The sequence below is a fragment of the Amblyomma americanum genome, chromosome 5 (genome assembly GCF_052857255.1).
Source record: "Amblyomma americanum isolate KBUSLIRL-KWMA chromosome 5, ASM5285725v1, whole genome shotgun sequence".
NCBI lineage: Eukaryota > Metazoa > Arthropoda > Arachnida > Ixodida > Ixodidae > Amblyomma > Amblyomma americanum.
In genome coordinates this window covers 127,390,904-127,462,208 of record NC_135501.1, presented here as the reverse complement: position 1 = coordinate 127,462,208, position 71,305 = coordinate 127,390,904, and the positions used below count along the sequence as shown (strand labels likewise).

General features: G+C 46.0%; 2 protein-coding genes and 2 long non-coding RNA genes across 6 annotated transcripts; 2 read left to right on the top strand and 2 right to left on the bottom strand.

Annotated features, from left to right (window-relative positions):
• Positions 1-22,257: 22,257 nt before the first annotated feature.
• Positions 22,258-34,180, top strand: LOC144132673 (carotenoid isomerooxygenase-like). The gene is made up of 2 exons (XM_077665262.1): positions 22,258-23,589; positions 31,888-34,180. Exons 1-2 carry the CDS (start codon positions 22,501-22,503, stop codon positions 32,350-32,352), a joined length of 1,554 nt encoding a protein of 517 aa, XP_077521388.1. The 5' UTR covers positions 22,258-22,500; the 3' UTR covers positions 32,353-34,180.
• Positions 31,787-32,177, bottom strand: LOC144132676 (uncharacterized). The gene is made up of 2 exons (XR_013314891.1): positions 32,041-32,177; positions 31,787-31,977 (listed from the first exon to the last, which is right to left on the bottom strand). It is a non-coding gene; the product is annotated as an uncharacterized LOC144132676 (long non-coding RNA).
• LOC144132677 (uncharacterized) lies at positions 32,242-52,580 on the bottom strand. 2 transcript variants are annotated; one of them, XR_013314893.1, is made up of 3 exons: positions 52,521-52,580; positions 38,916-39,140; positions 32,242-32,347 (listed from the first exon to the last, which is right to left on the bottom strand). It is a non-coding gene; the product is annotated as an uncharacterized LOC144132677 (long non-coding RNA). The 2 variants fall into 2 exon arrangements; XR_013314892.1 differs by lacking the exon at positions 52,521-52,580 and adding an exon at positions 43,693-43,799.
• LOC144132675 (uncharacterized) lies at positions 44,192-69,289 on the top strand. 2 transcript variants are annotated; one of them, XM_077665264.1, is made up of 6 exons: positions 44,192-44,331; positions 52,892-53,041; positions 57,194-57,473; positions 60,694-60,731; positions 61,463-61,609; positions 66,756-69,289. In XM_077665264.1, the coding sequence occupies exons 2-6, from the start codon at positions 52,946-52,948 to the stop codon at positions 66,825-66,827; spliced, it is 633 nt and encodes a 210-aa protein (XP_077521390.1). In that variant the 5' UTR covers positions 44,192-44,331; positions 52,892-52,945; the 3' UTR covers positions 66,828-69,289. The 2 variants fall into 2 exon arrangements, with proteins under 2 accessions (XP_077521390.1, XP_077521389.1); XM_077665263.1 differs by having other exon boundaries at positions 61,460-61,609.
• Positions 69,290-71,305: the final 2,016 nt, after the last annotated feature.

Below are 71,305 nucleotides of genomic sequence, written 5' to 3'. Positions count from 1 at the left end.
CATCTTTCTCTCCCTAATACCATTCTCCTCTAGTAATGCACAAGGTAGAACAGTCCATCGTCCATTTTTCTGTCTGGCCGTATTTTAAGCCATTTGCAGCCAATACAGCTTAATTATCAGCTGATTTCACACAACATGTGCGCGATATCTACACGCCTGTTGAAATATCTGATTTGCATTGAAATGTTCGTCTCTATCTTAGTGAAATTCGTATTTTACTGGTACTTCCTATGGGGCCGAAACGTGAAGGCGAGCGAAAACGGCTCAGCTCAAGTTAAAGCCAACGTAGAGAGGTTTAGAAAGAAAAATGATAGATGCGACGTTGAGACCGTAAGCGGGCAGAACAGGTGAGGGAAGAAACTCGGAATAATGACATCTTAGTCGAAATCAAGAGAAAGAAATGGACCTGGGCGGTGCATGTCTTGCGTAGGCGAGATAACCGCTGGACCATAAGGGTAACGGAGTGGGTTCCAAGGAAAGGCAAGCGTATCAGGAGGCGGCATAAGGTTAGGTGGGCGAATGAGATTAAGTTTTCGAGGATGCGGTGGCCGCGACTGGCAAAAGACAGGGTTAATTGGAGAGACGTGGGAGAGGCATTTTCTCTGGAATGGGCGTAGTGAGGCTGACGGCGACGAATTTGATAATGATAATTTGAGTGCTTCCAAAGACTAAACAAAAAAAGTCGCCTTTGTACACACTTCGCACTATTGCCTGTCCGGGGATGTCGCTCTAACAAATAAACCAGCTACGACAGCTGGCTTGTAGATGGCAGAGGGAGTCAGAACCGATCATCGAGTACAAGAGGAAACGACTGTGCTCCGATGTTTTGGGAGAGCGGGGTTTTTTTTTTCTATTTCAAGAAGAATGGAGGTAGAAGCGGAAGTGGAAGTAGAGTGGAGAAAAATTAAAAGTATGTAAGCAATATGTTTTTGTCTCGTATGCTAAGAAACGAACTCGTAATGTACGAGGCAGAACAGTAAATCATCCAGTTTTCACTCTGGCCGTATTTTAAGCCATTTGCTGCCAATAGAGCTTAATTATCAGCTGATTTCACACAACAGTTGTTTCTCCCTGATATGTCAAATATCAATAGCGGAGCAAATTTCGGAACGTATTCGCGTTCGTGACCGTCCTACTTGTTACGATAAATCACTGTGATTCTGAAGACAAGAGGCACGAACAAAACGCGCAACGAAGGAGAGAGGCGACAAACACAGCGCGGTGTTTGTGTCCTCTTTTCTTTGTTGTCGCTCAAATTTGTCGTCGCTTTTCCCTGCCAAACATAAACCAACATCAACTAGCCGAACTCACAATATTTTTTGACAGCGCTTAAGACAGTCGTTTGGTTCTTCGTCATTGTTATGCACAATTTATGTATATTTATTCAGTTATCTTTTCACTAAGCTCTCATTGATATGCATCAGCAGGTTCTTTGTGTCATTATTGATGTATTCTCGTATCTAACAACGCTTCGTTACAGTTATTAATGTACACTGATAAATTACTTCGCTTATTTCTTACTGCATTTTTCTTTCGTTTACAGATTACTATTCTTGCTGTTAAACATTCTCTCTTTTATTGTCTGACATTTTGTATGTCTTTACAGCCCTGCCTGTAAAGTTCCCTCCGGGGATTCACAGTATTTCTAAATAAATAAATGTGAATAGCAGCCCAGGCTGAGGGCGGCTACTTACGGCACTTCCTCACCAGCAGCAAACAATTCCACATCACACGCTTGCGTACACAGGCCGATATCATTAATGGCCTCAAAACAGGGCATACGATCTCCTATTTCGCCAAGCAGGCATCGTTCACCAGCGCCGTAACGTGGAGAATGTTTCGACCCTTCGCTCTAATTTCGACGCGTCTCAGCCGCAAGGCATCCCGGGAAAATATCTGCGTTTGTCTATGTGAGTACGCCAGCGCAAGTGTCGCTTTCGTTTTGATGTGATCGGCGCCTACTCGCCGTGCCGGATATACATCCACGGTTAATGCAGCATGCGCGGAAGGCTGTCTGTAACAGGCTACCTTAATACGCAGGGGTGCGACGCTAATCTCCACCTTTCTCACTAATCCGTTTCGACCACAGATAGAAGCCCAACTTTTTTACTTGTACGCTCGAAACCAAAGCTTTTGCGGGGCGCGGGTACAAAGAAAAAATACTTATTTCAGCATCGTCACGCAAGCCAATCGTTTGAAGTGCCCGCAGCTGTGTGGGGCGGCGCATGATCCGTCCGTTACTACCAATAAGAGGCGACTCGGTCTCGAGGCATAGCCAAATTAGAATTCTTCGTAAGCACTCACATTCCAACCGTATTTGCTCACCTTCCTCTACAGCTCTTCACCGAGGAGTCCACGTCTTTGCTAATAGGAAAACAAATAATTATTCCACCACACTTGATTAGGATTTAGGCAGTTTTACTCCTTAGCAAGGCATACCCAAAAATTCTGGACAAAAACATTCCTGAGCAGGAAACCATTTATGAACAAAATTTTCTCATATAATGTAAAATTTCACTATAGCAAAAAAAAATATCCACGGATCACCCGACGGCAGTCTTGAATTTTTTCTATTAACGGTTTTGCTATCGTCAAAAGTGTTCCCCATTGCATTTCTGTGGAAGTCTTAACTGTTTGATGCGATCACTGGAAACGCTTTAGAAGAAAGATTTTGCTATATATCAGGTGAATAGACCATTACCTTCAATATTACTGTAAAGGTGCCTTAAAATTTTGCAATTTTCAAAATTTTGTCTCAAATTGCTGGAGCTGATTGGGGGCTTAAATTACGGCTCCGGCGGCAGTATTCCAGTATAGGAGGAATGCTGCCTTTATGTTTTCTCTAAATTAGGTGCTCTTGGAGAAACAGTTAAGTTCAAGCCAGGAATCCTCGCTGGGGCGAGCTTCGAAGCACAAAATTTTACTGATTCACGCAAATTATGAATAATCAAGCTACAATTTAAAAAAATCAGTGAATGCAAATAATGCCCCTTTTTTGAGTTTTCCAACATAATTATTGCACAAGAAAAATTTCCAGCCGTTTCATTTTTCCTGGAGAAAAAATGTGCTAAATGTTCTTCCTTCTTATAACTTATATCGCTGAACGTTCAGGAGCCAAAAAAAATTGTGGATTTCCTTCCTTATTTGTTGACGTTCATAGATGTACGAAGCGTCTTCAGATGCTCTCTCAAACTATTGCCCTCTTGATAGTGATTATTCTAGAGAAAAAAAAGTGAAAACAACGGCGCCACATCGTCGCCTCAAAAGAAGACCAAAATAGTGAGAGTTTTTGTCTTTGTCTATAGTGGTGCTCAATATTGCGCTCAAATTACGGCTGGCATTTTTTTCGCAATCGGTTTACGAAGGCAAAATTTTCAGGCTTAGAATTTGAACAGGCCTGCTTTTCGTCATATTCATGACCACTGAGCGCGGTTCCTGAATCCTGCCGGAATACCGCCCATGACTCGTTCTCATTAATACACGTCGACCGTCACTGAACACGGGTCATTGATGGTGACACTGACATACTGAGATAAATATTGACATCAATCTCGTTTCACTTGTTTGAATTCACAAGCTCCGCCACCAGAGCGGGGGTCACTTCCCGCGACCTAGCCAATGGCTCATTCACGACCGGACGTAACCATATCGCCTCCAGTGGTGACGTCAGGTCGCCAACGAGCCAATGGCTCGGTCGCTTCCTATTGACGCTTGACAGCCGCGGTAACGCCGCCGAAGAAAAGTGACGAGTACAAGAAGCAAACCTATCCTAAATGAAGTACTGATAATGGATCCTTACAGCATACGGCCTTACGGACAGGACACCAGAAACAGTTCGTTTTGCAACCGGCTCGGTTTGCCGCCACGTCAATTTGAGGTGGGCGTTGGTAGGGCGAACATTGTGGGCGGACCATGGGCAGGCAGCAGTTAATCAGTGATCGCACAAGCTTGCTCTTCCGTTCGCGAGATGGCGCGACTCATCTTAAGCGGGAATCCTACGGCACGGCAGAACTTTCGTTGATTTCGTTTCCATGAGATTTCATGGCAGGGTCGGCGCGCAAAGCTGCCGTCTGGCTTTGCACGCCTTGCTGCGCCCTGCCTGTTGGTGGCTCATATACTAGTAGAGGGAGCTGGGCTATTTGCGGGACAAGTATTGCAGTGAAAATGCTGCTCGCTAACAGACGCGGGACAAATAGACGGAAGTAGACACATGAGTGGGATAAATATTATTACCGAAATCACATAATATCAACACTCTACCTAAAAAAAGCATATGAATAGGAGACTTCATCTAAAGTAACGCCATCATTACAGTTAACGAAGCAACCCCGAATCGCACCTTGCTGTCCAATACGGAAGGCTGGCTGCCACATTCGCTGCTTCTTTATGTGATGATATAGGCATCCATCATTTCGAGAATAAACACTCCGTTGCAAATTCAAAATGCCAGTTTTAGTCAAACGCGTGCAGCACACCTTTCTTTGACACTGCCGACACGGCAGACATGCGTATGTATTTTACGCCTGGAACTCTGACATTTTTTTTAAATCCCTCGCACGTATTTCTGTGTGGTTTTTACTGAAGCCTTTTGGATAAACAGTTCCAGCACAGTACATCAGCTGTTTTATTTGATGAGGTAGGCCCATTTACGTTCATCCCTGTTTTCTCCTATTTTTGCGCCAACACGCCTCAAAATCCAGCATTCTCTTAGCATTTCCGTATAACGTCCGAGAAACAAGTCCCTGGCTACACGACGCCAACTTCTGCGGGGAACGAAGTTTTCAGTCCTTGGTTTTCTGGCTTGCAGTCGCCGCTGTAGCTCTGTGATTCTCTTCATATCCCATTAATGGGGGGGGGCGCATATTAACAAGCCGCATCCATCAGCAACCATCAGCAACCGCAGGGGTTATGGCGCTTGGCTGCTGACCCGAAAGACGTGGTGTTGTGATCGGAGGCCCCGACAGCGGGAACAGACGAGCCCGGCAGGCGCCATCGAACTATGTTTGACCAAAGGTGTTGTCGTCCTGAGAAGAGGATTAGGAACGGCTCCTGGCGACGGCGAGCTGTGACGAAAGGCCTCTAATCCCTTCGTCCGGAGTATGGAATGCGGCGTTTCTCCTGAACTGCGCCCTCACGTGGACCGGTAGAAAGACCCGAACAAAGGCGCCGGTCCCTCCCCGCTCGCTTGCACCTGCGCGGCCAGACAAAGCGGGGGCGGACACGGCTGATTAATCTTACCCTCTGGAATTCACCGGAACCGTCAGGACGCATCTTTCCCACGGAGGGGATCACCGCCTACAAAGCCAACGACCTTATGCACCTGGTCAACCCGGCGGAAACCGCATTCCAGGACCTCAAGGCGCCAGGATTCCTTATCGTCTGTGCAGGTGTTTGTGAGGGCGGAGTGGTCACGGGGTTAGGGCGGAGACTATGAATAGTGTGTCTGCCCATTGGACGCTTGACCAGCCACCGGAATCCCTAGCTAGGTGCTTAGGGAATATCCACTGTATTTAAGCCGCAATCGGGTTTCACAGAACTTCATCTCTGACTTTTGGTCTCCTTGCTTCTGTGGTAAAAATGTAAATAAACCTTCAAGTTTACCAACCCTCCTTAAGGCTTCCCTCCGTCGTCTGCAGAGTTCATCGTCATGCGGTGAAGACCTCGGTCCCGATACCCAAGCATATCAACTGGTTGGCAGCGGTGGGATGGTCTGCGCCTGGTCCTGACTCTGGTATGGTAAGTGCGCGGTCTTTCTCTTGGAGCATTGCCAGGTTTTACAACTTTGGAAAATTGTTAGCCTAGGTAATCGAAGGTTGGTATAAGAGGCAGCCGGGGCTCCTCTGACCACTTTAGTAGAAACTGGCCGTTGCTTAAATAGTCATGGACTGGAAGAAGCTGCGCAAACCAGACCTAGTTCTCGTATGCGGGGAACTGGGCATTGATTGTGGGTCGATCCGTAGAAAACCTGAATTGATTAGGGCAATTGAGGACTTCGGTGCGGACGCGGAGAAGATAGTAGAATGTTGGGAGCTAATTAAGGAGGAGTTGGAGAAGGAAAGGGAACAAAAGAAGCGAGAGGATGAAGAAAAAAGGAAGCGCGAATAGCACGAAAGAAAGCGCGAAGAGCAGGAAAGGGAGCACGAAAGGAAGCGCGAAGAGCAGGAAAGAGAGCATGAAAGAGAGATCGAGAAGAAACGGCTCGATCTACAGATAGCTCAGGCCGCACAGGCAGAACGCACTAGGCTAGAGGTGCCGAACACAGTGGCAAGCCAGGCAGCATCAAAAATAAAAATAAAGGACCTCTTGCAACCGTACAAACTTGGAGAGGACATAGGGCTCTTTCTGGTGAACTTTGAGCGGGCATGTGAAAGTTGCGAGTTCCCGACCGAGTCTTGGCCGCAGAAACTTCTGACCATTCTTCCATGTGAGGCGGCCCAAGTACTCGCTCGTCTGGCAAAAGAAGAGGCGGCAGACTATACTAATGTAAAGACAGCACTCCTAAAAAATTACCGCCTGTCCGCAGACGCCTTTCGACGCCGCTTCAGGGAAGCCAGAAAACAGCCTAACCAGTAATTTCCGGATTTTGCGTATAACCTTAAGTCAGAGTTGAAGGAATGGCTAAAGGGAGAACAGGCTTACGGAACTCACGATAAAGTAATAGAGGTGATCTGCCTGGAGCAGTTTTTTGGCTCTTTGAGGGAAGAAATGCGCGTGTGGGCGAAGGACAGGCCGGGAAATAAAACCCTAGAAAGTGCAGCAGAGCTGGCCGAAGAGTTCCATGCCAAGCGCGTAGCAGAGGGTGCGCGTGCCCCCGTAAGCCCCAAAGTAGAAAAGAAATTTCCACGGATCCAGACAGGAGGGGCAGCAAGCCGCAATTTGGAGCGGAGCGAGGGCCACAAAGCAGAATCAAGCAACCCCACAAAGGGGGCTACCGAAAAAGAGAGGGATAAGGCTTTTGAAGCCAGAAAGAAACCAGTGTGTTTCCGTTGTCACGAGCCCGGTCACTTCGCCCACGCTTGCAGGAGGCAGGAAATCGTTCTCTCCTTGGCGGAGGCGGGCGATGAGAACATGCGCCCGCTAGAGCCATACCTGAAAGACATGCAGCTTAATAGAAAACCGTGCCGGGTTCTTAGGGACTCCGCGGCCACCATGGACGTAATCCACCCCACGTACGTGAACACAGCTGATTTTACTGGGGAATGTGCATGGATTAGGCAGGTGGCCGAAGAAAATAGCGCATGCTTGCCGATCGCACGAGTGAGAATAGAGGGCCCGTTTGGCGTTCTGGAAACGGAGGCAGCGGTATCACGGAATCTGCCGGAAAATTTTCCGTACCTCTCTTCAATTCGGTCGGAGCAGATGCTCCAGGAAGAGGGTCGTAGTTTCGGCGATCGAACCTTCCCGGCGCTCACTCATGCGAAGGCTCGCGAGATTGCAGCTGAAGTAAATCGTAGGAAGAACGAAGGCTCTCCCACGACGGGTCAGGCAGGGGCAAACCCAAGAGGCGATGCTTCTGAGACGAGCGGAGAGGCTCGCGGCAGGAACAGATGCGACGCCGAGTACAAGGACTCAAAGGGGGTTCAGTTTGATCAGCTCGTGGTGCCGCAGAAATACCGCGCAGGCATCCTTAAATTGTGCCATGGTGGGGGTTGGTCTTGCCACCTTGGAGTGAAGAAAACTAAAGCTAGGCTTCTACAGGAGTTTTATTGGCCTGGCTGCTTCAGGGATGTCGAGCAGTTTGTAAAGTCTTGCGGCACCTGTCAGCGTGTCGGAAAGCCAGGGGATTTAAGGAAGGCTCCGATGAAGCTAGTGCCCGTGATTAGCAAACCCTTCCGTCGTTTGGTGGTGGACGTAGTCGGTCCTCTACCAGGTACTCAGTCGGGCTACCGCTGCCGAAAAAGGCGGGAAAACGGGAATACCGACGGTCTCAGTTGTAGCTTTCCACATAATCTGGCGTAAAATGCCCTAATGCTCGAGAAAAGCTACCGTCCATCATTTTTGGTTTTTGTTTTGTTTTTTTTCTTGCTTCTTCGTACCTACCTCATTGCTGAAAAAAAATAGTTTCTTACCAAATTTCAGACGCATGTATTTTGCGAAAAAAAAGGAAAACAAAAAGAGGAACTAGTTTTGGTTCAGCAGACTTCCGGGCATGAGCTGTTGGCGAGGGTTAAGTCATCCAAAATTTGCAGCCATATTGCTCCGTATTAAAGGCCTGGCAATGTTCTGAGGCTGGCCGCGTACTGCCTAGCCAGAGGTAGGGGCTGATCACTGATCTGATCGCTAATGCTCCGTTGAGGACCCTCTCCAGCTGTGCAGGTCAAGTGGGCTGACTACTACGAGGCCGACTGGGGCTCTGACGCCCATTCGTGGTGCACCGACCAGCTGCAACCACTTCGTGGCGTCTTCTTGGTGGCGGACGGATTGTTGTGATCGGAGGCCCCGACAGCGGGAACAGACAAGCACGGCAGGCGCCATCGAACTATGTTTGACCAAAGGTGCTGTCGTCCTGAGAAGTGGATTAGGAACGGCTCCTGGCGACGGCGAGTTGTGACGAAAGGCCTCTAATCCCTTCGTCCGGAGTATGGAATGCGGCGTTTCTACAGAACTGCGCCCTCACGTGGACCGGTAGAAAGACCCGAACAAAGGCGCCGGACCCTCCCGCTCGCTTGCACCTGCGCGGCCAGACAAAGCGGGGGCGGACACGGCTGATTCATCTTATCCTCTGGAATTCACCGGGACCGTCAAGACGCATCTTTCCCACGGAGGGAATCGCCGCCTACAAAGCCAACAACCTTATGCACCTGGTCAACCCGTCAGAAACTGCATTCCAGGACCTCAAGGCGCCAGGATTCCTTATCGCATGTGCAGGTGTTTGTGAGGGCCGAGCGGTCACGGGGTTAGGGCGGAGACTATGAAGAGTGTGTCTGCCCATTGGACGCTTGACCAGCCCCCGGAATCCCTAGCTAGGTGCCTAGGGAATATCCACTGTATTTAAGCCGCAATTTGGCGGGTTTCACAGCACTTCATCTCTGACTTTGGGTCTCCCTGCTTCTGTGGTAAAAATGTAAATAAACCTTCAAGTTTACCAACCCTCCTGAAGGCTTCCCTCCGTCGTCTGCAGAGTTCATCGTCATGCGGTGAAGACCTCGGTCCCGATATCCAAGCATATCAGTGGGTACGATTACAGCCGCGGCGGTCGAATTCCGATGGAGACGGAATTCTAGAGCCCCGTGAACTGTGCGATGTCAGTGCACGTTAAAGAACCCCAAGTAGTCGAATTCTCGGAGCCCTCCACTACAGCGCCCCCCAAAGCCTGACTTGCTTTGGGATGTTAAACCCCATAAAACCATAACGACCATTTTTTTTATTTCTGCGAAATTGATCCGAATAGGAAAAGAGCTTGATCGGGGAAGTGTTTTTTCGGCGACCTCTGTATATAGAATTGGCACGTCAAAGCAACGGTTTTTATAATTTTCAGCCAATCAGAGCGGTAACATAAACCACGAAATAAAACTACACAATCGCCAGTGCGAAGGCTTTAAGAAAATTGAAACGAGCTTCTAACGTTTATTGTTTTGCTGCAGGGGAGCCTTTAATGCGCTTTGTGTCAGTTACATAGGGAGAGATAGAACAGATTGTGAAAACGTGGGAAGTTTAGCCGGACTGTAGTGTGGTTCCATGCTCTAAACGAGGCGAAAGTGCGGGCGAAAAAAATGTGAAACATGTTATTGGGCAGCAAGGATATTGTGTGCACACAAAATGTGCATGCATGTTTCACAGCAATCATGCACAGTGCAGCAGACATGCGCAAGAAAGTACATTCCTGTTCTTTTAGTTAAAAAAACCGCGCTGACAATGTCAACGATAGGCAGGTCATCGACTGGGATTGAGCCAAATTTCACTTTTTAATGTAATCAGACGTACGCGTTACGACACTTTGTCTCTATATGTAGCTTTTCGTTTTATACTTCAGGTAACCTTAGGTCATGCTTATTAGGCTGCAGTCAATGAAGATTATAGAAAGCCCGGCTTTAATCAGGGCCATGGATAGGTAGGATGGTTCGGATTCTCCTATCAGGCACTTTTAATGCGATGTGTTATATAGGGTTTGATTTGACGAAGCTTCGCGAGAGCTACGAAGAACACCGTAGTCAGGACTACGGATGCATTCGAACCATCATCTTCAAGCCTGACTACACCCACTGCACAAAAAACCCCTCTCCCATGTCTCTCCAATTAACCCTGACCTTCGCCAGCTCTAACTTTCTGCCGTATCCCGCTACGCTTGCCTTCTCTTGCAATCCACTCGGTTACTCTTAAGGGCCCGCGGTTATCTTGCCTTCACATTACGTGCACTGCCCAAGCCTATTTCTTCATATTGAGACCATCACGAGACTATCAGGGGTCTTATAACGAGGGAGGAGATCGCACAGCACATGAGGATGTCTAGATTTCATTTTTATCGAACTGCGGGCACCGGGATCAGAATTCGATCCCACCAACATTTGTTCAGCAGCTTAACGCTGATTTCTCTGAGCCACCACGGAGGGTGAGTGCATGTATATCACCAAGCCCCTTCGTCGAAGGACAGGAGTCCGATGTCCCTCCCGAAATACCGAAGGCATCGCGATTTGTTATATGCATCACCACCGGGGCTGGGCAGTGGCATGAGCAGAATGAACAAAAGGAATCAACTTCCTTCCTCTATAGGGACTGCGCACCAAAAGTTTTCCCCCACTGCACCTGCTCTGCCTCTCCTCGGGCACGCCCCACTCCAGCTGTAGTCAACAAAGTGTCGTGCGCGTGTGTTTTTATCGCTTTATCATGAGCTAATCATGCGCGCAACCTGTACATACTTAATATTGTGCAAATAGTTTTTTTGTTGTTTTTACTTCTCCTCCTATCCACTCTTCCTGTCCCCTCATCTCTTTCATTTCGTTTCTCTGTTCTACGTGTTATCCTTTATTTCCACTGCTCCAGCTCAGGTGCTTTAGTATCGCTGGCAGATGCCGGGGCTGGACAAAAATCTTTTCCTTAGTTTTTATTATTATTTTATTAAAATCAATTCATCATAATCTCATACTAAGCAGTGCAAAAAAAAACAAGGCCAAAAGCGAACAAGGAGGCACAACACAAGCACAGAATATCAACTGAATTTTTATTCACAGAAAGGAAGCTTTATACACGTAAGAAAAACAAATAATCCAAAAAAAGGAAACACAGCAACCTGTTTCCACGCGTGCAAAGGAAATCAATGACATTTCATTCCTGCGTGATATAAGAACACAACCACAACAGGAAAACAAAAGCGATCGCATCAGGCCGACTCCCCCTACTGTCTGTACTCTCACTCAAGAAACTGCACAGAAACGGAACCTCCTTATCTTGCAGGCCGACCGACGGCGATGCGGCACACGCGTCTGCTTCTTTTTGAATCAATTAACTAAGCTTCTATCAACTCCCGGCATATCTTATCAATGTGCCTGATCAAGATACTTGTCCTATCTAGGTGAGGAAAGCAATTATTGCTACCCCTGCAGTGCAATGCGAGGTAGAAGGACAGAGCGCCTTTCAGTGAGCTGCGGTGTTCCGCTAGACGCTCAATGATACATCGACCGGTCCGGCCGATGTAATTCTTACCACATGAAAGCGGAACGCGATACAAAACACGTGTGTCACAATTTGTGAGCCTATTTCTGTGGGCTATCTGCAATTGCTCCTTGAGTGGTCACCACCATACTCCAGCATTCTGCGCACAGAACTGCACACACCACCGAGCTTATTCTTCGCGGTGAAAACAACGTTCACCCCGTTCCTCGCCTTCACTTTCTTTAAGCGACCTGCAATGCCGTGGACGTGGGCAATTCCTACCATTCGTATTTCCGCGCCGTTCTCTTTCACGAAGACCGCGGGCCTACCTGTCCTGGCCGAGGTCGTTTCAGCGACTCTCGCCGGAGTCTGATCAGGAAAACCGGCTTCCTTAAACCTGCGCATTTGTCCCAGGAAGAGACTACGGCATTTCACTCTGCCTAGTGAAACTGGGGGCGAGGTACGGAGTGAACGTTGTTTCCACCGCGAAGAATAAGCTCGCTAGTGTGTGCTGTGGAGTGCGCAGAAAGCTTAAGTATGGTGGTGACCGCAAGGAGTATTGCACGATAGCCCACAGAAATAGGCTCACAAATTGTGACACAGGTGCTGTGCATCGCGTTCTGCTTTCATGTGGTAAGACTGGCCAGACTGGTCGATGTATCAATGAGCGTCTAGCGGAACACCGCAGATCATTGAAAGGCGCTATGTCCTCCAACCTCGCATTGCACTGCAGGGGTACCAAAGATTGCTTTCCTCACCTAGATAGGAAAAGTATCTTGTTCAGGCACAGTGACAAGATATGCCGTGAGCTGATAGAAGCTTACTTGATTAAAAAAGAAGCCGCATCACTGTCGGTGAGACGGCAGCATAGGGAGGTTCCGTTTCTGCGCAGTTTCTTGAGTGAGAGTATATACAGTAGGGGGAGTCGGCCTGATGCGATTGCTTTTATTTTTCTGTTGTAATATTATATCATGCAGGAATGAAATGTCATTGGTTCCTTTGCACGCGTGGAAATCGGTTGCTGTGTTTCCTTATTTTGTGGTTTTTGTGTGTGTTTTGTATTTCTTTTGTTTTTTGTGATTTTCTTACGCCTATAAAGCTTCCTTTCTGTAAATAAAAATTCAGTTGATAGTCTTCGCTTGTGTTGTGTCTCCTCGTTCGCTTTTCCTCGTTTCTTTGCGCTGCAAAGTATGAATCCACACCAACTTGCCCAACTTTGTGTTCTTATCACAATCTCCCCTGGCGGTTATTTACGAAATTCTGCCCAGACACATCGCCGGCGGAGCACATTGAGTTGGCAGCATCTCTACGGGTAAGCGTGCTGCTCTCACCGCTGGCACGCTCTCCTTCATTGTGTTCACGTGCTGTCCTGCTCGGATATGCACAAAAGACGTGCTGCTGCTGTTTTGTGGTGAGGCATGGCCGGAATTCTGCGGCGTTCGAAGAGTACCGAAAGTTCTTGAATATTTAGGGACTGTCACAATAGTTCCTTGAACATCAAGGGATAAGAGCTTCCCGTGAAATCGTACCGATTTCATGCACATTTCCTGAATTCTTGGACAAAACTTTGAATGTTGGAAAAATGCCAACTACTACTATTGAAAAATTTCTGTAGCAATATCTTTTAAAACTTTTTATCTCCCGCATCGAGTATTTAAGACTGCTAGAGAAAACAATGAGGAACGCTTTTGACGTAAGCAGGCACGTTAATAGAAAAAAAAATGCAAGCCTGTCGACGGGAGATTTGAGGACATATTGATTGTTATAGTAAAATCTTGCAATCTTAGCTCTTTCCCGTACAAAAATTCAATGAAATGGTTGATACCGAGAGAGTGAAAGTCGGGATAACAGCTGTGCGCAGGGTCCAGTAAACTTTCTGCTCTTGCTAAACATGTTGCGTATATCCCACGTGTAATATTGTTTCTGACGCGTTTTCGTTTTAATTCACTGAGCATGCAGTGTTTAGTAGTAGAGCTTGCGCTAAAGACTATCATTTTTTTTTTCGAGTAAAGCCCCCTGTCAGCCAGGTACTGTGAAGAATTATTTGGAGACTTACGTGTAGAACTGTGTGATGAAAGATCAGTGACCGCCTCAGCGTTCTGACATGTGAAGCCCGGCTCATTTTCCAAAGTTACTTTACTGCATGTAAAAAAAAGTCTTTACAGAAGTAGTCAAAACCTTTTCTTGCACATGAATGAGCGTTTGCATATGAGCGATGGCTCTGCAAATAATTTGTTTTGGGGATGCGTATGCGCTGTAATTTGCGTTAAAATAAATATTACAACCGCTTATCTGAATGGTAGTCATTAGCCAAACTAGAGCTTTTTTTTTTTGGTCACCCATAAGCGAACAGCTCGTTGGGGCCTTTCGTACATGTTCTCGTTCTTCTCTCCAGCCTCGCGTACCGTCTTGGGCACACTTTATTCTTTCTTTAAATATGATTTATTTTCATTATTATTGAGCGAAGAACGCAACGAAATCCTAACTACTTGGCAAACAAAATTGCGTGCATCGATCTGCTCAGCCATTACCCAAAATTAAGTTTTTTGCGATAATTACTATGCCAAAAAAAACGTATTTAATTATCTTTAATTTGTCATTTAAATTGTGACAAACATTCGCTGTTACGGTAATGGCGTTTTCATCAAAAATGTGCTCCACGAAGTGAACATGATCCACTAGCAGTCATCCTTTTTTCAGGTTTGCGCTGCGAAAAAAAATTCAAAGTCCACTATTTCTTTGAGCCCACATCTCAGAGTGTACGTTTTCCTAATTCTCTGAAGCTTGTCAGCGTTCAAGCACGAGGGAAAAAGCACGTGACTGCACATACAGATTTGCAGGCAGGCCAACACGTGCAAAGCAGGTGCAGAACTGGCCCCTTTGAAAATGAACCCTGCGCTACTCGCGCAGCTACTCAATGGGAGGGGTGAATGACCTGCCCGTTCAGTTATGAGGAGTCGGCCGCAGAGGGCGCTTTTCACTGGCACCTGCAGCGCCCCATGAGAGCTGCGGTCTCCTATTGAAGTGACATTCTTTTATTTTGTTGTTACTGCGACACAACGTCCTGTCGAGGAAAATTCCAGTGCCCCGCGGTTCTTACGTAGATGTGAAGCTGACTTCAATGATAACCGGCTCCTGGTACTAGTTTGTCTAGACGCCTTGTGTCCACAGTTGAGCAACAGTGCATAATTAAAACTGCTTGCGGTCAGCGGCGTCTCAGTATCCTTTCCATTTTTTTTCTCGGCCTTTCTTTGCCTTGATGATGCGCACGTGTGTGTGTTTCGCAACTACAAAACGTTGATGCAATGTCATCAATAAAACACTGACATGAAAAGGAAGCCGTTAATGGATGAGGGCGCCGTGTGGGCAGCCTCGGCAAGTGATTTCTGGTGAGGCGTTGCACTTGCCTATTTCTCTATCCAAGGCTGTTGTAGACTTATTTGGCGGCAGGTTTTGCTACGCATGCATTCATTTGGCTTACCTGGCCGGCACTTAGCATGGCCATTTTTCCTGTTACTTGTTTCCTGCTCCAGCCGAGGTTCTCTATCTTTGCTTTATGATGACGATGGCTCGTTACAGCGTAGAGCAGCGTCCCTACTTAAACGTACCACATGAGCCGTTCATATTGGGATTATGGAGTCCATAATATATGAAAATATATAGATGGGGGTCCTAATGTTCTTTATATGTTCTCCGTATGCTGTCCAAAAGCCTTCCATACAATTTCCATATAATTTTCATCGGCATGGCGTCATAGGGTGCTCGTAAGTTTTCGTATGCGCTGCCCATGCAGTCTATATCGACTCCATGCCTTCCATACAGACTCCATATAATTCATAACCCCCCCCCCCCCCGCTAGCTATAGGAAATTACCTAAGGCCCTTCCCAAAAAAAAAAAATTTCGGGCTACATGCCTGATCTCATCTATGACTATAGAAGCCTGCAGTTTGCTGCTTAACGCGCCACGGTTTTTTGCTAATTCTCATTGCTTTCGTGCAAGAATCGAATTCTTAAGATAAATGGCAAAGTGCCTTTCTACGGAGACCACGACTTCTCGTGGCGTTTCACAGATTATTCTCTTCCCTCCTACAATATTCACGTTTGTTTCCAAGTGAAATTCATGTTTCAAAAATACAAAGACTGTGGACCTCTTAGCGTTCGAACAGACCGTTACTACAATAATTTAGGATAATTTTCCTTCCCCACCACCTTCCGGACTATGATATAATATCTTTTTCATCCTTGTTATTGATCTTGCGCGACTGCAGATGTGAATTTTACGCTCCAAGCTCTGCATATCCTCTGTTTCATTGAATGTTCCAACAGTTTTGGGCTTGTTTAATAGACAGTAAAGCTGATCGGAGCGGCGGTCCTGCTCCGCTCAGGCAGGCCAGCGGGAACACGACCGCGCATGCGCAGCCCGCTTGGCCCTGAGCGGGCTACCGGAGCGCACCTCCCGTTCCGTTCGCTGACGACCCTAGCCCAGCGAGCCTAGGGAGACGGCCCCCGGCAGCGGAGCAAGATGGCTGTCCCAAGGGAGGCAAGGAGGCAGAACTCGGCTTCGACTTTTTCCGCCAGCGGTGCTAATCCGGCTTTGACATCGTCTTTGTAGATCCAGCAAATGAAGAAGATGTATGTAGTACATACATACAGTGGCTCGTGAAATCAAGATCAACGCCGGAAAAACTAGTACAACCTAGGCTAGAGTTGCGGTTGGCTTGCTTTGGATATCGAGAAGACCCGACCTGTCTGATTACATCAGTATATGTTAAAAACATTTCCGCTGCCTCAATTATTTTCAACTGCATATACAATGGTAGAATAAAGAGCATGTTTTACAGTGTAGAACGAAATAATGACCTGATATAGTTTATCAGAAGTATTGCTTCCAGTTTAGTTGCACAGAGGGCGCTACGAGAACCCTCCGATAAGGGGAATTCTTTTCGCGTGCATAATAATAATAGGTTTTTGGGGGGGAAAGCAAATGGCGGAGTATCTGTCTCATATATCGTTGGACACCTGAACCGCGCCGTAAGGGAAGGGATAAAGGAAGGAGTGAAAGAAGAAACGAAGAGATAGGTGCCGTAGTGGAGGGCTCCGGAATAATTTCGACCACCTGGGGATCTTTAACGTGCACTGACATCGCACAGCACACGGGCGCCTTAGCGTTTTGCCTCCATAAAAACGCAGCCGCCGCGGTCGGGTTCGAACCCGGGAACTCCGGATAAGTAGTCGAGCGCTCTAACCACTGAGCCACCGCGGCGGGGCAAATAAAAACACTTTCGGTGTAAGCGCTCCACTACCACTTACCGTGCTACATTAAGCGGAGCGGGACCGTCGCTCCGGTCAACTCAAACTGTCTAATAAATAAAGATTTGCCTTAAAGTTCCCTTCTTTTTGCCGCATCAGTATGGACTCCCGGTATGCGCATAGCCATCTCCTCACTTTACCTTTCCAAATCGCACTGCACTGTCAAGAGTACGACAGAGACTATTTTATTTAGCAGCACAAATCAAACGCAAATCAAGATCTAAACACGCGCTCAGATCTAGCGTCGATTCCATGGTCCAGAAAAGGCTGGCGCCTTTTGCCTCCGTTTTTGAACTCCGAATGCCAAGCACCAACTCGCTTGTGACGCTTGTGCCTTCAAAAAACGCAGGGCGTTTCCAGAGGCTGCGGGATTCAAACACAGACCTTTGCGGGTTCCAGACAGAGCTCCAACACCCTGGAGAAATGCGTCAGTTTTCAGTCATTTCAATGACAAGTACCATACAGCACTTTTCTTTAGAGAGAAATTCAGAACGGGAATAGCTTTTAGGGAAATGGAGCAAAGGTGACTCTAATTCGCAAATCACCGCCATTATGTTTTGTTCACTTATATCTGTAAACTTAAATGCAAAATATGATCAGCGAGTTAGAGAGGCAGAGTAGTATTTTGGGTCTAAAAATTAATGTGTAGAAAACCAAAGCAATGTTCAACAGTCTTGGAAAAGAACGCCAGCTTAATATTGTTAGGGAGATGTTGGAAGTGGTAAGAGAATACGTCTACATAGGGCAGGCAGTGACCGCAAATCCGAATAATGGGTGCGAAGTAACTAGAAGAATAATATTGGGGCGGAGCGCATTTGGTAGGTTCTCTCAGATAATGAATGGCAGTTTACCAATATCCCTTAAAAGAAAAGTATACAACCACTGTATCTTACCGGTACTCACTTACGGGGCGGAAACGTGGGGGCTAACGAAAAGGGTTCAGCTTAAGGTAAGGAAAGCACAGCGAGCCATGGAATGAATAATTATAGGTGTAACGTCAGACCGGAAGCGGGTGAAGTGGGTGAGGAATGAAGCACTGTTTAATGCCATCCTAGTCCGAATCAAGACAAATAATTGGGCTTGGGCAGGGCCTGTAATGCGAAGGCAAGACAGCTGCTGGTCATTAAGATTAACGGAGTGGATTCCAAGAGAAGGCAAGCGTAGCAAGGCGCGGCAGAGAGTTAAGTGGGTGGGTGAGATTAAAAAGGTCGCAGGGATAGGGTGGCCGCAGTTGGCAAAGGGTAGGGTTAATTACGGACATATCGGACAGGCCTTTATTTTTCAGTGGGCGTAGTCAGGCTGCTGATGATGATGATGAAAAACAAATACGTATTATTTCCTTCCGTCCTATCGTTAGGGTGACCAGATTCTAAAAATCCAGCTGAATAGCAAACAGTAAAATTTAATTTAATTTACAACTTCAAAACACCGCATTTTGCACACTCCGTATTACATAATGAGACAGTGCACAGGACAAAATAAGACGACCTTCCATAATCGATATATCACTTATCCTTGCAATGTACGCACACAATGTTGGCGGCACTGAGATCGAGGTAATGTATGAGAGTCATTTCCTATGAAAGACACTGTGCCCAGACCAGACTCGACATTGCTTTGTCCCATGGCCCACTAGGGTCTATGCAGTTCGACATCCAGGATGTCTGTAGACTGGCTACGCGATGTTTTTGAATTTATTTGCTTAATCGCAAACTTTTTCTGTTTTAGTGTCCCAGTTGTTGCTCTTTCGCTCAGCCGTGTGGAATTGAAATGCGATCTGGTTCGACTTGTGCCGCCTGAACAGAGGTGTGGCACGTGATTGCTGGTCACACTCAAAAAAGCTTGCTCTACTGTCAGAATGCAAATAGCCGTTCATTTTAGCTCGACAGAGTGCGGCGCTGAGGTTCACAACACATTTTATACAGGCTTTACAGCGCCGTATCATGGGGGCTGCCATCTTTGATCACGTGATCACGCCGCCATTATACGCCTCCTGACTGCTCAGCGCGCACCTCTTCGCGACGGCTGCGGCGCCCGATTGTCCGGTTCTGACAGGCAGTGTTTCGGCTGGTACGGTTGTGAAGGAGTGGGCAGACGACACTATGGTTTGGCCAAAGCTTCGAAGGAAATGTGAAGGCCCTAATTTCATCCCTAGAGGAACTTAAACGTGATTGGGCTTCATGTCGCGGAGAGCCGCTCAGCTCTCCCTCTTCGAGCCAAGGAATGGATCGCATGAATGCTTGTATTTGCATCCACTGAAGGCTTTACTGAATGCGTTATTGTTATTTTTCAAAACGGCAAGGTTTAATGCTCGCAGATCGTTATCGGGTTGTGTACATGCATTCAGACACCGCTCTAAAACGCTCACATGCACATCGTACGAACTTGTTTACAAGCTGTTAGCGGTGCTTACGAAACCTAAAGTATTTTCTATTGGTTTTGTAAACACAGAAATGCAACAAAAAAAATAGGCACAGAAATGCTAAATATCATGGCAGCAGTACCATGCATAAATCAGTCTTCACGAGCTAGCATGCAATTTTTTCGAAGGATTCCGCGATATTATTGTTAGAACGCGCGTATGTAAACGCGTTAATAGTACACGAAGTTCACAATTATGTCAGCCTCACATATAAAATTGTGGTACACTGCACGCTCGATATTCGGATAGGAAAATGCTCGATTTCCTGGTGTATATTTGTGTAGGTAAGAGCGCATCGCCGTTGGCAACGAGTGCAATTGGGGAACCGCCGATTCGTCTTGCCATGTTATCGTATTCGTTTTCCTTGCATTTTCCTCTTTACAGGTGCTGTTCGGTGAGATATACAGATATTTTGTACGTAAGTGCCCCGAAAGTGGAAACTGAGCCAGCGAAGCAATACGCTGGCTCAATATACAAACATCGGAGCACTAGCACCCGACAGTATGTTTCGTGTTTTCGCAACGCAAGTATCTCCGATGAAGTTAAGAATCGGTCCCCGTTGTCGAAAAAATAAAATGTTTCAAAGCCCGCATGTTTTTCTTGTTTGCAGTGAGCAGTACATGAGCGGTGAGGTATTTACAGTCGAAAATATGACGCAATGATCGGGCGCAGACTCGCAAGGAAACGAAGGCATTGGCAGCGAACTGTTTTTTTAAGCTAAATTTATTGCCCCAGGGCATCAATGATGGGTGTAGTATGAACGATGTAGTAGAGATTAAATGAATGGAGAAAGGTTTGCTGATTTGATGAAGTCCAGTAGAGAACGATGGTACGGTCCCCGTGTCCAGGCAATGTATGAAGCCGGGTTTCTCGATGAAAGACCCGCTACCATCAGGTGCCGGATCCTTGTAGGCTTGAGAGCTGGGCAGTCCCAGAGTAAGTGATGAATGTCGGCCTCAATGCTGTTCATGAGCAAAACTTCGTCCCTCATACGCATTAGTCTTTTTTTCGCTTTCATATTGTTTTAAAAACTCATATTTCGTTTAGTTTATAGTTCGTTTAGTTTGGAGGCCAGAGTAATGTGCTGTGTAGCAGGCCCTGGTATCCTCTTATCTCTCGTCCTGCTTGGAAGCTCTTCTCCCTGTTCCATGTTTATAGGTTTTTTAGTTCGTTGCTCCCGCAGAGATGCGTTGTTACAAATACTGTCTTCTCCTCTCTCTGGACACTCTCCTATGAAATCCGTACCTTCAACAACTAAGATAAAAGCACTGCCAAGTTATTCGAGTAGTTAGCGCGGGTAGACCCGTAGGAGGCAAGCTGTCGGAAATATATGGAGAGAAATAGAGCCTCTGTAATGATAACGTCTTTATTAATAATATGCACAGTGAGAAAAGACAAGGTGTCGGCAACATGCGACAGCGGCAGACGCCATTTCTTGCTTAAATAAATATTAATAAAAGACAATTGCCATTCCCGCGCTCCTTGCAAGTGGGGAAAAATTTGGCAATTTTTATTCGCTCCTACATTGTATCATTGATTTTTCCACTTAAGATGAGAATCCGGAGAAAGAGTGTAAACCTTTACAATCTTCAATGTCAATATGATTCCAAGCTCAACGGAGTAGATTGTGTTTGCAATATGTGTATACAATTACGCAGTAGTCATATGCGTATATCTGAGCGCTGCGATACGGCATCGCACGCGAGTAGATTTATTTTTTTCTCCTTTTGTGCGTGTTTGTTTGTGCATAGTTACATCTAGCTCGTCCATCTCTTTAATACATTCCCTTTGCAGTTTCTTTTTTCTTTGGGCGTATTAATTCTCAAAGATATTTTGTTTTCCATGGCCGCCGAAAAAAACCCCGTGGGAGGTGTTGAAGTTTCTGTTGATGGCATACATTTCTTTTAGTTTTTTTTTATTTTCTAGACAACTAGCAGCACCGCCAATAAGAAATCATAGACACTTCAGGCAGGCCATGCATTGATTGAGTAGCCGACATAAATCGTTTTACGCGCAAACAATCGCAGCCTCTAAAAGCACCATCGTTCGGGGCTTCACCATGACCAATTTTATCGCATGTTTCAGCCAGCCTTAACGGCTACATTATAAGCCGTGTGTTCTGCACACTCGGCGTTAACCGTGCTTTTCTCACAGGTCTGCAATCCGTCACTTCAGTCTTCCTTACGCACGTCTTACTAAATCACCATTGCCTCGAGAGAAAAAAGATCCCATGTCATGATTGGAAGTGCTTTGCGATGTGAACCGTTAGCTGAAGAATTACTCTTCTCCATTCGATGCTCTTCTAATCGCGCAATAAGATGATTAGTATCAAAATAAAGCTGCTAAAGCATGAGCTCTAATTTCTATCCGAGCCAGCAGCATGTAACGAAGCATTACGTTTGTGCGCACACAAGTGGCTTACATGGAAAAACATTTATTAAGAGCCACAAAGAATGTGACAGTCTTAAAACAGGCCACAGGAACGGATCAATCAGGTAATAACGCCAACTGATACGGTGGCCGGAGTCTTGCGCTGAAATGACAGTGAAAATGGGTCGCGCGCGGTTAACAAAAGTCTTGTTATTTATACACCCCGTACAACGATATCGAATGTGTGGTAGGAAAGGTAGTCTTAAAAGGTCGAAAATGTATGCGTGAGAGAAGCGCAACTAAATCCGTCGCCGTCTGTTCTTCGTAGAGAGAATTCAAGGTGTCTCCATCACATACGCTATTATCATATTTTTTGACCCTGTATACCCCACCTGCTACCCTGCTCCACGCCGGCAACCCGTTCTGTTTACGTATGCGGCAAGGTCTGAAATCGCATCAGATGAAAGTATCACATCTGGCTTCTGACGTGGTTGGATGGGGTACGTAAACACGGGGCACAGCTTCGCTACAAGGATAAATGTCATTTGTCCGCGCTAGGGTGGGTATGTTTGGTGATGCACTTTATTCAAACCTGAGCTTCAGCAGGCTCTTTCCCAGCTGAAAACTTGCCAACAGCAATAGTTGTGCGTGGAATAACAAGGTGAGGCATATATTCATAGTAGCACCCCCTAAGGGAGCCTCCGGAGAAACTTCCTGGTACTGACGGCTAATAAGAAAGGATTGCGTAGCGCGAGACGCTTTCATTCTTTACCTGCGCCATCCAGAGCCGTCGCAGCGCTTGCATACAGATGAAAGACGCCACCCAGACCATTCGCAGAGCGACTTTTGCTTACAGTCAACTATATGCTCGTACGGCAGCCAGGGAGATCAAACACCCTGTGGAAGGCGTCGTGAAGGGAGAGATCCCTCGTTGGCTGAGGGGAAGCTTTCTCGTCAATGGCCCTGGCCAGGCGTCCGTCGGTCCGGACCGGTACCGGCACGCCTTCGACGGACTCGCCCTTCTACGCGAGTTCATACTGAGCGACGGTCGCGCCTGGTACCGGCACCGGTTCCTGCAAAGCGAGACCTTCCAGCGCAACCACCGGGATGGTCGCATCGTTGTCTCCGAGTTCGGCACTGCTGCCTCCGCGAACCCATGCGGAGGTGTGCTCCAGCGCTTCATCTCACATCTCTCCTTGGTCGGGGACTTCACGGATAACGCTCTGGTGAACGTCACGCCGATAGGAGACCAGCTGTGTGCTTTGACCGAGTCGCCGTTCCTGCATCGCGTCGACGCCCGCACCTTGGATACGATGGGCCGAAGCGACCTCAGGAACGTTGCATCCTTACACACGATAGCGGCCCACCCGCACACCTACGATGGGTACACGTACCTAGTCGGAACCCGCTTTACGCCGCCACGCCCCAAGTACGTAATACTCCGCTTCCCGAAGTCGGAAGAAATGAACGGCTGCAAGAGCTTCCTGGAGAGCGCTCGAGTGATGGCCGAGGTTCCCATGAGTTCGCGACTCTACCCCAGCTACATACACAGCTTTGCCATCACCGAGAACTGGCTCGTACTCCTCGAACAGTCCCTCATTATCAACCTTCCAAGGCTGCTTCTGTCGAAACCAATGGGAGCGCAAGGTTTCGTCAGCTGCATGAAGTTTGATCCCGAGAGAAAAACACGCTTTCATATCGTAGATCGCAAGACGGGTGCCCTTCACTCGGCCAACATCGAGACTGAACCGCTGTTCGTCTTCCATCATGTCAACGCCTTTGAGCAGCAGGGTAGCCAGGAGGTAGTCGTTGATGTATGCGCATATGTCGACGACGCCTTGATCCGCTCCATGTACGTCTACTTCGATGGCTGGACGCCAAAGACACGCTTTGCTCAGGTAAAAGGTCACCGGCATCATACGCTTATGTCCTCCAATTATTTTATCTCAGCGCTATCAGAAACGAAGGATTATGCCATAGGCGGCGGTCTAAAGCTCAAGTAATTGAAAGATTGCTTCTCTGAAAGGTAGGATTGATGATATTGTTATCTAGAAAGAAAGGTGCTGCAGACGCAGGTAAGAGAAGAGAGAAAAAGCACGCGTAGAGTGTAGCGTTGCTAGAGTACATTTTTGGGTGGTTTTAAGTATCTGTGTTTACCTAATTAAAGGCAACCATGTTTTAAGTAATTAAACGCAACCACCACTGATATTCGTACTTTATTGTTTCACTGAAAGCAGCTTGTCCCGTTTGCACCACTCGTTACTTCGCTTATACGCTCAGAGTAAAAGATGTCTTACTAAAGAGAAGTGCCCAGCGCTTTCTTGTATGGTATTCAAAGCACGAAAGATCCATTTATAGGCATTAGCTCCCACGGCAGTTTACACGTCATGCATTTCCTGTTTTTAACGTTTCTGGTGCCTCACAAGCATTGGAGGATGACTGCGATATAATGCAGCTAGCGGTTCGAATGAACAAGCAGGGAATTGCTTGAAAGCCTTCGTCAGCTTTCAGCAGCGACCAACCATTGATTACACATGTAAAAGCATTTGCCATAACGTGCACATGGCCGTATTTGCAAGACCTAACTTTACAAGGCTCGTTCTCCATCTTAGTGCACTGCTCTCTCAATGTTGAATGCATTGTAAAAAATAAAAAAAAACACACAGGAAGCTTTGTAAGGAAAATAATGGCCTGCGATGTGACTGTGCCCAATTAGCCGCCAACATTAAATGAATGGCATTGGACAGAGTACCTGGCAAACTCAAAACAAATGTTGCTCCGATATAATGTCTTCGCAGCATCCACTGCAAAATGATCACCTAGAAAATATAACATTTATGGAGTGAGTATCAGTGAGAGAATCGGGAGTTGCAACAATGCATTCGGAGACGCACGAAAGCACGGAAAGCTGCCACATACCAGGCGACTGCCGTTAGAAAAAAGACAAGTGTGTAAACCAGTTTGAACAATATTCGAAGACTGTACTGTACGCACATCACTGCCATCACCGTGTTTTTTTTTTAATGCCGTGGTCTTTTTTCTTCCTCCAGCGCAAAGCGGAGGAAATTCCAGAGGCTCTTTGAAATGCATACCGGGACTTTTAAAAATAAAAGGATTGCGTGGCCGTTGTGTCACGACGGCTGCGGATTCCTTGCCGGCTCCAATCGGACTCCAATCTTTCCTTTGCTTACCAACAGCCCACAACTCTGGACGCCAAAATGTCAGAATTTTTGCAAGACTGTGTCTGCAAAGAAATCAGTTTTGATTCTGAATCATCATCGTTGTCAACGAAGATGCGTTCACTGTAACGACTTCTCCCTTTCATATAATTCGTGCCCGTTTTAGATCACACGTATCCTATCCTAGCCAGTTACATAATCTCATGACCCTACCTCCCTCTGTGGCGCCCAGGTGTCGCCCATTAGTTCGTTCTACCGAGTTTCAGCAAGCACTTTCAAAATTTTCTAGAAGCACGGCAGTCGAAACGAAGAAAAGAAAGCCTTTTCAGTAACAAGCTTCTAGCCGCGGGGTCAGTAATTTTAGGAACCATGCTAATTAATTAGCTAATTACGTGAAGTTAACCGACTGACCTTTTTTTTAATTTGCAGCCTTATGACTAGGGCAATGGGGAGTTTGTAACCACAGACAAAAAGGCGTCGAATCTGTTTTCGAGACAAAAAAAAAAATCTCGTTACGGAAAATCCTGCAGCGCCGGAAAATCTCGTGCTGTTTTTTTTCCCCTCATAAGACCGAAAAAAATTGCATGATGGGAACAGAAAGTTTAAGGCAAACGCAACGTCCGCTGGTGGCGTGTTACAAAGCCTGTACGACTCCACCTTCGAACCACCTGTGCTGCTTTACTCCGGCATGCGCTTTGTATTGCGCCGCCTCTCAAAAACGACAACCCTTTAGTTGGTGATGACTACATATCCTATTTCGTGGGCCAAACCACAAAGTAAGAGAAATATTTCTCCGCTGTGCATTAGCGGAAGCGGTTCGAAATGAACACCGTATAGGCGTTGCAACACTGTAGTGGCTTGAGTTTGCGCTGAGCTTTCCTCCTGTTTCATGCGCTCTGTCTTTGTTTTGTGCGAAAAGAAGCACTGCACTTCCCCACTCTGCCGACATTCAGAGGGTTACCTTTTGGGTTTTAAAAGCAGATATGGCGTCCTGTTATCCATGGATAGGAATTCGCCATTAGCCCTGACTACCAGATAGTCTAGATTAAAGGTCCAGTAAGAAATATTAGTTATTGACCCCGATAAGTAGCACGCTTTTTTTAAAAGAAACAGTTATATTCGCCGGTGTCGAAATGTTCCTGAAGAGGCTTTCTTACTCAGATAAAATATTTTTTATTATTCTTAAAATTGGTCTTTGAAAATCCTAGCATGGTTTTTAACATCAACTTATCGATATCACAATTGTTTTTTTTTTCAGCAGCAATCTGGCCGAATCTACTAAAAGCAAAAACACCGCGCTAAATTCCGCTTATGAGGCAGGCATCATTGGCAGCATTTTTATACAAAAAATGTATCATGTTTGTAATACGTGCTTTAAAATTGCATTGTTCCACGTACTAGCTTCAGGCAAAAACTTCTTTGTTTGTAAACAAAGCCACTGCACTCGATGAAATTAAATGGCGCTCCTTCAAAGATTTCCCTGCCCGACAAGGACTTTTCCTTTTCCGTGGACTTTTCCTTGGACAAAACTTCGACAAAATTTTGGACTATTTGAAAACTGCAAGGTAGCGGTAAAAAGATATCAAAGGTAATAATCCATGCATCCGATATGCAGCAAAATCTTCACTTTATAGGGCTTCCATCGCTGGGATTTAGCAGTTATGACTGCCTATTAAACCAATGAGGAGCGCTTTTGACAAATAGCAAGAATGTCAATAGCAAAAAATGCAAGCCTGTCGAAGGTAGGTCTGCGTATATTGATTGTTGCAGCTAAATCTTAAAATATGTGAAAACATTGCGCTCGTAAACTTTTTCCCGTTAAAAAATTCTTTTGTCCAGAATTCTGTTCTATGTGCAGCAGTTAATAAGTGATGCGCCACTGCACTGCGATGGCCGGTGCTCCCAGCGGTGGGCCTCTTGCGGCTCAGGTTGCTGTTCCCGAGCGATCAATCCCACATTTTCTGTGACCTGCCACACGGGCAGTTTTCTCACTATGCGGTGGGCAGGTTGTGTCACGTGACCTGACCTAAGTGGCCCACCTGCCTCCTAGGATTTTTCGTTCACGCTCAACGACGCCGACTACGCGGAGGCCGGATTTCCTGGAAGACGAGCCCCTTAACGCTATCGCGCTAGAACTAAATCTTGACGGTGCAACAGCAGCGCTGTGTAGCTGCGCAGGCGCTGAGAGGCGAAATTGTCGAGGCGTGTATAGGCACGGTTCCCCGCGTGAAACGCGCTTCAGGGTATTAGTCCTCTTGCTCTCCTAACAATAAACTCCAAATGCCCACACTTGGAGACATTACACTTTTCGCAAAGGGTACCAATAAACAAACTCTGCTTCCAACGGAATTGTAGGGTTCAGTATGGAAAGCCCACTTACTACGAAGGTCGGATACAATGAATGCACTTCGTGCGACTGTCTGGTTCGTTATAACTCAGCTTGACTGCATCACATTATTTTAACTTTGCGGAGGAAGTTTAGGCGTCACGGTTTTGTGTGCACTGGGGAATTATAGGCGCCATTCTGTCATGAATCGTATGTTTACTTCATTCATTGTGAGTCGCATGTACGATCGTTACATCCAGGTGACAAAAGAAAATGCGCTAGCCGACGTTCCCAAGAATCCCTGCATACTTGGCGTCTTGTTGAAAGAAATGTTAGCTGCTTAATAAGGTAAAAACAACAAATGCTCTCTCGAGCTAATCCATAGATCTGCATATATAGATTGCTCGCATCTCTTAACCCAGGCGCTAATATCGCAGCCTGTCATGCTTGACTGTCCTGCGAGATCGCGTGAGGCAACCTTTGACTGAGATGCCCCCCCCCCCCCCCCCCCCGCCTCCCGCCCCACCCTTAGCCAGCCCCAAGACGGGCGGCGGCGCAGTATTATAGAGACTAGCCTCTGCTACCCTCTGTAGTAACTTGTAGGATCCCTAGATAGTTTGCTCCTGGAGCGCGGCCTGGCTAAGGTTGGGATCCCTCATTGCGACTATCACATCCGCACAGAAATTTGCCACTACATTAAGGCGTTTTGGATAAGCCCTATTATTCCCACATATTTTAGGTAATGTTCCGGTACATATGTATCAAAAAGGAATAGTGATACTGACTTGATATTTATGCAGTTTTTATTAGTAAACTGTGCTTTTTCTACTGATCCAGAACTATATAGGACAATTAGAACAGAAATTGCGTATGATTTTTTGTCTTCATGGCAAGACTTGGGGTGGTGTTTCCATATACAAAATCGAAACAGTTCGCTACACCTGCCTATTTCCGGTTCAGTAGGCGTATCTCCACATAATCGTTTAAAGCGGAGGCTAAAGTGGGCTTTCTGCTTCATCTCGTGTTTCGTGTAATGGCACCGTTTAAGAAAAAAAACCTTTGTAGAGAATTGAGATTAAAATTTCAGGTTACATAGCGAACGTTTGCTATCTCTTAAAACCTGTCGACCGATTTATTCTATAGCCAGAACCTATGTAGTCATCATTCAACTCGTTTTTGAGTCTCTTTAGCAGATTTCTAGCGTCCTAGGCTTATTTTAACCTGCTATACTGGTCGGTAAGGACAGCAAACTTGACGCCAGTCAACTTCTTTAAGCCGGTCAACAGTGTTATTGCTTGAGGTTAGCCAAAAGGCCTCCTAAACTTTGGCTTTTGCTATCTTGCGGGAGTTGGATGTTAAGAGAGTATCTAATGTCGTTATCCTTTTTGCCTCTTGTATAAGATTGGCAGTTTTTGGAGCTTGCTCGCATGTGCAGATGATATGACTGAAGGATCAAAATGCTTAGATGGAAGCTCAGAGTGCTAACATTGTTGCCAGATATGTTTTTAATTTTACTTAACTAAGAATCTTGCATTTCAGATTGCGGAATTGTCGTTCAAGTAAGAAGAAAACATTGTTTCTACAAAAAAAAAGGCCTGGCCGCTCACTTCTTTAAAAAAACTAAATATAAATAAAAATAAATATATAACTAAATATACAGACAAAAATCTAGTCAATCTACTTTCCGAAGTGCACCGAATTAAAGGCTGGTTTTACTCTGACCTTTCCCCCTATTGCAGACGACAACATTTTTACGTTTTGCAGCGGCACATCACGACATAGGATGGAACGACAAAGTAAAGTTTTGTCAAGTATCACTAGATGGCAGCAGCGTTCTGTCGCCTAAATATGTCTCCCGCCTCAAAACTAGTCAGATTTACCTTACCAAGTGCACGCACAACCTCCACTCAAGGCTGTACCCGTTGTAAAACGAATTTAGTTTTGTTATCTCTTCGGCAAAGTAGGTATTACCAAAATCAGGTGAATAGAGCAGAAAAATTCCACTTGCGTAGGAAGTGGATTTCCTCCCACCCAGACATATTTTCGACTTCGCGAACCACGGCATATCAAGCGTAATTAAATCAAGAAAGGGGGTACGTGAGGGGTAGACCTGATAGTGAGGAACCGGCTCCAAGCCTAATAAGTGTGATTTTTTAGTACAGTTGATGTGTCCCAATACTTATTTCGGCGAAAGAGCCCCAGCGTAAACTTCAATAGGAGAAAAAGATTAATATAATTGAGAGAGAGAGAGAAACTTTATTGTTGGAGAGGAAGTCGGGACACGCCCCTGGGTCTCCGCACGACCCCACTGCACTCAAGTGTTTATGTCCCTAAGGTCCATAACACTGGCAGCCCGGCCGGTGGCGATTGTCTGCACGGCCGGGTTCTCCGAGCGCAGCAGGGTCTCCCAGTCCTCCCAGGTCTTGAGGTCCTCTAGGCCGCGTGTGGGAGGGTCCGCCGTGCAGAGGGAGAGGATGTGGAGGGAATAGGCGAATGGTTCTGGGCCCAAGGTGCAGACAGGAGTGGTTAAGGAGGGGTGATAGTGGGCTAGGGTCAGGGGTGAGGGGAGTGTGTGTGTCTGTAGTTTGCGCCAGAGTGTTGCGTGATCTTTCTTTATTGCATTATGAAACGATTGACGAGTACAACGATACATCTATCTGTCTATTCCTGTAACAGTTATGCTATGGTATTGGTCATATATGTCGGTGGTATTAGTGCATTCCTGATTAGGTCTCTAAGGTGTGTACGTGTACGGGCACATATCGTCGGTAGCACGCATTCTGCATCATAGTGTACTTAAAGCATTAAATCCAAGAAAAAGATGGCTTCAAATACGCAACCAAAACTCGTTTTGTTCATATATTTCGTAACCTTGTAGCAAAATTTAGCTTGCACAAAAGCGAAGTTTACAATACCAAACAGCGGCTCGTGTTGCACAACTCGGCTAGTCTACCTAAAACTGGTACGAGAATCCCACAGCACATAATCAATGTTTGTATAAAGCTTCGAGGAATGTTATCAGAGTTGAATTATAGAATGAGCTTATTAGAAATAAAGAAAATTTAGAGTTGATAATCAGCTCCAAGGAAAAATTTCTAATATAAGAACACAAAGTTTTGTAAAGCGGAAGGGTATGAAAATAATGCTGCCAACTGTTTAGGAATAAAAAAATAAAAAGCCGAGGCCAATTAGCGCTACACCTGAACAATGAGAGTGTCACAAATTACTTGAAGACTTAATGCTAAGCGCATTGGCAGCCCTGGCTGACAAAAGGTACCGCGAGCTGAACAAGTTACTAGAGAAAAAATAATTAAAGGATGGTAAATGGCTACAATTATAGAGGATGCCAGGATTGCTGCCAACCACTTTATTAAGAAGGCAAGGCGAAAGGCCAGTTAGCAATGCACTCGACAATGGGAACATACTCGTACTAAGGGTCAAGCATGTGTTGCCAGGCGCTACGACACTTCTTTCAGTTTCCCTGTTGACACAGAAAAAGAAATGGTTATAATTGAAATGGAAGGAAATGAAGGGTTTTATTCTCTTTATAAGGCAGAGAGGTAAACCTTAGTAATGATATTACGGTCGGCTACTCCACACATTCAGTTAATAAGGGGGAAGGGAAAGAATATGGGTATTATGGGTAAGGATTGCGGCCGCAAAACAGTGCAAATATGAACAAGAACATGAGCAATTTGTCGGAACATAGCCGTGAGTCACGACGCCCGACTCACACCCGAACTGCCTGTAGAAATTCACTATCAATAACGCTTTGCGGAGGTGTCTAGGAAGGACGGCAGTTCTGCATGTTTAGGGGTCTGCTAGATTACGCAAGCCTTTTCGAGGAAAGAACCAGTGCCTGCTCCAGCTTGGCGCTGATATGCCCGCTACTACGCAGCCAACTCACCACAAACTTCGAGAACACCTCACAGTCAAATAAGCAACCATTGCGTGCTTCGAAAATTAAAGAAAGTTATTCTATGAAATTACGCTGCACAGTAAAATCAAACAAAGTTCATCACTAATAAGTGAGAAGCATGCCACGATCTGAAGCTACGTACAGAAGTGCTGAAAGGCCCGTGAAAACTAGACACTAGGTTTTTTATGTGGGAACAGAAGGCCTCGAAAGACTGTTTATTAGGAGAAGAAATGTTTGACTAAAATTGGCAGTCGTTGACTCCAAGCGATGAGGATTATTGCAGCTTTTATGATCCCAGAAACGGGGATGACCAATCATCCCTGGAGATGACATAAAGTTCTAAGGAATACGCATGAAAGCGCGAGAATACAGTACACTGAGCGCATAACGTTCCCGATCCGTGAGCAGCATTTTCAGTCATTAACCGCGATACCGTTGAAGACGAGCAGATTGTTTTCTCCCATGAGTGGCATAATTATTCTGCTGGTCTTCTACACTTCCAGTTAAACGCATCTTGTTTTTTCAGTCTTATAATAAACTCTGACACATCTTCAACAAAAAGCTTTAACTTAAAACCCAACGTTCCGAAGCCGGCTCGGCTCCTAATTCAGGGGTGACGGGGGGAAGTAGCTAGCGTCTTTTTAAGTTTAACGTTGAGTTCTAAATCAAAGTTTTTAGTTGTAAATGTGTCAAAGTTTATTATAGGTCTTCAAACCCAAACCAGATAGGCAAAATCTGTAGAAAGGTTTAGTTTTCAGTCTTGTTTTCCCAGGTACGGCGCTTCGTCCTTCGCCTACAGCCAGGGCGCTCTTCGGTGTCATCGCAGCTCATCCGCCCAATGCGCAGCTTCTGCGAAGGTGGCCTGCGCGGAGATATGCCGCGCATCAACGAGCTCTTCAATGGTCGCCCCTACCGGTACGCGTACCTGTTGAGCCAAGCCGACGACCACCGGGAGGACGATATATTCCTTAGCAAACTGGACCTGGACTCTGGCAGGTGGCTGCGCTGGCACTGCGCAGACTGGGTGCCTTCGGAACCCGTGATGGTGCCAAGACCCGGCTCTGAGGCTGAGGACGACGGTGTCCTCCTCAGTCCGCTCGTCCACGCCAGCGACGAATGCCGGCGAGCTCTGGTGGTCGTCGATGCGACCACGTTCCGCCAACTAGCCTTCGTGGAGTTCTTCACCGACTGCGCTGCCCCGGCAACTTTCCACGGTTGCTTCGTCCAGGCCCCTTGAGAGGTTCAAAGGAAGGGTTGGTGAAGAAAGGCGCGTTGTCTCATGCGCAAAGAATGTCTCAAACAGCCCGTAAGGCAGAGATGAAGGTGATGGAATTGGTTTGGAAAACAAATGTACAATTTTGGCCAGAAATAGCAGGACTTCCATGGCCTGCTTCTCACTGTTATAGAGTAGCCTTTACGGCTTGAGGAGAAGGTTTCTTGCCTTATAGTGATTTACAGCATGACTTTTGGAGCCAGTGCTACACAATTACAATTAAGGAATAGATCATGCAGTATGGTTAGGCAAAAACGGTACAGTCATGGACAAAATTTTACGGAATAAATGTCCATTACCTCAGTACCGACTCCAGTGGCATTAGTTCCTGCAGATAGAGAATGCATGCCGTCTGGTGCTTCCTCGGTTCTCAGTGGAACGGCTAGCATGATCGAGCAGAAAAAAATCTTATCCCGCGAACTGAAATCTCGCACCCTTCTTTTTTTTAGTGAGAGTGCTAGCGGTCACGTTAAGAGGCAAAAAGTCAAACAGTCATCGACTGGTCTGGATAGGTCAAGCCCATTTCAGATGTATGGCTTCATGCCATAATGACCACTAGGCCACTGCAGAGGTGGTTGGAAAGTCGTGGAAGGGAGGACGCTGGGACGCGCACATGCGTAGCGTTTCAGAGTTGCAGTTTGAAGTACAGTACAGTGGTGAGCAGCCTTGTCCAGAGCGCGACGACGGTGCTCTGCGGAGTAAGTCAGCGCCACCTAACGTTAGGCTCTGGGTTCGAGTTATGCGTCCCGTGCGCATGCGCGGCCAAAATAAAGCGGTGCCTGATCGTGGGTTCTCGGCCTCATTTCCTCTCTCTGCTTGCGCTTCACGCCGCCAGGTCCGTGCTGAATATTATGTAATAGCGGCCGGAATAAGGATTGCCAATTATCAAAAGGAGCTTGAGAGCATCCCTCAAAAAGAAAGCATACAAGGTGTTTCAGCTAAGACCAAATATTTTTCAAGAATTGGCCTTCCGGGGTAAAAATATGACATATGTGGCATACATAGTATTACCCGTTTTGGCGGACGCCAGAAAACTGGCGAATAGTTTTAAGTAGTCAGCTGGTTAACTGACTTTTATTAAAGGACCTTTTTACTATTAAGCGCACAGTTGCAATTAGAGATTTGTAGCCGGTCATTACTAATAGCCAAATCAGTTTTTAGTGTTTAGAAAACGCGATTATCGTTGGCGCTGTGACTCGACAAAACTTGGCTGATTCTTGCCAAAATAAAAAAAAACATGTTCTTTCAAAAAGCATACAGATAACGCCACCTTTCCAAAGCTCGTAAAGCCGCAAAAGTCGAATTTTGTCGAGCCACAGCGCCAAGGATTAATCGCATTTTCGACATTCTAGGAGCTGATATGGCTATTACTAATGACCGTCTACAATACTCTAATTGCGACTAGGCGCCTAAGTCATATATTAAAAAGTTGATTGTTAAACGTTAGTTAACCAGCTTACTACTTAAAACGCTTCGCCGGTTTTCTGGTGTCCGCCAAACACTGGTAATTCTATGCTGCAAAAGCCATATTTTTACGCCCAAAAGACTGTCTTTGAAAATTAAATCAAATTTTTCCTGAAAAACCTTGTATAACAGCTTTATACCACCAGCTCTCACGAACGGTTCCGTATAGTTTGCAGGATAAAGATAAAGCTAGATAAAAAGCGATAAAGGCGAGGGTAAGGAAGCCAGCGATGTAAGAGAAAATGTTTTCTTTCTCATCAAGACACCTGAAGACAACAGCTTCAATTTCATATCAAATGCCAGTTTGGTATATTAGTAGGGGTTAAGAGGATAAATTGGGCCTTTGCAGGATATGCGAATAGCCAAATCAGTTTTTAGTGTTTAGAAAACGCGATTATCGTTGGCGCTGTGACTCGACAAAACTTGGCTGATTCTTGCCAAAATAAAAAAAAACATGTTCTTTCAAAAAGCATACAGATAACGCCACCTTTCCAAAGCTCGTAAAGCCGCAAAAGTCGAATTTTGTCGAGCCACAGCGCCAAGGATTAATCGCATTTTCGACATTCTAGGAGCTGATATGGCTATTACTAATGACCGTCTACAATACTCTAATTGCGACTAGGCGCCTAAGTAATATATTAAAAAGTTGATTGTTAAACGTTAGTTAACCAGCTTACTACTTAAAACGCTTCGCCGGTTTTCTGGTGTCCGCCAAACACTGGTAATTCTATGCTGCAAAAGCCATATTTTTACGCCCAAAAGACTGTCTTTGAAAATTAAATCAAATTTTTCCTGAAAAACCTTGTATAACAGCTTTATACCACCAGCTCTCACGAACGGTTCCGTATAGTTTGCAGGATAAAGATAAAGCTAGATAAAAAGCGATAAAGGCGAGGGTAAGGAAGCCAGCGATGTAAGAGAAAATGTTTTCTTTCTCATCAAGACACCTGAAGACAACAGCTTCAATTTCATATCAAATGCCAGTTTGGTATATTAGTAGGGGTTAAGAGGATAAATTGGGCCTTTGCAGGATATGCGCTTAAGAAGCGGTTCTGATTATTCTTGTCCGCCTCGTCCGAAATGACACTCAGCCTGCACTTAGCCACGAAAATGACATAGGCCAGTGTTTGATGATGTGTGCCAAAGAAATTAATTACAGAGAACTAAGAATAATTAAAGGCTGTAAGCAAATGCGAACAATAAAAAAATTGACGAAGATGTAAAAACCGCCACGTATAGTTTGAACGAATTGTCATAATTTTTGCAAATATTTAATACGGTTAAAAGGCAAACTATCGGCTGCCGCGTGAAGTCATGAAGACACTCACAAACCTGATTCAGCGGATAACTTCAGGTCCTTGCATCGAAGGACAGAAGGACTGGAACTCACACTAACGCAGTTTACATGGCGCCAAAGCCTGCATTTTGCAGCCCACCGTTGGTGCCTTTTAGCGTTTTTGCCGAGGTCAGATCTCTCGACGTACAGTATCGGTGGAAAGCTCCTCCGCCTTTGTCGCAGGAGCTGGGTGCTGCACGGTGCATTGTTTATACAAGAATAGGGCACAGATTGGACAATCGCAAGACCAGTTGGAGTGACGCGCGCCTACAAGTTAATTCGAGACTAATGCAAGACACCATAAACTGTTCGGCAAGGGTGCAGAAAGTTCTGAATGCAGAAAAATATACAGGTAAAGCACGCGCACCGTATATTTACAGGCGGCATTCTAGGGATAAAGTTTGGGAAAAGCAAAAAATAAAAGAGTTTTCTGATTGCTTTGCGGTGCTAAGAAACTCAGGGCAGTAATTCCAGAGCATGACTTAGGACCTAAAAATGCTAAGCTGAACGTAATTACCAAAATTAATACGAACAAATATAATGTTCAATCTTCTGGGAAGGTAAGACGGTTTATCATAGGCAGCGAGATACTGGAAACGGTAACGAAATGCGTGTAAAGGGTGCGTCAGGTTCCCGAGGCCACCGGTATCTGCTTTTGAGTGAGCGTTGTTGGGCGAGTCTGTCCGATATTTCAACATAAGATAGTGCGCACACACAGAAAAGTACGAGAAGGTAACACATCAAGCGCAGACTCACGGCTGAATTATTGGACAGAGAAAACACGTTTCATACCCTCAAAAACGCCATATCTACGATCACGCCCAGTGCAAAAATCTGCCGTATTTTTCGTACAAGTTAATCGACGTGTCACTGACACAGCCGTTCCTACGTTTTCTTATGAAAACGCTTCGGCAAGTTGATGTACGACTTGATTATTGCTTATCGTCAAATTTTTGTTTTTTTTCTGCAAAAGCAGGCACGGCTTGTCACGTGTAGCCTCAGGGGTGCGCCGCAATGCAGGGCTAAACTCGACCCCGTTTTAGACCTCGTCGAAAGCTGGTGCTCCATTTAACGATCAGTTTGAGGAGAAGGAATTTTGAGGTGAAGCAATGATCAAGTCGTACGTGAACTTGCCGATGTGTTTTTGATAAGAAAAGGTGGGGATCATTGTGTCAGTGACCCGTCGATTAACTTGTACGAGAAAGAAGGCAGATTTTTGAGCGGCGCGTGGTCGTCGATATGGCGTTTTCCAGGGTATAAAACGTGTTTGTTTGTTGTTGTTTTTGCCGCCGTCGCGGTGGCTCAGTGGTTATGCCGCTTGGCTGCTGGCATGAGAGACGCGGGTTCGATACTGGCCCCGCGGTCGAATTTCGATGGAGGTTAAATTCTAGAGGCCCCCGTACTGTGCGATGTCAGTGAACGTTAAACAACCCCCGGTGGTCGAAACTATCCGGAGCCCATCACTACGCAGTCTCTCATAGCCTGTGTCGGTTTGGGACGTTAAACGCCCATAAACCATAAACCATAAAAAAACGTGTTTATTCTCCCTAATAATTCAGTCGCGAGTCTCGGCTTGTTGTGTTTCAATTTTGTCCTTGTCTCTGTGTGCGCAGCACCCTTTGTTGAAATGTATCCTTTTCAGCCGTTTTTAGGAGGATGTGTGAAAGCGCCGAACTTCAAAATTTGTACGGGTGTTAGGAGAAGGATCACTGCTAAAAATGCGAGAACAGGGCTTACTTGATTATTTATCATGGTTAAACGCGCTGAAATTTTTACTGACAGAAGCGGAACGAAGACAACAGGGAGCGTGAAGTGACAGCTTAATTTTAATGGAGCAGGTTTCCTTTTTATAGAGAGCTAGGGCAAACATGTGCCACCTGTGGGACCCAGAAAGCAACAGGAGAAAAAAGCTGAACCGAAAATCATCACAAGCAGGTCAACCCAACGGAACAAGCTCATCTAGATAACCTAAGCAGATCCACTTCTTTTGATGACAGCAACAACGACACGTTGATGATGCACCTGTTAGCTCCTGCTGATTGCATTTCTTGCATGGAATCTACAATTTCCCGCTCTGTAATATTGCTTCACATTTACATTAGTCAGAAATAAACGTCCCTTTTATGCATGCGCCAATCATGTCTGTGTGACATTCCGTGTGTGCTACGAGGATCCACGTTCGACGGCGCGGCGTAGACGGAGACCCGTGACAGCGGCATCATCAATTACCCAGCCATGCTCTTTGAGTGACGACCAGAAAAACCGGACCCGCCGCCGCCCCGGGGAAACAGACTTTATCCTCCCCAATTTCCGGTTACATTCCAGGACAAGGGAGCTGTCAGCGGGCCAGAGCGCGCCGTACCACAGCCGACGCTATGCGATACCGCGAAGACGACATTCTTTCCCTCCCCCCCCCCCCCTTTGTCGTGGGCTATCGCCGGGAAGGCACCCACAGCTTCCCAGAAGGGCCGCGACGGACACCTGTCATGGCGGACAGGCAGTACTCGCCAAGAATGTGGAAAGACAGGCGCTAGTGAATTAGCTCCGAAGAGAGAGCCTGTGTATTCTCTCACTTGAGAGAGAGTGGTGGCGTTTTTGTTGTTTATTTAGTTTGTATTGTTAACAGACTCTGGGTTCGAGGCTAAGCCCAACCCAAAGGGGTGGTCCCCATCTCGCATGTTATTTTGGATTGGAGAATTGATGCTTTGGGCGGGCCACTGGAAATGACCGCCCTTAGTCCTTTGTTAATCAAGTGCTTAAAAGCACATGTAAACGGATGCAGTCCAGTCTGAGCTGGGGCTCCATGCTTAGCATGTAATGTGATGCTACTTAGGCACTAACCTGCCCGGTCGATGAGTAAAGAAGTGCAAAGTTTGTTCTGTTGTAAAATTATGCTCTGCTGTCATCATCTACAAGCTCGCCTCCTGTTCATCTTCCAAGCCGAACGACACTAGAGGAAGGGTTTGTGAACCATCCTCGAAGAAACGGACGACTATTGAAATTCTACTGCAAGCACGCTCAGGACGACATCGTTTGCCAAGAGGGCCTTCAGCGCCGAAGCCCGTCAGCGTGCAGCTTCTGCCAGCAACCGCTCGAGCCCAACTCCGGAGCCACTCCATCGCCCCCATGAAGTCGTCGGCACGTAAGCTCGGACGCCCCAGCCTCTGATGTATAATCTTAATCATGTGTAATTATTGAATATACCTGTTTGTTTAAACTGAGCCATACGGTGTCTCTTTGCCTCTCCGTCCCGTGTGGACCTGCGCATTATGGGGGTCATCACATCTGATTTTATGGCTGCCAAATTGGCGAAACATTTCTCGTTCAAATCATAATGCCAAAACTTGCCCAGCTGCATATTGTGCTGAAAGCGACACACCGTTTCTTCCCTTGTCTTCCAAATTTTCAGAAGCTTAGCGGAATGTTCTTATTCAATCCTGATAACTTCGGTGTGGGATGAGTGCCGCGAGATTCTGTTAAGGCATCGATAGTAATCCAGGCTTCCTGTAAAATTTTATTATTGGTATTTCAATTACAACTAATTCATGCCTAATTAATATGGACACTCTGGATCCTGAACTAAAGTGTCCATAAAGTTAGTCATCCATATTTAGAAACTTCAGAAATAAAAACACTTTTTCATTAAGTTCTGCTTTTGTACGTCGTGGTAGTGAATTGGAAATTAGATGAAACCAAGGGTGGGTTCTAAGTGCATAATTCTGGTTACCTTTAACTCTTCAATATTGCGGCGCCGTTTGAAGCCCTTACTTGCGCACCAATTGCGTGACCGCGTCTCGTGGCGTTGTGGCACACCTGCTATGGCTCTTCGCATCCCATGAACCGCTAGCGCATATTCGTACTTAGTCGCCTGCCGCTCATGAAAGAGGCTTCACATTCTTCACATCACCTGAATATAGGAAAGCGTAGCCAACATCAACTGGGAACCTTGGCACTGTAATATATGAAAGCGCAAAAAACAAGGCTGTCAGTAAGGCATTTGCACTTTCTCACTATCTTTCGCTGATGCCTTCCTTTCAAAATACAGGGAATGAAATATCTGTTTGAAGTAGTCGAGATTTAGTTCTCTTCGCTGCCCATATATACATGGACCCCAATAGGCTCTGTGCATTTCCGAATTGTAGATTGCACGGGTAACAAGTTTCCATATCAACGAGGCGTAAGTGCACTGAAAAAGTTTGGACCCCAGGAAAACTGTCCATAATTCAAGTCGTTCCCATTAATGAGGCACGACAGGTTTGAGTCTTTTGTTGTCATTGCGAGGTTGGTATATGGCATTAGCTGCAACAGAACCATTAAGCAGGTTTTCGGTTCTTTCTGAAACTTATTTGTTGTAAATGCACGCGTTATACTCATCAGCACACAGAAGTTCCAAAATCACCGTTGTTACAACAGTTCTTTTATTTTTTCGATTCCTCCATACGTGCTGCAGGGGTTCAATTTACTTTGTAGTCATAGCTGTAGTGACACTAAGTGTTCAGTGCGTGAGACATTATGTGCGCCAATTTAAGAACCACCTTGTACTTGATTTTAAACTGTAAAGTTTCGTCTACCTGAATATGCATACAGTAGGGACAAGAAAATGACTCGTCTCAGATGCCGCCTGTCTTTTTTTATACGATTTCCTTACTGGGTTTATTGCGTACCTTTATAGGGTGCTGCTGCTGCTGTTGCTGATAGGAAGAAAGAAAGGGAAAGTGCACGGGCCTGCCTACTAGCTCAAGCCGAGCCACGCTCGCTGCAGCGTGCTGAATGTAGGCGAGTTAAAGGATAGGAGAGCAAAGATAGAAAGAAAAAGCGCGCGCTATTATGCCCCGGGCCGATCCCGGAGGCAGTGCAATACCGGGCCGACCCGTGCCAGAGGGCTTCAAGCACCCTTTGTTCTTTATGCACGTGGAAAAAAGTTTGGACAAACTCTTATTATGAGAATACGACTCTGTCAAGACAACTGAAAATTATCCGTCGGTCACACAGTTCTGTTTCCTCGTGTGAATATTTTCACGAGTTTGCATTCAAGCCTTGGTGTGAGGCTGGCGCAGCCAGACTTTCCGCCGTTTCTTTTCACCCCTGCCTTCCAGCATCGGTAAACAGCTCTGGCAGGAAAGCTTTCGAACGTCATAGAATAAGCTACGGTTTGACAAATTTCAGTGCACAGCGGGCTCTTACTCGCATCTTAGCGGGGGATGGAAACTCGTCAAGCTCCTTAAAATAACTGCATTTTTTTTCTAATCTGCCCTTGTCCGTAGTGAGCATGAAATAAAGATCTGATTTGAATTTGAATTCTGAGCAGCTGCGTATTTTTAAATTGGTTCGTTTCAACAGCTATCCTCAAAGCCCCGAACTCAGCGTACAAGCGGTACAGCTGAGCCGTTTTCATGTTCCTGGCTAAAGGTCAACACTGCCGCATTTCCGGTAGCATTTTTCGCAGGCCAGCATCGCGGGCTCCTTGGAAGATGGATCCGCATTGTGCAGCAGCGAAGTGAGTAGGCATCGCCGCTTGACTGCTTCAGGGCACAAAGAGTTGGGGGACAGCATTTCGATGGGGGGGGGGGCAAAAAAAAAGTTTCAGAAGGAACAAAAATAAACGCACACCAACCCAACTGCCGCGCCTGCACGCCGGCTGTCGCTTTGCCCTTTTGTTTATTTCAGTGTCTGTTTTTGGTGTTAGTTCACTTTTTTGTTTTTACTGGATCCTGCGGTGCACGCATGCTCGCGCGCAGCTGTCCGCGGTCCCCGACGTGCGATCGGGAACTGTATATACATCACAGACTCGCACCAAGCCGGAGCTATACAACGCGGGACCCGCACGCCGCGATAAGCCGCGCATGCGCTGTGCAGCGCAACAACTGGGCGCGCGCGAGCATCGCAGGTGCAGCGGCGCACGCGCGAGCGACCGCTTGGTGGCGCAGGTGCTCGCAGATGTGGATCCCGCCGTCGCTGCTGTTTCAGCGCGGTAGTTGCATGCAGTGTGGGATGCGTCGAGCCTGCGCCTAACCAATGAAAATTCAGCGCACGTGTTTGAAAATGTGGCGCTCCACTAGGACAAAGCTTATTGTTAACCGCTTTTTCTTTGCTCTGGCGATCTCCGCTTTACGTGAACAACATGCAAGCGCTACCTTCTATACATGAGCAGTGAACAGGAATACTAGATTCTACGTAGTAATTGTGCGTTGTTTGCATCAAAGCCGTGTCGTGGAACTAGTTCCTGTCGCCTAGCGTGTGGCCGCGATTTCGCTTCCTTGAGAGCTTCACCACGACTGTACGGAATTCGTAAACGTCAGCACATCTGGCTGAGCGCGCGTGCGCTTCTGCGGGTACCCGCCCGCTGAGTTGGAGCTCCGGGTTTGAAAACAGAAAACGATGGCAGTACGCTCTCAGAAACATTTCGCGATGCGGCCTGCTGTCGCCGGGTGCTTACCGCGGCGACTGTCCTGTGGCTGTTGAGCACCAAACTGAGACGAATGAGTTCGCCGTGTCCTGTGGACGAGGCAGGAAATCAGCTGGCAGTAGCGTTCATGGGCGAGTGCCAAAACGTTTGGGATATTGCGCGTGAAGTACTTGTGTGGCGTCGCTATAGTCTATTGCGGAAGAATATTTGTTATTGCCTGCTAGGATTTTGCAATATATTAGTTCTTCGGAAGCAATAATAACCAGTTGTCTTCTTTGTTTTGGGCGCCACGGACAGCAGGATCTTTACCATTATTTTCGCCAAAATGCGGGGCACGAAAAAAAAAAACGATCGCCGCGCAGCCGAGGGTATGGAATTCAAGTTCAACTCTTCTTCATCGATAGACTGATCGAGTAAAGGTAAGCTTGTTATATACATAATTTGGACCTTCATTAAAAAATCAGAATTCTGTTCTACAACATACTTGATGCCTTGCAACTTTTTGATGTAATTTTGGTTCGACGCGTCTTGATTGTTCGTGCTATTTTAACATTATACTGTAGGATTCAAGCTGATCATTAGCATCCCAGTCGAAAAAAACGACAGAATCGTGCCCAAAAAGGGACAAAACGTTTTGCCGTTCTGTCGTGAGGGCAGATTTTTCTCTAGTGCTGTTGTATTTTCTGGTAGCAAGTACTTTTTTGTACTTCGTTCCTGTATTTATGATTCTACGACAAGAGACTGTACAATGTTGCCAATAATTTTGTTGTTGTCACAGGTTCATTGGGAAAAATACTGCAAAATATATTTTGCGACGACAGAACATATTCAGTTGTGTTCTTTGACTCGGATCGAGGGAAGGTTACTGTAACCGTGCATGGTTTCTGATTATCAATGTGATTATAACGACCTTTTTTCCGGCTCAGCAGCCTGCGATTCTGATATGCGCTTACTGATCGAACTGCACTATTTGCGCATGCATCATATGAGCCGTGGTCTGTTGGGATACTTACGTCTAGTGGTGCTGGCTCATACGCTAAGCGCTCAGCAACCTTTTAAGCCGAGCCGACAAAGCTTAATGCTTCGAAGGAAGGGGAAGAAAACGTCCTGCAGTTTAACTTCCTGCGTCCTAGCCTGCTGCCGAGGCTTAGCCCTGGTACTTGACTTGTCATTTAGTTCAGTGCACACAGCACTTAGGGAAATACCCCAAGGCGGCGTAGACATCAAAGAAGGGAGAATATTGTGGTAGGCGTCCACATGAGCGCTGAAGGACTAAAAAACAAGGCTTTACAGTTTTTTACGAAACTTCATAGTTGAAAAACTCGTCCTGCTCCGAGGCAGGAACGCTGGCCAAGCACTTTCCTTTATTAAGTGAACTAGCATGAATGGCAGTTGGTAGTCTGAAACCGAAATGACGAAGTGGAAACTTGGAGCTCATATTTTTTAAAGCGCAATGTTAGAGAAAGCCGTATAACTTTCATTTATATTCATACGGCTGACTCACGTGTGCACTAATGAATAATTGCCTGTTTTTTCTTTACTTGTCATCGCTTTAATTCACCGGCATGGTCATGAGCCATTGAAAACACTTTTCGAACACTTTTTAGGAGATTGTCACTCTTAGTGTCATTTATGACCCAGTGCTTTGTTTTATTATAGCAATGAATAAATTAAGCTGAACTCTGCGTCGACACAGGTCTCTTACATCTGTTTGTTTCCTTATGGGTGCTCCGAGAGACCCGATTCGGCAATCTTCTGGTGCACCTGCACCTCCAATGACAGGCGAACCTACGAAGTACGCACGCTATCCAATTTAGCACACATGTTCTTGACAGCAATCTAAAGAAGCGCTTTACCATGAGAAGATTCTGCATTTGCTGAGCCATTTATCTATCTTCGTTCAGAGCCAACTCGGGTCGCGATAAAAACGGCGCGGTGAGCAAATTCTTATCACCCATAAAGCGGGAGGCGTTACATTTTCTGAAATGTATGCTTTGAAATCGTATCTCCAACATTGTGTTGAAATTACGTTCAAAATTCGAGTTGTAATACTACGTAAAAAAGTTGACCGCATAGCCGTCTCGACCTATTTACTTACTTTGTTTTCTAAAGGTACCAAAAAACCCATTACGATATCCGCTCACAGTGTGAAAGATTCCGAACACTCTGTGCCAGCACCGGAACATCGCAGCCGCCATTCATCGCCGCAGCTCTCGTGGCTTACACTGAAAGGCCCGGATCGCCCATTCCCGCCACCTGTGCTTCGGGTGGAAAAAGACACAGGTGCGCCATGGCGCCCAACGAACGAGCAGAGCGCCGGCGTCTGCTCAATCCTCTCGCCAGGCGCAGACGACGAGGATGCTGCATGTGCTAGGGGAAAGAAAGGCAGAATAACAAAGCAGACAGCCGGGGCAAACAACGGAGCAAGCCGGGGTGACGGCAAAGCGCGTTCCGATCGCGGTGTGCGCCGTTTCGATAACGTTCTCGTTTGCCTTATCGACGGGCCTCGCCTCGCACAGCGCAGACGGACGGTCACCGCGCGGGTTTCCGGAAGGCGTTGTTCTTCACTTCCGGCGCGGCGGCGCTCGCATCCGGAGCGCGGGCGGCTGCAGCAGCGAGCGGCATCTGCGGGTCGCAGCACCGACGCCGAGGGAGGAGACCTGGGCCCTTTGCCACGTCGTCTGGGAAGAGCGCCTGCCGCCGGCTCCAGGACTGCGACCGCGTCTCTTCAGCGTAGGTAAGTCGTTTTTTATGCTTTGTGCAACTCACTCTGCTCGTTAACTATCTATTGCACAGGCTTTCCGGAGTTCATTACGCCTAATTAGCTGCTTAAAAATCGAGCATATTATTCCGCTCGTGAAAGAGCGTTCATAGAACTACCACTTCCTTGACATGCTCACTAAGGAACTGCGTCATTGTAGGCACTGGTACACTCGCCGCCACCAAAGGCGGTTGATGTGATTAGGAGATAACGTGGCCGATGCTACGTGTTTCGGTGATTTCGAGAGATTGTCTCATGCCTCTTGATTAACGGGGTAGCCTTTATCGAATGAGCATGGCCACTGAGAGCACGTGAGCAGGACCCCCGCCTGGTATGTGTGAGCGAGGACTTAGCCGTCGAGGTTATATGAGCAGCGATCATTGTTTTAACGTGCTAAACTTTCGTTTTTGTTTTACCTCTTCTTAAATAGCACCGCATAATTATTCACTGATTGGTTTTGTTGGGCTAAAAATTAAAAACAGCATAACACAGCGTTTCAGCTTGTTTTGACTGTCTCGGCAGAGTGCTGTCCGGCCGTAGAATATCTGCCCTCCTTTTAAGAGGGTTTGCCATATGTTTGAAGCAGCCTTGACATAAATAATGAATTTTGTCTCAAACTGAAGGAAGGCGCACTTAATGATATGTAGACAGGCAGGCACGATTTCAATAATGCACATAATCTGCCGTCTTGGCAGAAGCTGGGTCAGTGACCCCGGAGGTCAAAGACAGGCATTTAAAACGTCTTAAATGCTAGGCAAAAATCCAAGAGAAAATACTATGGAATGAAACACAGCTGAAATCCGTCGTGAATATTTAAGTTCAGTTACTGGCACTAGTATCCAGCCATCAAGCTCTGGAAGTTTAGCATCATATAGCCCCCTTTTAATTATATATCAGTCCATCATGACAGCAATTGGAGTCTTGTCGGGAATGCTCTGGCTACAGTAATTTTGTGGGTTTCGATTGCTAATCAGTCTGGCTGATGAGAAGCATTTTTGTGGTCGCAAGGCCATTTCTGTGATCACCATGTACGTCATCTTGGATCATCAACGCACCGGAAGTCACTGACTGAACAGAAAACAATGGGAAATCCACTCCGTTGAGTACAAAACAGAGGAGTAATGTGAAATTGCTCACAACACTTACAGATGAACAGTCATCCTACTGTCGCAATTCGATTCCATGAAGTTCTATGCTTCAATCAAAGTTTATATGATGTGAGTTGTTAGCTGTAACGAGTACTCTTGACAAATTAGGGTTTATACAAATTCCACGTGAGAGCTTTTATTGGTTCCTGGCTGATAATCCAACCATCGCAAACATACTTTGAAAAATAGCGTTGAAATTTTTAAATTCTATTTATACATTTTAGGCCCGACAGACAAATTTTTAACCAGGCGCACTGCCGTAGGAGTGCACAAGCTTCTCAGCTTTTCTTATATCTACCTTAAAACCACGCAAAGCTCTCATTCAAAAATTGGCCCTGTTAGAACATGGTTTTATGTAGCTTGTGTCGAAGGCATGCCAATTGTTTCCTTAAAACTGTCGGACGCTTACAATAAATGCAGTCACGTGTATTTTTAACCAGAAGAAATCACAAAAAATTTGCAACTTTTTTTTTCCTTTTTGTTGAGTATCGCCAGTCCTTGTTACCGCTACGTGACGGCTCATCGAACAACGCATTCCAATCCTCGCACTTGTGTTCGGCGACAGCACTGAAAGCCAGCTGTGCGCTTCGCCTTGACGAGAACACGGAGACAGCAGCCGGCTGGCTCCGGGATTCTGTAGAGAAGAAAGGGAGCTGTTTTTGCATGAGAAGGTCTGTTCTCAGGCTACCCAGTTTAAACACCAGATTGAGTCTAAACAAAACAAAAAAATTGTCGATTACACAAAAGCACACGGGAGGAGGAGGAAAACATGTGCGGGTGCCTGTCAGTGTTTTGATTAGCACATCTGTCAGATATCTCGAAACAGCCGCGAGGACTCTGTGGTTAGCACGCTTTGCCTGGAGCGTGAGTCCCCGACCAAGACTTTCATTTGAGCTAGTTGATTGTAGCTTGACATGGTTTACGCAAAAAAAAAGCGTACAGGTGCTAAAAGACGAAGACAAGCACACTCAAGACAGGACAGGCGCCAACTTCCAACTAAGTTTATTCATGGAAAAAAAAACGCTTAATAACCACACCAGCAGGCAAAGATAGAAGCAAAACAAAAACACGCAGTGACAGAGCATAGGAACACGTGCCAAAAGGATCAAGAAATGATTACAACTCTGATAATGACCCACTGAGAAACCTAACCTCTTCTTCTGAGAGCGAGACAGATGGCTTGCTTATGCAGATATGATATGATATGAGAAAGACAAGGACAAAGAAAAGAAACCGACGGTGGTGATTCCCTATATTCATCGGCTTTCGCACAATCTAAAGAAAGTAGCCAGCAGGTATAAGGTCAATGTGGTTCTATCTGCTACTTGCAAGCTGTCGCGCGTGTGCACTTTGAACAAAGCAAGAATGGTTAGGCAGTGCAAAACTAATCACCAAATCCGCGCCACTGTTTGCACTACTGACGTTTGTGTATGCTGTGCCTCTTAGCTGCGGTCTGGAATATATTGGCCAGACAGGTCAATGCTACAATGAAAGAGTGAGGCAGCACAAGATTGCGATAAAAAATGGTTATGGGAGCCACATGGCCACTCACTGCAGAAGCTGCAAGTGTCGTCCAGGTTTTGAAAACACCAAATTCATCGCAAGGTCTAAAGACAAATTAGAGCGTGAAATCATAGAAGCTTATTACATCAAGCAGAGGGGTCATATCTGCATAAGCAAGCCATCTGTCTCGCTCTCAGAAGAAGAGATTAGGTTTCTCAGTGGGTCATTATCAGAGTTGTAATCATTGCTTGATACTTTTTTTAGTGGTTAAATTGTACCCAGCAGCGTCTAAAAACGCAGGATCGAGACCAGGCTCCGACGGCAGGCGAGATGCACCAGGCATTCATGCTCAGTGCGATGTTAGTTCACATTAAATAACCGCAGGCGGCCAATATTTATCCTCAGCCCGCTACTATGCAGCCTCTCTCATAGCCAACGTACAGCGCTGCGACGTTAAATCTCGCATTCCCGTCAAATTCACAGAGAATCTTAGTTTCTAATTGTCTATTTACTATCCGTTCTAAAAACTGAAACGCAGAACTTCTGTGGGAAGTAAACTAAGCAGACGTGGAAGGAAGTTTTGCATCATTTCAACGGAACCGTGCGCTTGCCCTCATCTGCAAGTTTCTAGAGATCCGTGTACTCTGCGATGTCAGTGCACGTTAAAGAAGAACCCAACGTTGTTGAAATTATCCGGAACCCTGCAATACGGCATCCCTCATAGCACAAGTCGCTTTGGGACGTTAAACCCCATAAAACTAAACATCTGCCAACTCAACAAGTTATACACTAGCTGCAGAGCTACTCTTATTTGAGGCGTTCTCTTGACAAATCGCGACTTTGTCTGCCTTACTCGTCTTAATTATGCATTTTTACCATCCTCAGCCACAAAAATTGTGGTTTCGAAGAAATTATTTTCATGAGAGCCCAATAATTACGTGCGCAAATACAACCACGCGTGCTATCAATGCGCATCGGGTATGCAGGCAGCAAATATAAGATGAATGTAATTGTGAAAATACCAAGATATTTAACGATTAGTTATGCTCGAGACGTGTTAGCGAAGCATGTGTAATGCGCACAGATGGAAACTTCGTGGCCACTTAAAACTGCGAGTAGGAAGTCCGGCTTGAAAAATGAGCTTTAAAAAAAACTGCCATTTCCTTTACTCTTCTTTGAGATAAAGAAGTGACAACGGTAGTTGTAATACGAATCGACGTGACATACGCTACTCGCCTAAAAGAAGCCGCCGTGGAGGTTCAGTGGTTACGGCTCTAGGCTGCTACCCCGAAACTCGCGGTTTCGATACCAGCCGCGGCGGTCGAATTTCGATAGAGGCGAAATTTTTGAGGCCCGTGTGCTGTGCGATGTCAGTGCACGTGAGTGAACGCCAGATGGACGAAATTTCCGGAGCCCTTCACTACGGCATCCCTCATAGCTTGAATGGCTTTGGAACGTTAAATCTCGTAACACCAAACTAAACCTATGCGTTAGAAAGCACGTGCAAATGAGCTGTTGCTGAAAAATAGAAAACAGCTAAGTCATGCATTGTGTTACATCCCACCACTTCGATGGCTTCAAGGCCAACAGTATTTGTAAACAAGAATTTAAAAAATAACGCGAAAGAACAGTGAAGTACAGACGCTTGTCCTCTCTGGTAGGCGTTTTTTTGTTTTAATTGTTTGCATTTGATACTTGCGTGTGACGCGGTGAGCTTCATGAGGTGACCTTATCGGTAAATTCTTCAATTATGGGCATGTTTCACTTCAGACTTAATTTTCTCTTGGAATGTATTTGTTTTAGACTCATTTCTGCTTCTCACTGTAAACTTCGAGATTTCTGTTCAATAAGCTTATGACCAAACTTTAGCTGCCAAGGCAATAGTCTGTAAGTCATTGTTCGTTGACATCCAGTCGAATACGTGTCGAATTTAGGGTTCGGACACTGCGGCACTAGGACCTTTACGCGCAGAGGCCTCAACCCCAACTGTCGATGGGTCGAGCAAGCTAACTGCGGCACGCATCTCGAAGCCCATAAACAACGCAGCATGTACGCAGCCGTTCGAGCAATAACTTTTCCGACCACCTGCCCTCGCATGTGGCCATTTCAAACGAGTGTCTGCGTCTTTGTAGGTAGCGCCCTATGCGCGTAGCTTTGCCACTGGCAGGGCCACGTACTTTTCAGTGTTGCGCGCCGTATATGCGCTTACAGTCTACTTTAGGCTACGGACTGCGTTCTGGACGATGAGAGCAGCACCGGAACGTATGAGCTAAAGAGAACTTTACTTGCATGAGATGCTAATGAGATGATAATCAGAAGGGAAAGCTGGGTGTTTCCCGTTCGTGCCCAGCACTTGTCAGTATACAGACTGAATGTTTCACTAATGAATCTGCTAGTTTTAGTGGTTTTTTAGCGCAGGCGCGATTACCCTTACATTAAACGAGTCTTGAATTGCTCCATCCCTGTCGCGCATTGTGAACACATAGCTCCTCTCAAAATCCCGAAAGGGTAGTGCCCTCTCGGATTGAGCGCCGTTTAAAAGCCGCGGCGCCACGTCAGGCATTTTCTAAATGCCCACTTCATAAAAAGATATGCAGTCATATTCCAACGTCTCAGGGATTTTTTATGTTGCAAATTAGAACCCCGAGAACTTGAGCGAGTCCAGTCTGGAGTCATTCGTGTGCTGTTTGTCGCACGTCACAAAGGGTATGACGACCTGTGCATTCGGTGTTTTTTATCAGCATTCTCTTGAAGTGAACAAGTATTCTTCGCGAAGAATCCAGATTATATTCGACCGGAGCCCGCATCCCTATTAACCCAGTTGTGACATGTGAAACCAAATTTGCAATATCAATAGCACGAGTTCAAAGTGTGCTCCTTAGGAAAATCTGTATGCGTGGGCCGGCTGCATAAGCGGCTGCTATTTCTCTTAGGTTGCGTTAGAAAACCATTTTCCAAAAAGCCGCAAAGAACTCCTTAAAATTATAATAAACGCACTACATCGGTAAGCAATTGCAATATCTTCTTGCAGAAACAGAAAGGCTGATGATACGAACTGTCGAGTTCCCAATAATTGGCTGATAAACCAGCCAACCAGACTTTAGATCGCCGCCTTATATGCTGGCCTTCTCAAGCACCAGGACATCGCGCGACCATTGTTTCGCCTGGGCATTCACAAAGTGTTCGTCTACTCTCGATGCTGCGTAGATGGCTTGTTACTGCCATATACAACCTTTGTCCGTAAAGTTTCGAGTGTGATTTATTTTCTTCTCTAGAAATGATTCCCCAAAACAAACATTGGTGCTTACGTGTTGCGCTATCTTTTTCGGACTAACCTAAGCTATATATGTTAATTGCTGTGGCAGCCGCTAGATGGCACTACATGTAGAAAAATACGTTGTCACTAGTCGTCTGCGCATTCTACTGTAAGTGAATGTGGAGACATGTACGTCCACCTCGAACAGCGTGTAAACAAAATTCTATATCAAACTTCGCAAGACAGCCACACAGACGTATGAGCTCCTTCGTGACGCTTACGGCAACGAGACGTTATCGCGGGCGCGAGTTTTCTAGTTGCACAAGAGGTTCGCTTCGGGGAGAACGTCGGCGGAAGACGACACAAGGCATTGGCGGCCTTCAACCTCATGGAATGAAAACAACGTGGCTCGGATCAGGGAAGTCGTACAGCAAGACCGCGCCATTACAGTCCGCTTGCTATCCGATGCTCTTCACATTAGTAAGATACCATGCCACCAAATTTTTCTTGAGAACTTGAGGAAACGAAAGCTGAATGCCAGACTTGTGCCGCACTCCCTCACACAGAACCACAAGAACACGCGGGCATCAGTGAGCGCTTATTTGCTCTCCGAGGCAAAGAAGAGTGCTGCATTCGTCGATAGCATGCATCATTGGTGAAGGCGAAACATGGTCCTCAAACAAAGAGGCAGAGCGCTGAATGGCGGTCCACAAGCTCTCCAGCGTCGAGGAAGGTGCGGCGACAGAAGGCCAAAACAAAGTTTTTTTCGACGCCAGGAATGTCATACACCACGAGTTTGCCCCTCAAGGGCAGACTGTGAATCAGGAGTTTTATATCCGCGTGCTCCAACACATGCGTAATGCACTGCGACGCCGCCGCCCTAACTTATGAGCATCTGGACATTGAGCCTTCTCCACGATAACGCAAGGCCGCGCATTTCTCTCAGCGTGACAAAATTTCTCGCCAAACACAGCATTACTGTACTTCCCCATCGGCCATACTCGCCTGACTTCTCCTCATGCGATTTTTTCCTGTTTCTTTGTGTGAAGTGAACCCTAAAAGTGCTCTGGATGGGGAGCGTGAAGGCCATTCAAGGCGTTGCGACAAAGGAGCTGACAGCCCTCTCAAAAGAAGCGTTTCCTATCTGTTTCCAAGACTTCAAGAAGCGTTGGAAGCTGTGTATATACTGCAAGGGAGACTATTTCGAAGGGGTGCTGCACAAATGATTTCTTTGTAAAACGCATTTTTTTAAATGAACTCAATCTCGGTACTTTACAGAAAAAGGTATATTTTTTATTGAACGGTTAAAACATTGGGAAGGCATGCATTTGATGCTTATCACATCGAAGGAAAACACAGGCTAAGGGAGGCTCCGTACGAGAGGGCTCTAGAATAATTTCGACCACCGAGGGTTCTTTACTGTGCACCGACATCGCACAGCACACGGGCACGTTCCCATTTCGGAATCATTAAGGTGTGGCCCCCAAGAACTTCGGGTCAGCAAGCGAACCTCGCAGCCACTGAGACACAGTGGCTCGCACACGTCACGAAGAGTGATCAACAATTAACAAAAATAGCACTAGACTAGTTGATTTTGCTTTTATAGGGTTTAACGCCCGAAAACGACTGAGACTATGCGGCACGCCGTAAGGGAGGTCTTAGGATAATTCTAATCTCCTGCGAGAATTCTGATCTTTATCGTGCTCTGATATTTTACAGGATTCGTCTCCATCAAAATATGACCGCCGCGGCCGGAATCAAGCCCGCGTCTTTCGGGTCAGCAGCCGAGTACCATAACCATCCAGCCATCGCGGCGGCTAGTGGTCGCGTTAGTTAAACAGTGTGGGTCTATGCATGCTTGCGTCGAAACGAGTGCATTGGCTGCATTCGCGGCTTCACGGTACTCCTTTCTATTTTACCACTCACATGTGTGAAGTTTGCTCCTTCATACTTCTTTTGTAATCACCGCTAGTGCAGTAGGAGGAAACGCTGGTAGGAAGGCAAAAAGCGCACACACAACTACGCAAGCGAACGCTTTTTTTAAATGGTATTTCAACATGTTGAAGAGCAGATATCAAAGGCAGGGTGTAGCGATTATCTTGCGTGCTCGTCTGGCTCATGCTGTTGAACTTTATAGACAGACCGAGGGTTACTTTATGTCGTGCTGACCAGAAACATGATAAAACTTCCTGGCAGTACCAGCGCCCTTGAACACCTAAGAATTCCGTGTTTACTGGGCGTATCTGCGGGGCACTCACCTGACGTTATGGGAAGTAGTCGCAGTCGAGAACCGCTCGTCGCGCACACGCGCTAAGAGTACGGCTAGTAATATTAAGTGAACGAGCAGATCCCCAGTCGCCAACTATGTGTGCAAAACGTGGCTGACGTTTTTTAGGCCGCTCAGGCTTTGGCTTCATCAAAGCTTTAATTTCAAGGGCTCGATCATGAGCAGTGGCACTTTCAATTGTCGGCGTGGGGCAGTGCCTCAGGCGTGCCTTCTCTAGCAGGCAGGGACCTGGAACAACAGTGACTGGAGAAAGTAAAATTACGCTCTTTTTATTGTGTAGCTTGACTGTGATCGGCAATGCTTGCTACAGAGCACACCGATTGTGTTTTCGACATCTTGCAGATGAGTGACCGGGGAAGAATCTAGCGACCGTCAGGCAACGCCACGGCTGCCGCCATGATGGCTGATCGGCTCGGTGGTCTCCTGCTGGGGATTGTACTCGCCGTCGCCTGCGTCTGCGAGTCTGCACCGTCGGCCCAGTCTGTTTCAAAGGTAGCGTTCCACGCAGGCAATCTGCCACGGCAGTTTTCAGACACAGTAAAGCATCTGCTGCCGAGAAAGACAAAGATCCCTATATGGCCGTTTGGCGGACACTTTCAACCGCACGGGTTCGCATGATGTACTTCAATTGCCAGTAAACACTCGGCGCACTTCACAAGTTTAAAAGTTGAAATCTTAAGCTTCGCTGAAGGCCTATACGTGTTAATATACAGTATTTTGTGTCATTATCACTCTAACTAACATGAAATTCATATTAGGCTGGTAGCATTTCTTGCTCATGCGGGCTAGGTAGTGGGCGCTACTGATTGAGTCAAATAAATATTTTCAGCAAAATTTCGGGCCTGCGAATCTCACACCGAGTGCGGACTCTCTACCGGTGATTATTGGTGTACGTATAATGTTGTTGCCAAACTGAAAATTAAATTTGCTGATTAGAAATCCCGGCCAAAGTAAATTTTGACGTCACGCGGTTTCAACCGAAACTAAAGTTTTTAGTTGAGATTAATATAGCACTCCCACACACACGCAACGACAAAGCGAAACTGAGTTTTGATGTTCCAAAAGCGATCTAAATCGGTAATATCTGCGCCGAAAATGCAAAGACCTAATCTGCAGATGTGGTTTTTCCTGCGTTATCTCGTTCAAGATTAGATCAAGAGAAGAGTACCAAAGCTTCGCTTGGCTAAACCTGTACGTAATCTGAGACCGAATATCCCTCCTAAGTTGCACTTGATAATCATTGCTAAAGGCGCTGTCGTTTAAGCTCCAGCTGTTTTCTTTAATATACTCAAGTACGTCTATAATTCTAGCTTTGCCGAACTATGGTGAAATTTCGTAGCTCAACGGCATCCAGCGCCAACTGTCGAATGAAAAGCGCTACCGGAGAAACATTTCTGGTTTCCAAGAAGCTTTACGAGTGTTCTTTCATAGAAACAGATGGCGTCATAAATCTTTACGATAATATTGTTATTCGTAGGTGCGGCATGGCGATACCCATGGCGTACTAGCTAATAAAGCCAATTGGTACATTTCCATCCTCTCTGAAGCCTGAACGAAAGATACTTAGAGCTTTAGCCGTTTAGGACGGACCAATGCTCTCTTCGTGGCATCGATCAACAATGTGGCAGTGAATCAGGAAGCCGGAAAACAAAACACTAGATTCGAGCTATATACGTAACCGTTGTATATATATCCGTCATGACCATCCTCTAGCTTTGTCTCTTCCCTGGCCCCAGAGTTCATAGTAGGCAAACCATTTATTAATAAGGCTAGCAAATCGACTTTTCGACAGTACTCTTTCTTCTGTGTCCAGAAAGAATGGCAAGGTATAGAAATTTCATATTGGAAGCACTGGCTGCCCCAAATACAGGTTCTGAAACAAACTTTGCGAGCTGTTTGATCCCACCAAAATTGTCATGCTCTTCACGTCTTATTTCTCCAGCCGTCGAGCGCTTTTGCATGCATTTTTGCTGGTATATCATGCGCGGCAGGCCACAACACGCATCATCTTTATCGAGTATTCTATATCGCTCGCTTCCACATCCATGTAATCGTGGACAACAGGCTTGAGCATGTGACCCGAATAATTTCAAGCGAGTGACCGGACCAATTATCGCGGAAATGCCTTTCTGAAACATTTTGAAAGCTCTGGACCCTTGCTTTTGTGGAGACAGTTTCGGTCGTGTTAGGACACCGGCTTTTAATACTCTTCTTTATTGGAACAAAGAAGAAATTCCAGGAAGTCAGGTGCTCCTGGACATCACAGACTTCGCTTCCATACTGCCCCTTCTGCCCCGCTTCTGCAACAGAGGCGACGTTACCTCACTTTATGCTGACTTGCTCCGCCCTTCGGGAGGCACGCAGTCGACACCTTGGCATTCAGGGTCACCGCCTCAGCCGACCACCAGACACTCGAGTCTGAACCCACGGGCCCCACTACCGGGCCTTGTTTTCATCTATCGCCGACACCGGCCTGCACATATCCATATAACTCTATTCTGCCGAAAAGCATATTTTTGAGCAATAATAAAAAAAAACTCATTGGGATCCGCCCAAGCGCAGGCGCAGCCATACGGCTACAAAGGAAAGCTATACGGCTCTTTCAAAAGCTTCATAGTTTCTGAGGAATTCGTCCTAGCCCGCGGCTCTAACCCTAGCACCACCGCTTCACCGCAGCAGTCGCTCTACCAATCTATCTCTGAGTTTACCGGGACGGCTAGCGTATGTAGGGCGAGAGCGAATTTATCTACAACTCGGAGTGGGAAATGATGTGTTGGTCCATTGTTTAGAATAATCGCCGTTAGCCGTGCCGGTTAATTCAGTTGGCAGAACGACTGCTACGATGGATATGTGGTCCCGGGTTCGAACCCTGGACTAGGACGAATTATTCTTTAACTACAGAGCTTCTGTGGAAGGCCTCTAGCTTTTGTTGGTAGCCGTATAGATGCGCATCGTTGGATGCCAATGCATAATTACTCCCTTATTAAAAATCTACTCCATCTTGGGGGAATCCCCTAAACATTTGTTGCCCACTCTGTTGTGGGTACTGTGTGCAAAGAGGTAGCTGACAATCTTCCTATTCTCATGCGGCACTAGCTAGATGCAAAAACTTGATCAGGTGTATTTACTGCACATTATTGTTCGCTTTCTATTTAAAGTGCAGCAATGAGCTTTGCTTATAATTCCATGATGTAGCGGTGCACTCCCACGTTGTGGCGTTAGGTATGGAAGCAACAGTTCCGTGTTTTGAACGGTTTCTATGTTTATATATGAGGAAACTACTCTCCGCTAATTGTGAAACTGTACATTGCAGATTGTGTTATCTGGCTTGCGTCGTGCGCGCACACCGGCCAGGAAGTGAACAAAATTTCCCGCCTTTTTTTATTGACATAGTTGAGCTGCCGTGAGAAACCACAGTAAATTAATGCTAAGGTAGCTATGGAAATTCCTAATAAACTGGCTGCATATCGACATCACGCTGGACTAGTCGGAAAAAAATTGTACCTTTGTCTGCATTTGAATGTGTCCGGGTACAGGACAGTTTATAAATGTTTACAGGTTTGTAAGTAGATATCAAGTGTCCGAATTTTTCTTGGGGTCAGTTTTCAATTAACAGCCAGTTTTGCGTGAAGTAGCTGTTTTCCTATCCCAAACGCTGCAGCAAAAAAATGTGTGCTAGAAAGAAGTTCATCTACGTATGCAGGAAATAGACATGTGTGCATGGTGAGTCGGACATAAAACATTAGCCTAAATTAAGTGCTATAAAATTCTTGTTTTTGTGCAATCTATCAAGAAAATTACGTGTCATTTCTAAGCGTAGGTTCTGGGCTGCATAAAATTGCTCTTGGGATGTGATACTTTTTTGTATCTTTCAAGAAGTATAGAATCGGTTGATTTGCACAATTTTATTAGGCAAATCAACCTAGAACAGCAGTTTTTGGTGTATAAAAGCCGTTTACATTCGCACAACTGTATATGTCCAAATCAACATGATTTCAAAAAATTGCTCAATATCCTGCACAAAACGTGTAGTGATGCTTTCCATTTCCAACTGCGACCCATTACGCTTTCCTGCTACAACTCCTGGGCGATGCAATTCCACAGCGTCATTTCATTATTAAAATCGGCCAACTCTCCTTCCTTGAACTGCGTTCTTCAACCATTCATCCATATATTACGCATAGCGTTTTTGAAGGATATCAGTATTTAAAGAACCGCTAGCAAAACCGCCTAATTCCAAAGGATGACTTACAGGCGCAGGAGACTGGAAGAATAAAAGCTTCTTTACAACAAGAGTAAAATATAAACTGACCAGGCGAAATTCAATCACGCGTCAGCATGCTTTACAACACGCAGCTGCCTTGCAAGGTCAGCGCATTGAAGACGTTCTAATACGTGTGTAGCTTATCACGGTGTTTTATGGCAACGGCTGTTCGAACATTCGTTAGAAAAACTCGTGCCATCTGCACTATAGCAAAGGAAGGTGGACATTCTAGCATGTCTGCTAATCCACATCCGCTGTCGTAGTTACGCCAAGTTAGTGCGTTGCAGTGTTGAGTCTCTCAACACATGTGATTTCCTCAACTGTGGGAAATCCGCACCATAAACGGCGAAAGCTCTTTCTTGGGGCACCACTCTACGCAGGACGCAAGGGCAGAAAGCGCCCCCCCTAACACTGCTCTGGCAGTCGTTCCGGAGGAGTCGGCGCTCAACCATCCCAAAGGTACTACCGGCAATGCCACGGCGGCCAGCGAGGTCGCCACCACCACGACCACGCCCAGGCCGGAGTCCAACAGCACAGCGGCGAATCTCACTGCGACGAACACCACCGCGGCGCCCGAAGCTGCTGGCACGACAGTGCACAGTGGTGATGCCGTGCTCCACTATGGGTCAGGAGGCGACAGCGTGGTGAAGAAGCCGCAGCGTAAGTGCACTGCACTGCCTATTGAAGCAGCAGAAATAGATGCTGGTCTGTTCACTTAGCGCTCAACTATAAGTAAACGGAAAGTCGAACTAAAAATAGCGGAAACAGGCGCAGGCACTTCATATACTGTCTTTGTTGTCTTCGACTTTCATTTTTTTACCGCCTTCAATGTCCTTGTAGCAGGGCGTTGCACAAAACCACATAGAACAATCATATACCTTAACGGTGGCTTTGAAGAGTAGTAGTTATTTTCTCACATGCCCTGTTAGGAAACCGCACCGTTTCGGTGTTCCATCTGAAACCAGTTCTCACTTGAACACTATGTCCGCCTGCCATCGGGGCTCGGTGTGAACTGATGACAAGGACAATCTCACAGCGCCGATTAAGCTTTTCTGTTGCCTAATTAGGGACTCGTTCGAAAACCAAATTTTAAAGCCTCGCAATTAAAAGATTAGAAAGGTGCACACTTGGTTCCTTGAAGACTTATAAAGGTCTACTTAAAGACAAAGGCAACACCTCGCCGATAAAACTGATAAACTGTAACACAGGGACATCATGTGAGCCATTTCTACGTTCGGGGTTCGTTGACAGATCGATCTGCCGATCAATTAAACTATTTCTCTTGGGAAGTAGAGGCATCGCACTTTATTTTTCCGACACATATTCCGAGCATTACGGGCGCTTAGTACCAAAAGGGCGAAGGAGATGATGGCATGCCGCATGCATCTACGAGAGCACGTGCATCTGCAGAGTTGGTCTCAATATGATGCAACGGCGATTAAAACGTGCACTGTGCAACTCTATTCGAGGCCATCCGTGCGACACTTGCGATTCCACACGCTGAGCGCGAAGAAACACAGCTTTGTGCTATCATGAGTATTTCGAGAACACACGCAGCGACGTGTGCAGTGTCTGTGACTTCTCCCGGACAGCGCATTTGCAGCCAGACTCTGCTCCATAAAGTCAACGCACTTTCCCAACCTCCGATCAAAGTGCCACTTTACTGACCGGCGCCGCCGCTCACGAAATATCGATCCACTTTCTTGTGTCAGACGTCGGGCCATTATTCCAACACGTTTACCTGGATGCACTCACGCAAGCTTCGGCAATATATTATCGGATAGGGAGCAGTTCTTTCCTCATTGCGACATAGTTCAGGGGCCGTCTTTGCAATACAGAGATGAAATTTTAGCAAATCTGCTGACTTTAGGTCTCTGGGGAATTCCGCTTAATTTCGTGTGTCTCTGGCAACGAAATGAGAGTATTTCCCGTTGCTACGAAACTTAGAGTTCGTTTATTTGAAAGCATATGGACTTGACCGTCTTATGCAAGACAACACGCCACTCTCTATGCCTGCCAGTTATCTTGGAAATACTTATCAGTGAAGAGGCTAAAGGAATGACCGCATCCACTTGTGCTCGAGCTACATGCCCCTATCACCTGTAGCTTTCACACGCACTTGAGAGGAACAACAGGTGTGATATATCGCATGAAGTGTATCCGACCGTCTTTAGTTGCGCCAGTTTCTTCAGTGCGTGCGATGAAGCGGATTCGACTGCCTCTACCTCAGGTTTGAATCAGGTGCACATCGGCTGTTGTTAGCATTCGATTCCTATATTTTTTCATCGGGCTGGGCCGGCGTGGATGATCTCCTCGCTTTGTACTAAATATACCTATTAGAGCGTTGTTTCCTTTATATAATGAATTCAAGCATGGTATCAGCTGGTAAATGCAACTCAAGGTGTGCCTAGTGGCTTAAAAAAGACTACGTAGTAGAGATACTTTTCTGGTATTCGAAGAGTTCGGAAAGCTTCTCTATATCTTTGCGTTGTCTTAGATTACTGAAAGGCCACGAAATCCTACATTCCTGTGAAGTACTCAAGCCTAATTATTGCCTTTGATTTGTTAACTACAAATTATTTATTCGATGAGACCATATCATGTAACTTTCGTTGATATTTCGCGGAAGAACAGTGGTCTTTTTACCAGTCTGGTCAGTTTGACCACACGCAATGGATGTGCGCTAACATACCACCTGCCCAACGTGACGTTACATGCTGCTTCAACTATCTCAGCTGAAGGCATGCTGTTTACCCTTTTGTAGGCAGGTTGATTTTTGGTTCAAAAATTGCAGTCAAAATTTGATCCGGGGAAGCATTTTATTGAATTAGGCGACATCTTTATGAGTGACTGTCATATACATAAACTTGACACTCTTAGATAAATGTAGATAATAAACAAGTTCATAATACTACACAGTGCTGGTTGCTTTGCTGGCTGTTAGTTTTACACAAGGTTAGGCGTGTTACCAATGCTAAAAAGAAAGGACTTAAGAAGATTTAGACGCCACGGACAGCGGACATCATTTGAAGCATATTGAAAGAACGAAACATCTTCGAAGCACCAGGTGCCTCTAAAACATCGTCAGCCGCAAATTCAGACATGCAGCTGGAAAGCAGTTGAAGAACTAAAGAAGCAAAGTTAAATAAAGCTGCAAAAACAAGAAAGAAACGGAGCTTCAGATGATGTCAGCCGTTCGTGGTGTCTAAATCGGCTTTAGTCTTCGTTGCTTAGCACTGTAACCATGTTCCATCGTCTTCCAGCACAAAATGTACGTGAACTTTTTTATTTGGCTAGCGTACGTCTTGCACTTTTTCTCGTTATTCTCACTTTTCTAAGAAGCGCAAGTATGTTTCTATTTATTTACTGAAAGATAACTGCGGCACCAAAAAGGCATGTTTGTAGGGAACACAGTGCAATTCGACTAGATCAACGTTCTGCTTCGATTACGACCTGAATCTTTTCTTACAATTGGCACTGCAAAAAACTAGGGTTATCGTCTTAGACTTCTCATCGTTCGCAACGGATATATATTCACGAATAATCAAGTATGAGAACGTCCGAAGCATGGACGAAGCAGTGTGTCCCCACAAAAGACGAGTACGCATACACGTTAGGCAGCGTTCCATGTATAGTTAGCACGGCTTTTCGTTTACAGCAGGTGGTCGCGCTCACAATGACTAACATTGGCATTTTATGTTAGTATGTACACAATACGACGGCATCGAACGGTAGCATCTGCGGTACAGAACGCGCCACTCTTTCCCTCAGTGAACTTTTTGTCTAGTCACTCCCATTTTTAAGTTGGGTGTTATCCATTTTTACGCACTTAAATATTGCTATTCACTACGTTTGACAGTGCGATTTTTTCTCCTTGCAGACCCTACCTACTTCTTCAGCTCATGGATAACATGGCGGGTGAGTGAGAGCAAACACTTGACGCGTGTCCTACAGCACTGTTCTGCGAGGGGACAGAACGAGGATGGGTGCTGACCATTCACAACTGCTGAGAAATGTATTTATTGTCCCTTGATCACTAGTATATCCTAGCTGCATTCCTCTCTCTTGTGGTGTGGGCAATAATTTAAATAGAGCTAGCTGTTTGCGTGGTATTTGCTGGGCGTCACTGTGCTGGCACCTTTTAGCCTCGCTTGAACACCGTTAGTTGGCACAACATTTGCGATGACTTCGCCGCGTGGATGTTCTTTTTTTGCTTTGTGATCGCAGAGAACGCCAAGTGGAGTGTTAAACAACGAAGCAAACAAGACTTGCGGTTACTGCACAGAGCGCTTTTTGCAATGCCTGTAGGATTTTGTTGAACTTCTGTGTTAAGAGGGCTCAAAAGACACCATAGAGGAACAGAAAACACCTCACATATATTATTAAAGCTGGAGGATGGTAGGAGGACCGCACAGTGACGTTATGTGAGTGCAGAGGGGAAGAGAACTCGGCGTTAAAGAGAAAAAAAATCTGTCCCAAGTTTCAGCGGCCGTCCAGCAATCACCAAAGCCCCATGTATTGCGTAATTTATCTCACTGTGTAGTTTTGGCAAAAAGTCGTAATTTTTTTCCGCACTTGCGTCCTCCTCGAGGACACGCTCTGCAAGAGTTTAACGCTCCCGCCCGTTGACTCTCACTGGGTGGCAGGAGGACAACTACCTGATGAGCATCCTGATACCAATTGCGTGCGGGGTGGCTGCTGCCGTGCTCATCCTCTGCTCCCTGGCGTGCATCGGGTGCTGCCGCAGGCGGTGTCGCTCCAGGAATCGCCGCAAGCTGCACCGCAAGATCGACCCGGTAACCCGTTCCTTCTTCCTTTCAGATTTATTTACCCTAACATCACACAGGGCTCAAGGGGATATACCGTATTTGCCAATAGTAGTTAGTCTGCCCTTACTGCTAGTCATGCTACCACAATCCAGAGGAGAATAGCGATGGCCAGGCTCGCGTCGCGCAGCTTATCCTTACAGCCGGCAAAGGCTGGTGGTCACAGCGTCGCCGCTGTTGCCAGCCCGCCTTCTATTCGGTCATGGTAACTGGCAAAGACTGTTCGCACCGTTGGCGATGCAGGGTCGTCTAGGGTAGCAGTGTGCAACGGCACGACGTAAATATTAAAATGCAACGTATTAGTGCAACGTATTTAAAGCAATTTCTTTAATGTAGAATACAGCAATTCGGGGTCACTAATGCCAGTGACAGATTTAAGAAGATTATTCATTTCATTTGTGGCCAGGTTGAGTCATGAGATTTAAAGCGCTCAGTTCGCGCTAGTAAAAGCGCCGTATTATGGTTATAATCTAAATAACGAAAAATACTTCCTGCGGGTTTCATAAGTACTTCGGAGTAATTCGGGGGAGTATGATATTCCTTGTCGAATTCGTGCAGAATCCACGAAATCTTGCGGTCTGCTTCTAATGATGTTAAGGCGTCATAAGTTCTCGTTATGAGGATGCTGGACATAGGTGCGTTTTTCGCTGTCATGAAATGATTATCCTTAGTGTGCAGGAACTCTAAGATAGTTATGAGGTATGAATAATGCAAACTCCAGATAGACAAGACAAATCCAAGTTTTGCTCATACAAATGTACTGCAGTCGCACCGCTAAATGAAATTCACGGGGTACGCGAAAAATTTCGGTAAAGCGGAAATTTCACTGCGGCGAAATCAGCCCAAGAAACTAACATCTCTCTTCACTGTTCAAAAATATAAGTTATTTCCAAAACATTCAGTCATCTTGGCTTGCGTCCTTTCAGTGGGCATGAGCGTCGTGGTGCAGGTTTCACACTCGGCCAACAACTGCATCGCGATGTCGTCGCCATGCGCACCAATGAAAGCACGAATGGTGTCGAATGCGTCCATCACATGCAATGCAGATGGCAGGGCTGATGCATCTTCTGCTGCAACATTCGCTCCAACATCCGTGCAAACCCGTTGGAACATCTCCCTTTTTCCTGCCGCTGGATGCCACGCTGATAATTCGTGCCTTCTCTTTAAGATAAAGGAGCTTCCGCTTCCTAGACAAAGTCGCCATGCTCGTGTCGATTGCTGAGCACAAGCACGGGTGAAAAAAACTATGGCAAACTCGCTGCTGCTGTTGCCAGGCTACTGCGTCCTTTGGCGACAGATTGGTTGTGGCTCTGACTTGCAACAAAACAAGTGCTTGCACCCGCGTCTTGTCGCAAGGCAGCCAGCCCGATTGTCATCACCACCAAGCAATGGCGGTCTTCATGTGCGTTTGAATGATTGGATCTATTGGTTCCACCGAAAGTTTAGTGAAACAAAGCAGCGTAGACCTAAGGAAGTGCAAAAATGGGCGGCGATATGCTTGCTTTATTGTAAGATAGATTTTTAAACCCAGCTTCACATAACAAAATTTGCTGAAGCGGAAACGCGCCCCAAAAATGGTTCGTTGTAATGAGAAAGTTGCTCCTTTACTTTCTATGGCGAGCTGACGGGAAATTGGAAATATTTCGTTGAAGCGAAAATTTCTTTGCAGCTACGTTCATTGTAGCAGGGTTCAACTGTATACGCAGCGACAGATTAATTGGTTCAGTCCATTGGCTCATTTCTTTCAATCTTTGCCTGATCTCTGAGAACTGCAAACAAATATAGATTTGCGTGCTTTAGCAAATTTTATCAAGAACATCGAAGTTATTAATTTCACCGATAGCGCTTCCCGGAAAAGAAACGCTGGCGGTTTAAAATGGCGATCTGTCAAACTGCTGTTTCGCTTGGTAGCCATCATAGATGGCATATGCTGCTGAAAACAAGTGATCCCTAGCCCGTCTCATCTAACATCAAGCGTTGGAGCGAATTTCTTAGTCTGCTTCGTCGCCCTGTCGCTTTCCATGTAGAGCGCGATGATACACGACACAGTGAGCATTCAGATGACGCTGCTAAGATTGCCGGAGCTGCCTTCCCTGCAAGCGCCTTTTTAATACGACAGCATTTTGGGTTTTCGTGCCACAAAAAATTTATTGCTTTTCTGTCATGAAACGCCCTGATTGGTCGAGAGTGCTCACGTGACCTTGTGAAGTCATTGTCCACCGTGGCAGGCGGCATACTGCGCACTGGACTGTGAGCCAACTGCCCACAGTTACCAAGTTCAGTGCAGTTGCCACCTGCCTACCACAGCGCTATCCATGAGCGTGACGTGAGCTCAAGAAAAGCAACCTGGGCCTCACAAGCCCCACCGGTGGCTGTGCTTGAAACAGCCACCTGCAGTCGCAGTGGCGAATCGCTTAACCGCTGCACCACTGCAGCAATCGGGGTATGAGGATTCCCCGCCATCTATGAATGCTAATGAGAGGGTTATGATCACCTGATCACCAGCGAACCGATCATAGGGAACCGCAAAATTGAAAATCTGAGGACCCCCCAAAACTTCGAAGTTGGCGCTCTCCATAAATTCTCCCTAAAGTGCTCCAAAATTTTGAAGGTAGGCGCATCCCAGAAAATAAATTTCGGAGCATTATTGGTTATTAATGGGTGGATTGAGGTTCATTAGTACGTCAGTATATTATAACAACATATGATAATCCAATGAAAGGTACTGAAACATTCTAGAAAGCGATGGCTCATGCATAACATAGAAAAGCAATGAAAGTGTTCCAACTGAAGTGTCGGCGGGAAAATCACAAGAAAATTAGTCATTGTAGGTACTCCAGCAGGACAGCTAAATTGTTTCGAATGTTCTTTTTTTCCGTCATTTCATTAAAAAATACTGGTGTTAAAATGCGAAAATCGTGGCGTCGGTCTCTAGCCTTGTACAGTAAATCCTCCACCTTCCGCAAGCACCAGCCAACCACTCTTCCCAAACACTTCTACCCTGCAGAAACGGCACCCACCACCAACCAACCTACCTCCACCGTCCACAAGGCTCCCCCCACTAGAATCCCACGTAAGATCGGAGCGGAGAAGAGACGCCGAAACAAAATTCAAAGACTCAGTGCGAAAGCCGGCTGTCCACCAGAAATAGCACCCAATAGCCACCTCCCCACTCCATCCCCCTAGCTATGAGGGTCGGCTGTGCAGGTGAGGGTTACCACCCTCGAAACACATCACCACCCCACCGACCTCAGCCCACCTTCACCCTACAGTAAATTCCTGTCAAGTATGGGAAAAAAGCCGCTTAGAGTAAAAGCTTTCATTAAAGTAAAAACATCGGACTATACGAGTAATCACTGAGGGCAATTCCAAGTGCTTTCGCTGAATTCTTGCATCAGCCCTATAATCGTCCCGTAATTTTTTATCCACTCCTCGTGCTGAGCTGTTTTCTAGAGTTTTATTTTCGTAACCGGCGTACAAAGACTATCCCACAAAAGTGAGTATTTTCGAATACGACTGCTGAACGGCGTGAAAAAACACTGAAGCAGAAAGAGCAATTTAACTTAATGATTTCCCAAGAACACGCTAACCCTGTTTAGCTTAGTTGTACAGCGCCAGATTACGCTTTTGACGAAACAGTTTCGCCCTCAAGGCTTTCCCACAGATTTGAACGAGGCGCAAATGAAGCTTCTCTTCCCGGAGTTTTCTTAGCGTATGTTGTCGAGGAAGTCGGCTTTGCCATAACCTTGCGTGAATCTGGAGCTTCGAGCACTGTTTCCAAAACGGTGAAGAAAGATTAAACGAAATATTTTCAGAAATTCAACCATTCGCCTTTGTTGTATTTTTCCTTCTTCTCTGTACTCTAGAACTCTTCACCAGAACATTCGGGTTAGTCTTATTGCCGAAGTTCTTAAGGTGGCTTTCACTAATACTGTGTTTCTTTTGGAGTTAAATGGGATCGGCCTGAGCTGTACTTTCAGCAACACAGCTGCAGGTTCATTTACTGAGAAACACTGAGGGAATTCGGAAAGTTCAAAAGGCCTCAACCGATGGACGAAGAGAATAGTTTAAACATGAAAGGGTGATGGTGTACATTCACAAGAGGAGACATATCCTCGTGAGACTCAACGTACATTTTAGTGCACAATCGTTTTTTTACCTGAGCAAAATGAAACTCTGTGGCAGCAAAAATGTCATTGCGTTGTGCTCCCACGGAATTAGGTAGCACAACAGCGAGACTGATATCTGTCCGTAACCTATTGTTAAACGGCTATTATTATTGCTTTACAACATCTTCTTACCTTGGCCCTCCTGCGCACACGTAGAACGTCATGACCTAACGACAAGTCAGATTCGAATGCCCAATTGCTTTTACATTGCAGTGACTTATGGGAGGTTCTGTTCACAGCTGCTCTGCATTCCTTCTTCCATTCCCTCACTTTTATCAGCACTATGGCTGAAGACACGCATTTCTCGCTGTTACTAGCGCATAAACGCTGCTGCCAGAAAAGCACCTTCATGAAGATGGTCAAACTATAACAAAAATGCGTCGCCCATCGGACACTGGCGAAGACGTTCAGCCAATCAAACTATTTAGTAATTCATGTTCTGGAGCCAGCCTTCTGTACTTCGCTTCATGCCTTCTGTGGTTTGGGTACTGCTGCGCCCTTCTGTTACGTCCACCAACATTGCACTCAAACTTCGTAACACATTCATCGAACTAATATTCGTCACCCTGCTAATTAGTGAGCTGGATGTTATAATAAAGAAACAGAGAGAGAACAAAATTTATCGAGAAACTAGTTTCAAGAATTGCTTGACGATCAAATAGGTGGGGTCCTCATACAGAGCGCCAGTGGCCCGAGCCGCGTCACGAACCCAGTAGGTGAGGTTTAGCTGATATTTAAAGATACGCTAATCATTTGAGCCTCCCACTGCTCATAAGATGTATGCGTCATATTTAATGGCTCAAGCTTTCCCACATACCCATTCTTTATTATAGAAAAACTGAGTTAACCCTTTTGGTTTTGCTTTGTAGGCGGCATTGCCGCAATATGCGATTTGTGAACCCTGAGAACGCAAGCGCATGATGCTCTTTACTTATTTTCTCTTGCAGAAAACTTTTCGGAAGATGAAGGCTGCTGACCGAATGAAGCTTCTAGCCGCAAGTTCGGACGAGGAGTTTTAATGTGGCCACTCTTTGACCTCTTTCACCTGGCGGGCCAGATTGAATTTCACCAATGACACGGCGAAGGCTGCAATCAAAAGAATGTGGGCACAGTACTTCCATGCCTGGTGGTCTGCGTTCGAAGCGCAGTGGACATTATCATCCAGCATTGTTTTCTTCCAGCGCTGTCTTCCAGTAGTGCAATGTCTCGGACATATTCCTGTGCAGAAAGCTAGGAAGAGGTTTGGTTCATTGAAGACGTTCGGGGGAGTTGTTCGCAGCTGTTGACGGGCAGGCTCTTAGACTTTCCGTGCATTTGATTCTTGCCCGCAGAAAAGTGTCGATGTGATTTTTCCATCTGTTTCCTGAAGTCTTGTTTGTTTGTTGCGGCTTCCTTTCCTCACTATTCAGCCTGAAATTGTATAGGAGTTACATCTCTCAAAGTTGAACTTTTGTTACAATGAAATATTTTCCGCTGCATTTAAAGGTTCCCCACAACCAATAAATTTTCATGCTGGTTCTTTTCGCGCAATCTCGTACATAACTGTTTAATCTAAACAGCTCGCAATGCAGCAGAATTTTTAAAGTTACTTCATAACCGAACAGAGACGTGGTTATAGTTAATGCACAGTAGAACAAGCGCTGTTTAGAAAAGATAGTGAAGAGACACATTTACAAGGCAGTGTGCTCTCCCTTTGTTCGCCTGCTTGGTACTAATGTCTTACTGTAATATAATAGTATAAAAGTAATATCTCACATTTTTAATGCTGGCTCATACTTTCCCAGTCCCATGTATTAGCTTTTAACGTGCACAAACAAAGTTCATGCTGTTTTTGTTTTAACGTAAGCGTTAAGACATCGTAGTTTCCGACTTCATTATCAAGAACAAGTTAGCCTGTTCGCTCCAGAGCCTACAAAGCGAAGCACCGGCGGTCTTTTATTTAGGATTGTTTTGGGAATGTGAAGTATTCTTAAACGCGGACGCAGTCAATGCTCTTTTTCCTCAGGCGCCAATGTTATGCTCAATGCAAGGAAAGTCGACGCCAAGTATGCTTGTGCAGCACAATACGCATGATCGGGATAGCAGGTGACCAATCGATTTCCGTACTGCAGCTGTGTAATGTACTCGTCGACAAACAGGCTTCCGCCGTCGTACAACTCGAAGCGTTTTGTGGGTCCCATCTTGAAGCCAAAGTCGGAGTTGCCTCGTAGATGTTTCTGTAGACGTTTCGTCTTTTTTTCACATAAGGAAGAGTGACTACATAGTTTTTTATTATTATTACTGCTAGAGTTCTTCCCACAACTTCAGCAACCAGACTTGTATTCCAGACGGTTTGTACATAGGGTAATATTTCATTTTCTCGCGCCTACCCCCCCAGAGTAAGTAAAAAAAGGCACTTACGTGGAATAAAAACAAACAGCAGGTAAGAATGAACCGTAGGCAGGAGAGACGAGAGAATTACCGTTCTCAAAAGGCATGCTGTATTTCTCACTGGGAGCGCCACTTGAAGGCTTCGGCATAAAAGCTTCAGTTTGTTTTCCCCTTTTTGTTTTGGCTAGTTCTCGCCTACATGTACTGTATATATTTCTTGTATTTTTATATTGTATACAGCGCTTTTTTATGCCGATATCCGTTTTGAGTGCAGAGCACCCTGTGACCAGCACGCTGCTTTATATGTACGACTCATTACTCTTTTTTCGTGGCGTAGCCTTACTGGTGTTTTTGCGTGTGTCAAGAGCTTCAGTTTAATCTTACAGTGCTTTGGGGTTAAAGGTTCAGGGAAGATTCGAACTTGTCGATGTACAGATTTCTTTCAGGCCTCTTCATAGCTTAAGCACTACAGGTGCGTTTTCCATGCTTTACTTTCGCTTGCTATGTATATTAGGCAATTTTATTGCTTTTAGCCTTCGTAATGTTTCTATTTCCGCGTTACCGTTCTCTGAACTTTGCTTCTTGGAAAAGGGCCATCATTATCCTAACGAGACAGCATTTCTTATCCCTCTCAATCACCGAATTTCTTCGTTTATTTTGCGCGTCTTAAAATCGGATAGGTTTGGTGCCAAACCGTTTTTTTACGTAAGTCTGGATCTGTAATGTCTCTTCTGTGTGCTTTGTGCCAGCTCTTTTTCTACTGATACCAATGATCGTTACGGATATGTACATCAAAATTGGGGCAAAGCACCTCTTTTCTCGGAGGTGGTGCATGTGGATGAGAATTTCTAGTCAATGTTTCTTGCACTGAGCGTCTAGATAGGCCTCCTCACCAGACCGCTCCATCACATTTTGCATGATACCTGCTATTAGATTTTGGACCTTTATGCCATATCTTCGCGTGCCTGCGTGTTTAAGTGCCTCTTCTTGTATATATAAATGCATTTTTTTTCAGAATATAGCTGAATTATAAATGTTGTGCTCAATGTGACTCCACACCCCATTGCCGAGTTCATTCTTGAGGAGGAAATAAAGTAGGTGGGAAGATAAATATTGGTTCTGTTTTTAAATTGCCGTCCTGAGTCGGCCCTCACCTGTGAATGCTTGTGAAAACTGAACCTGCACACAACTTTTCTTTCCAATTTATCGCCGTTCAAAACCATTCTTTCACATTCGCCCCGCGAAGCATCAAACGCGGCTGAACCGAGGTGGAATACATGTCAGGTACCCAGCGTGGAAGCCCGGGCCAAGCTAACCAATGGCTGAAAAAGTCTTCCTTGCATTTATATGCAAGCAACCACCGCTTCAAGACACCGCACAAGGATCCTTCAAGTAATCCCCCTGTAACACGGTCATCATTCAAGGGTCATCGACTCTAGAGCCTTCGAGATTTTCAATCGCTATCGAACTCAACGGAGTCGTTTCCCTTCTACACGGCAAATCTCAACGGCCGTTGAAATGGTTCTCAAGTCTTGTATGCCGCCACAATCGCTAATTTCGGTCATGCGGATATATAAATATTTTTGTAAATCTTAACTTGATGTTCAAATGCAACTTTTTGGAGTAAGGAGGTTTTTAGTTCCTATTACAGGCCCCTTTCCTTGTCTTGAAAGACACTCCTTTTTGTGCGATTTGCTGTCACAGTTTTGTAACGCTGTAGAAAGACTGGTACCGCTTGCGTTTGTATTCTGTGATTGAGAGTATAAAATTAACCCGTTTTAAACAAGATTGATACAGCTTTTAATTTTAGCACTGAATAATAATTTTTTGCTTCCATTGAAGTTTGAGAGATTAATGTTTGTTCATGCTTTTGTACCGTAGACGTATCGTGCGTGAAAGTGCGTCTGGTGCCACTAGAAGCCACATTAGCCACCTTTGGCAACGCTTGAGGGCACTCGAAATTTCTATAGAGTTCCGGCTGCTCTATTGACCAGAGGAGGATAACCTCATGAGGTTGCGACCTGATGAGGTCGACTTGAACCGCGCGACGGCTCATACTGACCTCAACCTTACGTCGTGAGGTGAGGTTGAAGTGAGGTCGACGACGGCTCGATATTTTGTGAGTGAGGTCAGCAAATCAGACATTAACCTCACGCATGAGTATGAGGTAGAGTGAGGTCGAGACTTTTTGCAGGTGCCACGTCTTACTCCGACGAGTGCCGCTTCCGAAGCGGAGTTGCAGCGCATCACCGCAGTATTCATGCAATGAAGCTTGGTGTTTGGTTTCCCCTGTTTGGACAACCGGATGCCACAGTTCCTTCTTCGCTTTCGGTTCTGCGCTGTAATGTCCGTTCAGCCCGACTCTACAGGAAGACGCACCCCTCTGGTCTTCCCGGAAGGTGTGTTACTGTCAAATCCCGCCCCTCTCCCTCCCCCTTTCCCCGCTGGCGTAGCACTCGGCTGCCTGCCGGTCAGCTCAAACTCCCGGGAGCGCGCAAAACACGTAACTCACGTTGACCCGCGGTAGCTTTGTTTGATACCGCAAACAAATAAGTTCAGTCCAACATGCACGCAATAAATTCGTCGCAGTGCGGATGGCCCCAAGCGAGACTGCTTCGTTTTCATGCTCGTTGCCGGCGCTGACGTCAAAGCTCTTCCCTTGAAGTCGAATAAAGGGGATCCTGCTGTACAAAACAAACAGACTTAAGAGAAACTGTAGCTGTCGGCACAGGCGAGAGAATGTGATTCAGGCGGTTCCTAACACGGACACCTGCTGATTTCATTAACAAAGCACGAAGCCAGAAAAACCTGTATAACACCCTCGAAGCTTTTGACCGATGACTTCCCCTTTCGAAACTCACACTACTTTTGTATATTCCCGTTCCATAATGCAAGCAGATTAAAACGTAATTTCACTTTTATATCCTTTCGAATAACCTCTTTCTGGTCTCCGATTCCTTGTACGTTCTCGGAAATTCAGTTATTATGCCGAAACACCGCAACACGTGGTCAACGCGCCATCATAACGGTGTTGCAGCGGCGAAAAAATCCAAAACTATAATGAATGTATGGTGATGTGGTAGCTGATTCCTTTTCCTCTTTTTTTTTTAATGAAGATGAGTGAACT

What these genes read in the sequence shown, in the direction of transcription:
- LOC144132673 (XM_077665262.1), top strand. Translation starts at nt 22,501, where the DNA reads ATGAAAGACGCCACCCAGACCATTCGCAGAGCGACTTTTGCTTACAGT. An exon ending in CAAAGACACGCTTTGCTCAG is followed by an intron (nt 23,590 to 31,887) that starts GTAAAAGGTCAC and finishes TTGTTTTCCCAG; the next exon opens with GTACGGCGCTTCGTCCTTCG.
- LOC144132675 (XM_077665263.1), top strand. Translation starts at nt 52,946, where the DNA reads ATGATGGCTGATCGGCTCGGTGGTCTCCTGCTGGGGATTGTACTCGCC. An exon ending in CGTGGTGAAGAAGCCGCAGC is followed by an intron (nt 57,474 to 60,693) that starts GTAAGTGCACTG and finishes TTCTCCTTGCAG; the next exon opens with ACCCTACCTACTTCTTCAGC. An exon ending in GCTCATGGATAACATGGCGG is followed by an intron (nt 60,732 to 61,459) that starts GTGAGTGAGAGC and finishes ACTGGGTGGCAG; the next exon opens with GAGGACAACTACCTGATGAG.